The sequence below is a fragment of the Chiloscyllium punctatum genome, chromosome 21, assembly GCF_047496795.1.
Source record: "Chiloscyllium punctatum isolate Juve2018m chromosome 21, sChiPun1.3, whole genome shotgun sequence".
NCBI classification, from domain to species: Eukaryota; Metazoa; Chordata; class Chondrichthyes; order Orectolobiformes; family Hemiscylliidae; genus Chiloscyllium; species Chiloscyllium punctatum.
In genome coordinates, this window is record NC_092759.1 from 81,490,636 (window position 1) to 81,562,724 (window position 72,089).

The window sequence follows — 72,089 nt, forward strand, 5'->3', positions numbered from 1 at the left end:
ATAGAATGGTCACGACTCGGAGTTAAATATCCAGGGGTGACATATTATTCAGAAGTGTAGGCACGATTGTAAGTGCGGTAGTGTAGCTTTGATATTCAAGGACGACATCAGGGCAGTGCTGTGAGATGATATAAGTTCTGTGGAGAATGAGGATGAATTCACTTGCGTGGAAATTGTAAATCTAAGAAGAAAATGTCACTTATAGGCGTGGCAAGGTAACCTATTAATAACATCACATTTGGGCGAGCAATAAACAATGAAATAACTCATGCTTTTAAAATGGTACGGCTATTAACATGGGGATTCGAATCTCCATGTAGATTGTCGAAACAGCTCGGTCTGGATGTCCTTGAGGAAGAGTCTGTTGAGTGCCTCCATGGTAGTTGTCTTGAAAAAACATGTAAGGGAGATGACGATGGAGTAATCTATCTGGCATTGAGTCCTGTGTAAGGAAACAGGAATAAGTAATGACGTCATAGTCGGCGATCCTCTTAGAAGGAGTGATCACAATATGACTGAATTTACAGTACAGATGTAGAGAGTGAAGATAAGCTCCAATACCAGTGTGAAGTGACTTAGGCATTGAACAGGTATTTTGTATTAGTCTTTGCATTGGAAGCAAGTCTTTGCAGTGGATGACACTAAGAAAATGCCAATAAGTAACAAAGATATGAATTACTGTGAGGACCTAGAAACAATCTAATGGAGCTGAGGACCGATAAGTCTCCTGTCCCCAGTTTACGAAAATAGATGGCAGAAGAATTTGCAGATGCACTGTCAGTAATTTTGCACAATTCGCTCGAATATGGGACAGTCGACAAGATTGCAAAACACGAAATGCAATGCCACTATTTAAAAAGGGAGGTCGACAAAAGAAGGAGAATTAAGGACCAGGTAGCTTAAGCTCTGCAGTGGGCAAGACGTTTGAGTCTGTTATGAATGAAGAAATAGCAGGGGATGTCTGGAGAAATTTTCACTTTGTGTATATGCAGCATAGGTTCATGAAGGTCATGCTTGACAAATCTTTGGAATTCTATGAACATATTTCAAGCAAGGTGGATAACGAGGGTTAAATGGATATGATGCACCTAGAACTCCAGAAGGCCTTTGACACGTTCCCACACAAGAATTTGCTGCATAAGATAAGGAGGAATGTCGTTCAGAGTAGAGTCGCAGTATGGATAGAGGATTGCTTGACTGACAGGAAGCAAAGTGTAGCAAAAAGTGCCACTAGAATTAGTACTATTCTGCATGCAATCAGTGACTAGTGGTGTACTTCAGAGACTTGCTGTTCCGACCGCAATTATTTACAAATTATACAGATGATTTAGCTTTGGGGACGATGTGTACCATGTTAAAGTTTGCAGATGATACTAAGTTCAGTGGCAGACCAAAGTGGGCAGAGGATGTGAAAATCTGCGGAGGAACACAGTTATTGAGTGAATGGGCAACAGTCTGGAAAATGAATTGCAATGTTGAGAAATGAGAAGTCATGTATTTTGATAGGAGTAACAGAAAATATAGATTGTTACTTTAATTGCATTTTTCGCAGCATGCAGATATGCAGAGGGACCTGGATGTCATTCTGTATGATTCATAGAAGGTTGGTCTGCAGATAGAAAAAGTAATTCGGAAGCCAAATGGAATTTTCTCCTTTTTGGTTAAAGTGGTGACTTTAAAACCAGATATTGCAGCTGTGCGAGGTGATAGTGGGGCCACGCCTGGAGATCTGTGTGCTGATTTGGTGCCCTTACTTGAGAAAATATGTACTGGTACCGGAATGTGTGCAAAGCAGGATCACTAGGTTGATTCCGGAGTTGAGGGGTGTGGCTTATGAGGAGAAGCTGAAAAGATTGTATTATATCCATTGGAATTCAGAGGAATTGGAGGAATATTAAAAAGCCTCAAATTATAAAGGGAATTGATAAATAACAAGAAGATAGGCTGTTACTACTCATAGGTGAAGCTGGGAAAAGAGGGCATTGCCCCAAGATTAGTGTGAGCAGAGTTATGACTGAATTGAGAAGGAACTTCTTCCTCCAGATTGCTGATATTCTATGTCATGTCTTGCCAGGGAAGTTGTTGAATCTTCTTCAGTAAACGCTTTTAAAGCTAATCTCAACATTATTGAAAACATAAAGGGAATTAGGGGATATGGAGAGAGCATGGTTAAATGGATGACTTCATGAATACTTATGCCATGATCCTATTGAGTGGTCGAGCAGGGTTGAAGGGCAGGATGGGATACTCCTGCACCTAATTCATCTGTTCTTATGTTATGGTTTGTTGTGAGTTGTGCGGCCGGAGAGTTATTGTTGATTATGAATTAAAGAGAATTTTGGATCACAGGGCTGCTGATTTGGTTATCACTGGATATTCTGATGGGTGTGTGGACCTAAAAGAGCAATGGAGCACATCAGGTGAAAGTATTGGACATTTGGATCTGTGGCATGTTTGAGTTTGGATCTGTGTGGCTATGGAGCTGATGAGCAAGAAGTGCTATTGATGTGATGGATCATGGACCAGGATGGGAATGTGGGGCGACAGGAACAGGGTTTGGTGTTGCGACATATGGGGTTTAGATCTGAGGGCAGTAGTGTGTGGGGCGTCTACTAGACAGTTAGAGGTGGACAAGGGGTGGCGTTTTTTAATCTTGCAAGTAATGGACTTGGGTTTGAGTGGTATGGAGGAGGTGGTATGTGGTTTTGGGGTATCTGAAGGGTGTTGGTACATTGGCGTTCAAAAGGGGTTTTGGGACTTGAGTGCACATTGGTGGAATGCACATTTAGGGTGTAGGAGGTCTCGGGCTGTGCCTTAAGGGATGGAGGATAAGGTTCTTTAGGGTATGGGGTTTGTGAAAATGGGCTTACATGGAGCTATGGTAAACGGGATAACAGGGGATACAGAACTGGGGGAAGGTAACTGGAAGATTTCGGGTTGATGAAACTGAGGGGTATGGGAAAGGGTGTTGTGTCACTAGTGGTGTGTAGCTGCAGCTGTACAGGCTTGGATCTGTGTAGGACATTTGGAGTTTGGGTGTATGGAGCTGGGGTTAACGGGTTATTGAAAGAGAAATATGGGGTTACGGAGCTAGAGAATATGGATAGGGTATGAGACTTGGGAAGCTGTGATATTAAAATGCCTGTGGGGAATTCACAGGTGGGATTGTGGCTCAGTGATGAGCACGGCTGCCTCACTGCGTCAGCGACCTGGGCTTCTTTCTGGCACAGGTGACATTCTGTGTCTCCTTTATGATGAACTTGTTCCTTTAACAAGTTTAGGTTGTCCTTGATTTTTATTCGGAGAGTTCTGACATGACAGAGCTTCCGAAAAGTCTGAGGAAGGATGGATTTTAGGCCCAATTTGAACACAAGTAATGGATATTGACTCTTGCAGGTTTTCAGGTTTAAAACGAACCGAGAATAATGAAAGGGGAGTCGAGAGTTTGTTGCTGGACAAGCTCAGCATGTCAAGCAGAATTCGAGGAGCAGGAGAATGGACGTTCTGTGTACAAACCGTTCATTCCTGACAAAGGACTTACGGCCGAAATGTCGATTCTCCTGCTCCTCGGAAGTTGCCTCACCTGTTGTGCTTTCGCAGCAGCAGAACCTCGATTCTGCTCTGCAAGATCTGCAGTCCTCAGTTTCTCCTCGTGAAAGGGGAATGCCAGTTCTCGAAGTTCAGATATGATCTCTGCTTTTGTTGGTGTGTGTGTGTGAGAGAGAGAGAGAGAGAGAGGGGGACAGAGGGGGAGAGAGAGACAGAGACAGACAGAGAGAGGGAGAGAAGAAAGGCTGCTGGACTCTCTCTCTCTCTCTCCCTCTCGCTCTCTCTCTATCTATCTCTGCATCTCTTCCTGACTCTCTCCTGTACGAACTAATTTCATTTTAACTTCTGTGCCAAAGTTTGTTTATGGGGATTGTTGAAAGTATTTTTGAACAGCATCATTAAATTCGGGTTGTCTGTTGCGTTTCCGGATAGGATACTTTATTCAATATTCTGTTTTCTGTTCTTTATGTTTAATTCAGTAATATTGTTAATAAATTCAATTTTGTTTCGGACTATCAGGTTTATTTGTCAGCACCAACTTTCCGAGCGCTGCTTCTTCATCAGGTAGCTGATGACCAACTGATGAAGGACCAGTGCTCAGATGCTAGTTCTTCCAAACAAACCTATTTTGACTATAACCTGGCGGTGTCTGTTTTTTTTTTACTTTCAAAAACTCAGTCCAACACTGACATTTCCAAATCAGTTTAGAGCCAATTAGTTTGACCATATGATGATCTCCTCGAATATCGAATGTACACTTTCTGAATATCAAATGGCAAAATTAGGGTCAGTGCCACCATCTTGAAATGTTCTGAGGGTTCTGGCCTGGTCGAGCCTGGTGCATACCCTTTGTGGCCAAGCTACGTAAAATAGCAGGTAACCTGGATTTGAAGCTACCTTCCTCCGTGAGGAAAGAAGAGATAATTACAGCAGGAGCTCAGGACTTACACTTACTGGAAACACTAACTGAATCCTTTGAGAAATCTAACGTTTATTTGAAAATGAAAGAGTTTCTGTCAGAGGGAAAAGGCAAGGAAAGGGCAACGCAAATGAAATAGTTTGAATTACGATTAAAAGCAGAGAGGGAGAAAAAGAGAGAACTTTTGAACTTCAGAATTTGGTATTTAGGAAATACAGCTAAAATGATGGAGGTGAAGGCTGAACTTAAGCCCCGTGAGAAAGAGAGTGAGGAAGAGCTAACCCATAGTAGCCAAAGGACTGTTAGGAATCTGTTTAATTATATTCAAACATTGCAAAAGTTGGAGAATAAGGATGTGGAAACCTAGTTCACCTCGTTTGAAAAAGTGCTCAACAAATGCTGTGCCAATGACCACGTGAATTTTCTTGAGCCAATGCAGACTTGTCGTCTACCGATTAATGAATTCACATCACGGTCAGTGGTGGTCGATGGAACGATTGAAGGGATGTGAAGACAGGCAGCTTAAGTGCATGTGAGATTGTGCCAGAAGCCAACAGACAACGTTTCAGCATTCTAAGGAGTGACATTGGTCAAACCGACATTGAGTTGGAAAGGATTAAACAAAGTAAGTTTGGTACAATGATTTTGGAAGGGGGTTCAAGAATTCACTTCCTGAAGTCTGAGACTCAAGTAGAAGAGCAGAGAGTTAAAATAGCAAGGTTACCAGCGGGAGTCGCTGATGATTGAGTTGATCTGTAATGCAATGTTTGGCTTCCAGAATCAATTTTAAACTATGACGGATATAAATTGTGGAAAAGAGAAATCCTCACATTGTTAAGGAACGGCAGTTCTCGATGAAAGTCATAAGAATAATTTACTACAGGCTAAAATAGAAACTCTTGAAGTGGGCATTGATGTTAAAAATCTCCGGGATTTTCACTGCAATAAAGTAAACCACGTGACATCACGGTGTTCGTGGGTTAAGAGAAGCAATGGGAAATCAGATGGAAGAAAACCGAATAATGCTGTGAAATTTCTTGGATTCGTCACAAAAAGAACAGTCGAGGCTAGGAAGCGACACCAGAATGTACAAGCTGATCAGATATTGGTTAAGGATGAAGTGCCACTTCTTATTAAAATTATTCCTGCAAAGTTAAAGTTTATTCAGATACTTCAGGATGAGCATGTTAATAAGTAGCCATGGTAAGGTTTGGAGACGCTGGTGTTGGACTGGGGTGTTGGACTGTACCACAATGATCAGACCGTAGCACCGAAAGCCTGAAAGGGAAGCTCGCTCGTTCAAGACGTTTTCTGGGCCGACATGACACTAATTGTTTAAGTTCACTTGAGAATGAAAGTTTAAAGAAGTTTGGTATTTACATATGAAAGAACTGAGACCAACATGGTCAATCTAAAACGTGAAAGACTTCACAAATAATCCCAGTCTTTTTCAATACATAATTTCAGTTATATCACACTGTAACCGTTTGCTTAAAATTCTGTATGTTTCGATCTTATTTTGCACAACCAAAAGATGAAGGAGCAGTACTCCAAAGCTACTGGTTCCAAATACACCCGTTGGCTGATAGCCGAGTGTTGTTTGATTTTAAACAATATGAAGTGACGCAAAACATTCTAGTCTGTGATTTGGAATGATGAGCAGATATGTACTCGTGAAGGATTATTCCCAGAAAAAGGTACTAGAAATGGGAGTTTCCAGTGAGACAAACAGACCTCTATAGTATAAAGTGAGATTTTATTTGAGTGCAGAATTCATGGTAGGAGTATTGGACAAACTGTCAGCTCCAGTAATACAATTTATCGTGCTGATCAAATCGCTGATTCACCGGTAAGAGTGCTGCTGAATGCGGTTGAAAAGCGCGTGGAAACTCAGGCAACTGAGAAAGTGCAGGGCATACATCGTGGATTTTTACCTGGTTAGTTACGCGGTCACAAATTCAAAATTTAAATCAGGAAAGATCAAAAATTACAGGTAGGAATTTTGAAGTGGAATTAGTCGAGACCCCGTTTGATCAGAAGGTTGGCACAAACAAGGAGCAAATGGATAACAATGTACACATCGTTAGCTCAAATAAATAAATTGCGTTACAATAGAAAGATAAAACTTTAAAGCGGTTGAATCCAAAGGCATACACAGAAAAGGAATCCGATCATGGCAGTAGATATTGTTAACATAGAAATGATGTCTTAATGTGGAAATAGATACGATAACATATTCGACCAGATGGAAAAAGGGCAGATATTCATCAAATCGTACTGCCAGTGGGCTATAGAAAGGACATGCTTCAAGTGACGAATGAGCTGCCACTCGTGTGTTATTTAGGAGTGATGAAAACACAAGCTAAAATACAAAATCATTTTGCCTGGCCTGCAGTATAAAGAGGTATTTCAAATTTGCCAGACGTGTAATACATGTCAGGCAATTGGAGATCAAAGGCAGTAATAAAACCTACAACTTTAATAACTATATTTGCACTTGAGGAATAATTTACAAGACTCTTAAATGTATATTTCCCCTATCTGACATAATGAAGTGGGAATCAGTACTTGCTAGCCGCAAAGAATATATCAAATAGGTTTCTAGAGTCCATTATATTCCATTGTGCAATATCACAGGTTAAAAAAAAAAGATTGGAGAGGAAGGACTCAGTTTTATGTACGAATTGAGATACAGTCAGGCCAAGGTTCAAAATTCACATCAAACTTACTTCAGGAAGTAATGCACATTTTGAGAATAGAACAATTAAAATCTCTTATGTTTCAGTCACAATTGCAGGGAGCGCTGGAAAGGTGGCATCAGACCTTAAAGATCATGTTGAGGGCTGACAGTCAAGGCTATCCAGGTGATTTGTGGTTTTTGCGATCGCAGATGCAACAAATGACTAGACCAAATTCAGTCCATAATATGAGAGGACCGTTAAAAGTTATTGAGGAGAAAACAGTAAATCAAACATTAGAGACCACACAACTGTGTGCCAAATTTTAGGGTTCGATTAAGTAGAGCTGGTGATTTGACGAACAAAATTTAAAAATATCGCAGCATATGATGAAACAGGAGCAGACAAGAAAGCAAACATTCGAAATTTTGCTATCGGGGATAAGGTATAAGTGTTACTTCCAGTGACACATAAGGAAGTATCAAGTTCAGAAGATTCTGAATTGGACATTCCGCAAATTAAATTGAACAATAAGGAAGTTGTCAAATTTTAGAAAAAATTATTGAGTTGATTTCTAAAGAAAAACCGAAATAAATTGAAAAGAGTTTTTGCTGTAACGTGAGGAGGTAAGTGGAAATAAACTGGGATGTATTAACCGAATTATGCGGAAGTAGATTTCGGGCATACGGTTCCAATGAAGCAACGTGTTTAGAGGCATAATCCTCTAAAGTTGTCACAGGTTAAATAGGAGATTGAACGCATGCTCCAGGATGACAAAACCAAAATGAGTTACGTTGGTTGGAGCTAGCCCATAGGCATGTTGCCAAAACCAGCTGGTATACAACAGTTATGACAGGACTATCGCAAAGTCAATGCAATGACAAAGACTGATGCATATCCGATTCTGTGGTTGAAAGACTGCGTTGAGAAGTTGGCACAAACAACTTATACTTATAAATTGGCCTTGTCATATGACACTGACAGGTGTCTTTGTCAGAGAGAGCAAAGGCAATTCGGCTTTCGTAACAGTGAATAATCTATAGCAACATAAAATCTTGCCGTTTAGCATGAAAAACGTCAGCCATATTTCGAGGACTATCCAATAAGATCATTGCCGGTGCAGCCAACTCGGTTGTTTTTTATAGATGATCTGATGGTTTTTAGTCACACGTAAAATGAACATTTACAACATTTGTCAGACTTTTTCGATCGACTTCGAAAGGCAGATTTAATGATAAACCTGGCACAAAGTGAATTTGCCAAAGTCCAAGTCAGCTTCCTGGGCTATGTTATTGGACATGGACAAATGGCATCACGGGATGCAAAAAACAACAGGATAATTAGGAGTTTCTATTACCATCGACAAAAAGAGCAGTACTGCCCTTCCTGGGATTGGGTGAATTATATCGAAAATTTGGTCCAAAGATTGGATGTTTGGCTGCTCCACACAATGAATTGCTGAAGAAAGGCAAGACACTTCCAAGGACAACGGACTGTCAGAAGGCATTTGCTAGCAAGAAAGCTGTGTTCACCACTGCCCCGGCACTAACCACGGCTATTTACGCAAAGCAGTTCAAGGTGGCTACTGATGCAAGTGGTGTTAGTGTCGGTGATTTGCTCTTGCAAGTAGTCGATGAAAAGTTAGAAAAGCCTAAAGGGTATTCCTCCAGGAAGTTGAACATTCGTCAGCAGAAATATTCGACAGTTGAGAAGGAGATTTTGAGCTTGGTGTTGTCATTAAACATTTTAGTATTTATATTTCCAGTAACGCATCTGAAACAATCATACATTAATAATAACCCAGTGAAGTTTGTGAAGAAATTTAATGAAAAAATGTCAGACTGTTTTGATGGAGCTTCCTGTTACAGCCATTCAGCTTAAAAGTTTGACCTGTGGCAAGATGAGAAAATGTCATTGCTGACACATTGTCGAGACTCGAATGAGAAATGCAGGCATGCTTTGGCGGGTGTACAACAGACTGAGGCGGAATGTAGTTGTGCATATTTGCATGTTTAAGTAAATGTAACGTATATGCTTCTTTTCGAGAACTAACTGAATTTTAAGGCGTTTTAAAGTGAAGCAAAATTTATATATTGATTTTTAAGGAGGAGATGTGATGAACGTATTCCTTTGGCAGGTTTATATTGTCCTTGTTTTTTTTCCAAATAGATTGCAAACGACAGACTCCCTGACAAGCCTGTGGTTGGTAAAAACAATGACTGCAGATGCTGAAAACCAGATTCTAGTGTAGAGAGTGCTGGGAAACCAAAACAGTTCATTCATCATCCGGGGAGCAGGAAACTCGAAGTTTCGGGTAAAAACCATTCATCAGGAATAAAGGCAGAGGGCCTGAAAGGTGGAGAGATAAATGAGATGAGGGTGTAGGTGGGGAGAAAGTAGCATAGAGTACAATACGGGAGTGGGGGTGGGGATGAAGGTGATACGTCAGGGAGGAGATTGGGGGAAGGTAGCCAAGAATAAAATGGGTTGATGGGGGTAAGGAGGTGGTGGAGTGCATATGTTGCAAACAAGATCGACCGGTAGGACAGGTCATAGGGACGGTGCTGATCTGGAAGTTTGGAATTGGGGTGAGGTGGGGGAAGGGGAAATGTGGAAACTGGTGAAGACCACTTTGAAGCCCTGCGGTTGAAGTGTTCCGAGGCAGAAGATGAGGCATTCTTCCTCCAGGCGTCCGGTGGTGAGGGAGCGGCGGTGAAGGAAGCCCAGGTCCTCCATGTCCTCGGCTGAGTGTGAGGCGTAGTTGACATCTTGGGCCACAGGTCGGTGTGGTTGATTGGTGCGGGTGTCCCAGAGATGTTCCCTAAAGCGCACTGCAAGGAAGCGTCCAGTCTCAACAATGTAGAGACCGCATCGGGAGCAACAGAGATGATAAATGATATTGGTGGAAGCGCAGGAAAATTTTGATGGAGGTGGAAGGTTCATTTAGGGCTTTGGCTGGAGGTGAGGGACGAGGTGTCGGCGCAGACTCTGCAATTTCTGCGGTGGCAGGGGAACGTGCCAGGACGGGAGGGTGGGTTGTTGTGTGACGTGGACCTGACTATGTAGTCACGGAGGGAACGGTCTTTGCGGAAGGTGGAAAGAGGTGGGGAGGGCAATATATCCCTGGTGGTTGGGTCCGTTTGGACGTGGTGGAAATGTCAGTGGATGATTTGATTTATGTGAAGTTTGGTGGGGTGGAAGGTGAGCACCAGGCGGGTTCTGTCCTCATTACGCTTGGAGGGGTGTGGTCTGAGATCGGAGGTGCGGGATGTGGACGAGATGCGTTGGAAGGCATCTTCAATCACGTGGGAAGGGAAATTGCGGTCTCCAAAGAAGGAGGCTATCTGGTTTGTTCTGTGGTGGAACTGGTCCTCCTGGGAGCAGTTACAGCGGAGGTGGAGGAATTAGAAATGCGGGATGACAGTTCTGCAGGAAGTAGGGTAGAAAGAGGTGCAATCCAGGTAGCTGTGGGAGTCGTTGGGTTTGTAAAAAATGTCGGTGTCAAGCTAGTCGTCATTTATCGAGATGCACAGGTCCAGGAAGTGTAGGGAGATGTCAGAGATGGTCCAGGTAAATTCAAGGTCAGGGTGGACTACATTGGTGAAGTTGATGAGTTGCTCAACCTCCTCGCTGGAGAACGAGGTCGCGCCAATGCAGTCATCAATGCAGCGGAGGAATAGGTGAAGAGTGGTGCCGGTGTCACTACGGAAGGTGGACTGTTCCACGTAGCCAACAAAGAGACAGGCATATCTGGGGGACTCACGGGCAACCCTTTGGTTGGATGAAGTGGGGGAATTCGAAGGAAAATTTGTTAAGTGTGATGACCAGTTCAGCCAAACGAATGAGCGTGTTGGTTGAAGGGTACTGATGGGGACGTCAGGAAGGAAAGAAACTGAGGGCTTGGAGGCTCTGAACGTGGCGGATGGAGGTGTAGTGGCAATATATATACATGGTGAAGATGATGCGTTGGGGTCGTTGGAAACGGAAGGCTTGGAGGTGGTGGATGGCATGGGTGGTGTCTCCAATATATGTGGGGTGTTCCTGTACTGGAGGTTAGGACAGTGTCGAGGTAGGTAGAGATGAGTTCAGTGGGGCAGGAGCATGCTGAGACAATGGGTCTGCCAGAATGGTCAGGCTTGTGGATCTTGGGAGGCAGGTTAAACTGGGAAGTGCTGGATTCCCGGACTATGAGGTTGGAAGCAGTGGGTGGGAGATCTTCTGAGGTCATGAGGTTCTGTATGGTCTGGGAGATGATGGTTTGGTGATGGGTTTCGGGTCAGGATCGAGAGGGCGGTAGGAGGCGGTGTCCTCGAGTGGGCGTCTGGCTTCAGCGGTGCAGATGTCAGTGTGCCAGACTACGACTGCACCCCCTTTATCTGCTGGCTTGATGGTGAGGTCGGGATTGGAGAAGAGGGAGTGGAGGGCTGCGCGTTGTTGGGGTGAGACGTTGGAGTGGGGGATTGGGGTAGACAGGTTGAGTCGGTTAATGTCTCGGCGGCAGTTGGAAATGAAGAGGTCGAGGGCGGTTAATGGGCCAGCACGGGGTGTCGAAGTGGATGGAGTGTTTTGGAGGCAAGTGAAGGGGTCCTCGGAGAGTGGGCGGGAGTCCTGATTGTGAGTCATCGGAGGTGGAGGTGGTGGAAGAAGTGTTCGACGTCACAGCGTATATTAAATTTATTGATGCATCGGTGGAGTGGGATGAACGTGAGTCCTTTGCTGAGGACTGATAGTTAGTCCTCAGTAAGGGTGAGGTCTGGAGGTATGGTGAACACTCGGCAGGGCTGGGTGCTGGGATCTGGTGTGGCTGTGGAGCTGGGATTGGGACGGAGCCTGCAACTGGAGTGGGTGTGGTGTTAGGGGGAATGGGGGTGGAGTCATGAGCGGCGGTGGTGTTCCCCTCAGTGTTCGGGAGGGCGGAGGTGGTGACAGTGGGATCTGCAGGAGGCATGTCAGCAGAATGCAGGTGAGTGGCGTTGGTGGGGGTGTAAGTGGTGGCAAACACGGCAATAGGGGGCGGAAATCACTGAACGTGTGACATCAGCGATGATGTGAGGGATGGAAGTAATGCCACGAGTGGTGCATGAGGAATTGTGAAGGGCGCAAGTGGCTGTGGAAGCGGCAATGATGGGGGCGAAAGTGACGTCAACAATCAGCGTGGGGATCGTGGCTGCAACAGCCGGATGGCTATTGACCTCCGAACAGTTCCGGAGGCTGGGGAAATCTACTGGAATGTTTGAGGAGTGATGGTTATGGACGTGGAAAAGGAAAAAGGTTGTTGTATTTACAGTATTTGATGTTTGAGATGGTGTTGAAATACTGTTGAGAGTGTGAATTCTCCTGAGTAGACAGTAAACGAGGGATTCTTTGCAATTCTGAGAGAGTGTGGCCCTCAGCTGAGGCAGTGCAGGCTGTAGAGAGGTTAGGTGCAGGCTCATTGCTGCAAGCATGGAGCGGAGGATCTTGAAGGAGAACCGTTGCTGGGGTTTTTGAATCTGTAGTCTGTACTGTTTATTCCATTTTGATGCGAACTCTACTGGTTTAAACATGCTCCGAAGTCCGTATGGGATGAGTTGGATATGGAGGCAGGCACTGAGGAAGCAAATGTGGCTGTAGTAGCGAATCTGTTTCACGACATGGTTGAAGAGCTTCAGAGCAGAGGAACTGACCTGGGAGTTGCAGTGAGATAGGGACACCCTGAGATTCTTTTAGAGAGAGGAGGAAAACTTCTTCAAGGCAGGCATCCTTGCAAGAATGTTCGCAGTAGGGCTGAAATCAACTCTGTAAAATCAATGACTGCAGATGCTGGAAACCACATTATGTAGTAGAGTGGTGCTGGAAGAGCACAGCAGTTTAGGCAGCATCCGAGGAGCCGGAAAATCGATGTTTCGGACAAAATCCCTTCATCAGGAATACAGGCAGAGTGCCTGAGGTGTGGAGAGATAAATGAGAGGAGGGTGGGGTGGGAAGAAAGTAGCATAGAGTACAATAGTTGAGTGGGGATGAGGATGAAGGTGAAACGTCAGAGAGGAGGGTAGTCTGGATAGGTGGAAAAGAAGATAGGCCGGTAGGACAGGTCATGGGGATAGTGCTGAGCTGGAAGTGTGGAACTAGGGTGAAGTGAGGCAAGTGGAAATGAGGAAACTGTTGAAGTCCATATTAATGCCCTGGGGTTGAAGTGTTCCAAGGCAGAAGATGAGGCGTTCTTGCTCCAGGCGTCGGGTGGTGAGTGAGCGGCGGTGAAGGAGGCTCAGGACCTGCATGTCCTTGGGTGAATGGGAATGGTAGTTGAAATATTTAGCCACAGGGTGGTGTGGTTGATTGATGCGTTTGTCCCAGAGGTGTTCCCTAAAGCGCACTGCTAGGAGACGTCCAGTCCCCCGAGTATAGAGGAGACCGCATCGGGAGCACAAGATACAATAAATAATATTGGTGGATGTGCAGGTAAAACTTTGATGGATGTGGAAGGCTCCTTTAGGGCCTTGGATGGAGGTGAGGGAGGAGGTGTGGGCGCAGGTTTTGCAATTCCTGCGGTGGCAAGGGAAGGCGCCAGGATGGGAGGGTGGGTTGTTGGGGCGCATGTACCTGACCAAGTAGTCACGGACGGAACGGTCTTTGCAGAAGGTGGAAAGCGGAGGGGAGGGTAATATATCCCTGGTGTTGGAGTCTGTCTTGAGGAGGCGGAAATGCCGGCGGATGATTTGGTTTCTGCGAAGGTTGGAAGGGTGGTTGGTGAGCCCAGGGGCGTTCTGTCCTTGTTACGGTTGGAGGGGTGTGGTCTGAGGGCAGAGTTGCAAATGTGGAGGAGGTGCGTTGGAGTGCATCTTTAACCACGTGGGAAGGGAAATTGTGATCTCGAAACAAGGACTCCATCTGGTGTGTTCTGTTGCTAGATGGATTTTAGGGCCCATTTGTTGAAAGCTTACAGATACTTCCGATGGCACAAAGGTTTCAAGTTATACACCAAAATTTGTCGAATGAAAGGTGTGTGCTCAGTTCTCAAAGCTCAGCTATTCAGTTTGTTTCTAATGTAGCTTTGTTTGTGTGTATGTGTGTTATGAAGGTGTGTAAGTGAAGAAAGACTGCTGTTTTCTCTCTATATCCCTCTGTCTTCTCTCCTATAAGAATTGTTTCATTTTTCGTTTTGTGCCGAGGCGTGTTAATGGGGATTGTTGCATGTACTTTGGATCATCAGCATTACGTCAGGAAAGTCTGTTGGGTTTTCGGATAGGATTAGTTATTCGGTATTTTCCCTTTTCTATGTTTCATTCAGCATTCTTGTAAATAAATTCCGTTTTTTTCAAACTAAGTAGTCTGACCATCTGATTATCTCCTGGAGAATCCATTATATACCTGCTGAAAATCAAATAGTAAATTTATGTTCATAGTTTACTACTGGAAGTGTTTTGAGTGGTCTGCCCTGATCACTAACAAGTGTTCACATACGCCTAATATCGGCATGGTTCCGGTTTCATCCACCAACCCAAAGTTGTGCAGCTTAGTTTCATTAGATACCAGTAATATAAACGATATAGGGTAGGGGAATGGTTCTTTGGTGGGATAGTGTTCGGAGCACCGGTGTGGACTTGTTGCTCCAAATTGCCTGTTTCCACACTGAACGAATTCTATGATTCTGATTCTATGAATGGGGCCTGTGTTTATGTATATGTATCAGGATGAAGGTGGTTCAGGATTATGTGGGGGCATTGGAATGAATGAGGCTGTGGAGTATGAGTTTGGATGTGATTCAGGGAGATGGACAATATCAGGCTTCCAGTTATGGAGTGATCGGTAGTTAGGGGGTTATGTGTATTGTGAGGAATGCAACAAGGAGCTTATTGTGTTTATTTGGGACTGGGGATTGGATGGAGCTATAGAGCTCCATCTTGGTATGGAAGTTGATTTACGGTGTGAGAGTCCTAGGGCGGTCGTCATGAGGCATTGAGATCGGATGGGGGATAAAGTTGGAGGACAGAGAAGGGTATGTGCTGGAGAGTATGAGGCTTTTCGTTCTGGGTTTATGGATCTTTTGTGTTTTGAGGGTCTGCAGAACTGGGGAGTATTGAGCAAGTTGAAATATACCTGGAGATGTCATTCGGTGGTTACAGGTGGGTTTCTTGTGTGTGGGGCGGGGGAAATGTAATTTGGCAAGAGGACGTTTGGTGGTGATGGCGAGGGGTCTATTGAGCTGCAGTCAACAGGGTCGTGGGAGCAGCAGAGCATGGGAAGTAATGGGTCCCGAATTTTATGGCGATTTTTAGAGAATACATGGTTAGTGTGTGCTGGTTATAAGGCTAGTGGTTATGGGGTTGGGACATATGGGTTTCTATGACCTATGTTGGCAAAAATGAGTTTGATTCTTATTGTGTATGGCGTGGTATGGTAGTTAAGTGAATGGATTGGGGTGGTATGTAGCTGGGGATATTGTGGTTATGTGGGGTGTTGTGTGGCTACAGGGGTAATGAAGGTTTGTGGGCTTTGTTCTAATTTGAGGAATTGAGTGGGGGTAAGTGGAAATATAGGGCTAGGGTTATGGCGGATTATGGACCTAGGAGATATGGATATTACGGAAAAGGAGGGTATGTCTCGAGGACTGTGTGCACTGGGGATTTGCTATGTAAGTGTTTATGGACCAGGTGCTCGTGGATGGTGTATGGTGTAGGTTGATGAGTGAGGGGCATGGGTAGAACGTGGTGATGTTGAAGGGGGTAAGAGGGTGAAAGATGTAGATGTAAGGGAAGCAGGCGTAGTTGGTGCAAATGAGATTGTGCGGAAATGAGAGCGTCAGGGTTTGCGAAATGGTGTAATTGCTCTGGAGAGAGTGCAATAATAATATACACGGATGTTGTCAGGGGTTGAGAATTGTAGTTACAAGGAGATATAACAGATGTTTGGGTTGTTTTCTTTGGAACAGCCAAGGCTGAGGGGGCCATGGCTGAATTATATAAAGTTGTGGGAAGAAAATATAGAACAGGCAGGAGACAACGGAACACCAATCCCTTTCAAACTCACTCCTGGGATGAGGGCAAACATTTATTCACCACCTCCATTTGCTATGTTTTTGGACAGATGCTAATATGCAGCCCTTTTGCTGTAACGCTTCCCACCAGCAGTGTCAGGATGAGTAATATCTCATTACTAACTATGTTTATCCTTCCACTCTGGAACAGGAATGGGGCATTAGCAATTCAGCTGTCATCTGTCACCACTCTGATGTGGAACTCCACTTCTTTTTTCAAAATAAAAGAAGACACCTCTTCCCCACAGCTGGCCTTTCAATTTTGAAGATTGCTCCCGTTTTTGTACAAGTTCTCTCGAGTTTCATTCTATCCTACACGATACTTGCTCTACTTAGACATCAGAATAATTTTCTTCTCAAGTGAAATGTTGGAGTGTTTTCATTCATTACCTCATCCATGGCCTAACGCTCTATACGACGCTCTCTACCTTGTTCCCACTCTTTCCATAATTGCCATTTTACGATTTAAAGTACTTTAAGTTTCCTGTTCGGAGATTTTGCTCCGGAGCTATGGAATTACCTGAATTTGAACCTGTGCTTTCTGGTTCAGAGTTAAGGGCACTATAATTGTGCCACAATAGTTCCTTATTTTACTCTGTGTAAACTTACCAAAAACCACTGAGGTTACCATGACTGACATCACGTGCTCTCTTTGCTCCGGTTCTCCACCTCATTTCTAATGTCCATCTCCAGTTCAGGGTTATTAACAAGTTTACATAACTTGAGTCTGAGGTTCATTTAAAATCACAGAGACATGTTCAGATAACTGCTGAAGTAAGGTAGGTATTTTCCAATCAGCTGTTTTAGCGGTAAGAAAGGGACTAGACCATTGTGAATCCGTTGTTTAATTCTTCCTGCTCAGCGGTCAGGCACTAATCAACCTCAGTTCATAAGCGCTGCTTTACTGCCTGCCTCCACCACTACACCTGACAACGACTTTCTGACACCTACCATTAAAGTACCTCACAGGGACTTTGAACTTACCCACTCTCATATTAAATGTATGCCCATTAGTATTGGGCATATCAACTATGGGGAAAAAGCATTTTCACTGTCAACTTCCTCTCAATTGTACAGACATCGATCAAGTCTCCCCTCCACTTCCGCTGCACGACAGAAATCAATATGAGCTTTTCTGGCCCTTCTTTATAGTTCATATCCTTTAATTAGGACAGCATCCTCGTAATCCTATTCTGCAAAGCCTCCACATTTTCTATTGTGGCAACTAACATTGAGCCCAAGCTATAACAGAGGAAAAGACACTGTCTATTCGCTCGTCCTCAGCAATTCTCCAGTGGCTCGTGACCATAATCAAGACTCCTGCAATTTCTTGTTTCACTTAATAACCTTGGTAGATATTATCAGAACCTGGGACTTATTCAATTTAATATTCTTCAGGAGACACAACGCCACTTTTTTCTTGATCTCAAAATGCTGGAGCAAAACCTAATTCAAATGGACTGAATTTGGTCGAGTCATTTGTTGCATCTGCGATCGCAAAAAGCACAAATCACCTGGATAGCCTTGACTGTCAGCCCTCAACATGATCTTTAAGGTCTGATGCCACCTTTCCAGCGCTCCCTGCAATTGTGACTGAAACGTAAGACATTTTAATTGTTGTATTCTCAAACTGCGCATTACTTCCTGAAGTATGTTTGATGTGAATTTTGAACCTTGGCCTGACTGTATCTCAATTCGTTCAAAAAACTGAGTCCTTTCTCTCCAATCGTTTTTTACCTGTGATAATGCATAATGGAATATAATGAACTCTGGAAACCTATTCGATATATTCTTTGTGCTAGCAAGTACTGATTCCCACTTTATTATGTCAGATAGGGGAAATATATATTTAAGAGTCTTGTAAATTATTCCTCGAGTGCAAAAATAGTTATTAAAGTTGTCGGTTTTATTACCACCTTTAATTTCCAATTGCCTGACATGTATTACGCGTCTGGGAAATTTGAAATAGCTCTTTATACTCCAGGCCAGTCAAAATGATTTTCGCTTGTGTTTTCCTCACTCCTAAATAACGCACAAGTGGCAGCTCATTCGTCACTTGCAGCATGTCCTTTCTATCGCCCACTGGCAGTACCATTTGATGAATATCTGCCTTTTGCCCATCTTGTTGTATATTTTATGGTATCTATTTCCACATTAAGACATCATTTCTAAGTTTATAATATCTACTGACATATTCGGATTCCTTTTTTGTGTATAGCTTTGAATTCAACTACTTTAAAGTTTTATCTTTCTATTGTAACTCAATTTATTGATTTGAGCTAACTTGTTTGTGCCAACCTTATAATCAAACGGGGTCTCGACTAATTCCACATCAAAATTCTTACCTGTACTTTTTGATCTTTCCTGATTCAAATACTGAATTTGTGACCGCGTTACTAACCAGGTAAAATCCACGATGTAGGCTCTGCACTTTCTCAGTTGCCTGAGTTTCCAAGCGCTTTTCAATCGCATTCGGCAGCACTCTTCCGGTGAATCAGCTATTTGATTAGCACGATAAATTGTACTAATGGAGCTGACAGTTTGTCCAGTACTTCTACCATGAATTCTCCACTCAATTACAATCTCACTTTATACAATAGAGGCCTGTTTGTCTCACCGGAAACTCCCATTACTAGTATGTTTTCTGGCAATAATCCTTCAAGAATACATATCTGCTTATCATTCCATATCACAGACTAGAGTTTTCTGCGTCACTTCATATTGTTAAAAATCAGTCAACACCAGACTATAGGACAACGGATGTGTTTGGAACCAGTAGCTTTCGGAGTACTGATCCTTCATCAGATGGTTGTGCAAAATAAGATAGAACATACAGAATTTCAAGGAAACGTTTACAGTGTGATATAACTGAAATTATGTATTGAAAAAGACCGGGATTATTTGTGAAGTCTTTCACGTTTTAGATTGACCATGTTGGTCTCAGTTCTTTCATATGTAAATCACAAACTTCTTTAAACTTTCATTCTCAAGTGAACTTAAACAATTAGTGTCATGTCGGCCCAGAAAACGTACTGAACGTGCAAGCTTCCCTGGAAGGCTTTCTGTGCTACAGTCTGATCATTGTGGCACAGTCCAACACCCCAGTCCAACACCAGCGTCTCCAAACCTTAGCATGGCTACTTATTTACGTGCTCATCCTGAAACATCTGAATAAACTTTAACTTTGCAGAAATAATTTTATTAAGAACGGGCACTTCATCCTTAACCAATATCTGACCAGCTTGTACATTCTGGTGTAGCTTCCTCGCCTCTACTGCGCCTTTTGTGACGACTCCATGAAATTTCACAGCATTATTCGGTTTTCTTCCATCTAGTTTCCCATTGCTTCTCTTAACCCACTAACACTGCGATGTAATGTGGTTTACTTTATTGCAGTGAAAATACCGGAGATTTTTATCATCAATGCCCACTTCAAGAGTTTCCATTTTAGCCTGTGGTAAATTATTCTTATGACTTTCATCGAGAACTGCCGTTCCTTTACAATGTGAGGATTTCTCTTTTCCACAATTTATATCCGTCATAGTTTAAAATTGATTCTGGAAGCCAAACATTGCATTACAGACCAACTCAATCATCAGCGACTCCCGCTGCTAAGCTTGCCATTTTAACTTTATGCTCTTCTACATGAGTCTCACACTTCGGGAAGTGAATTTTTGAACCCCTTCCAAAATAATTGTACCAAACCTACTTCGTTTGATCCTTTCCAACTCAATGTCGGTTTGACCAGTGTCACTCCTTAGAATCATGAAACTTTGTCTGTTGGCTTCTGGCACAATCTCACGTGCACTTAAGCTGCCTGTCTTCACATCGCCTCGATCGTCCCATCGACCACCCATCGTGATGCGAATTCCTTAAACGCGAGACTAAAAGTTAGCATTGGCTCAAGAAAATCCACATGGTCATTGGCACAGCATTTGTTGAGCACTTTTTCAAATGAGGTGGACTGGGTTTCCACATCTTTATTCTCCAACATTTGCAATGTTTGAATATAATTAAACAGATTCCTAACAGTCCTTTGGCTACTATGGTTAGCTCTTCCTCACTCTCTTTCTCACTGGCCTTAGGTTCAGCCTTCACCTCCATCCTTTGAAGCAGTATTTCCAAAACACCAAATTCTGAAGTTCAACAGTTCTCTCTTTTTCTCCCTCTGCTTTTAATCGTAATTCAAACTGTTTCATTTGCGTTGCCCTTTCCTTGCCTTTTGCCTCTGTCAGAAACACTTTCATTTTCAAGTAAACGTTAGATTTCTCGAAAAATTCAATTAGTGTTTCCATTAAGTGTAAGTGCTGAGCTCCAGATGTAATTATCTCTTCTTTCCTCACGGAAGAAGGTAGCTCCAAATCCAGGTTGCCTGCGTTTTCACGCAGCTTGGCCACCAGGCTTGACCAGGCCAGAAACCTCAGAACATTTCAAGATGGTGGCACTGACCCTAATTTTGCCATTTGATATTCAGAAAGTGTACAGTCGATATTCGAGGAGATCATCAGTTGGTCAAACTAATTGGCTCTAAACTGATTTGGAAATGTCAGTGTTGGACTGAGTTTTGGAAAGAAAAAAAAAACAGACAACGCCAGGTTATAGTCAAAATAGGTTTGTTTGGAAGCACTAGCATCTGAGCACTGGTCCTTCATCAGTTGGTCATCAGCTACCTGATGAAGAAGAAGCGCTCGGAAAATTGGTGCTGACAAATAAACCTGATAGTCCGAAACAAAATTGAATTTATTAACAATATTACTGAATTAAACATAAAGAACAGAAAACAGAATATTGAATAAATTATCCTATCCGGAAACGCAACAGACAACACGAATTTAATGATGGTGTTCAAACATACGTTCAACAATCCCCATAAACAAACTTTGGCACAGAAGTTAAAATGAAACTAGTTCTTACAGGAGAGAGTCAGGGAGGGATGCAAAGATAGAGAGAGAGCGAGAGAGAGAGAGAGAGAGAGAGAGTCCAGCAGCCTTTCTTCTCTCCCACTCTCTGTCTATCTCTGTCTCTCTCTCCCCCTCTCTCTCTCTCTCTCACACACACGCACACACACACACACACACACACACACACACATACACACACACACACACACACACACACACACACACACACACACACACACACACACACACTCCAACAAATGATGAGATAATATCTGAACTTCGAGAACTGGCATTCCCCTTTCACTAGGAGAAAGCGAGGACTGCAGATCTTGCAGAGCAGAATCGAGGTTGTGCTGCTGGGAAAGCATAACAGGTGAGGCAACTTCCGAGGAGCAGGAGAATCGACATTTCGGCTGTAAGTCCTTTGTCAGGAATGAAGGGTTTGTACACAAAACGTCGATTGCTCCTCGCCAGCATAAACAGCTTCTGGTCACTGTTCCTGGAGAGTAGCAGGTAAGTATAACCAAATTGTTATCAGAGCCAATAACACCCGCAATTTCATATTAGTGTTAAAGGTATTTGACATAGTATGTGCATGTGACATGATCGCAGAGCGCAAAATGATAGTCTGCTCCTCTTTCTCGATATGGGTCACCAGGTACATTTCTAGTGCTCGAGACTTTTACGTGTGCAAGCCGTGTCTGCAGCTTCAGCTCCTGGAAGCCCGGGTTTTGGAGTTGAAGCAGTTTCTGGGATGCTGGGGATGATTCACAAGGCGGAGTGTATTGTGCAGAGCATGTACAGCTGGATAATCACACCGCAGAGTCAGAGTCCAGAGATAGGAAGGGAATAAGTGACCGCCAGACAGAAATGGACGGCTTAGCAGGCAATGCAGGAATCTCCTGTGGCTCTTCTGCTGCAAAACATATTATACAGTTTTGGATACTTCTGAGGGGAAAGGCACCATGGTTGGTTCAGCTGCAGAGGGAAGGTAACATAATCACAGAAACGTTCCCATAAGGGGATCCAATTGTATGTGCAAAATTTAGGGTGTCTGTTGCTGCAAACGAGTTTCTAACGTGGTGTTAAAGGTGTGAATATGTCAGAGGCATTGAACGACATTCTGATGGGAGAGTGCAAAGCTAGTGGCAGTGGTTCACCTTCTAATAACAACATAAGTTTTGACAAAAGAATGAATGGCCTGCTAGAAGCAGAATTTAGAGAACAAGGAAGACATCTGAAATGTCATATATCGAAGTTAGTTACCTCATGATTACAACAAATACAACAAGCTAGTCAGCATTGACAAAAAGGATAAATAGGATGAAGAGGTTAGTGAAAAGATGGTGTGAAGGAAAGGGTTTCTGATTCGTGGCCATTGGCACCGGTTCTGGGGGGGTTCGGACTTGCACATTCCTGGCCATGACCTGGATTGCTGTCCTTTCCTGGGGGAATACGTTTCTAGCTGGGCAGGGTTTCAACTAGTATGGCGGGGGATGGAAACAAGAGATTAGGGCTGACGATGCAGAAGTTGAGGGAGAGTTCGAAACTAAGGTAAACATGACTAAGAACAAGAGCATTACGGCAAACACTGCTGAAAAGCGAAGGTAAGATTTTCTGAGAAGCATGATTTTCAATGAGAGAAGTTAAAATGCAAGTAAAATGGAGTTAGAGTTTTCCTCAATATTTCGAATTATGATATCATAGCCAATACAGAGACTTGGCTAAAAGAAAGGCAGGAAATCGTCGCTGAACATCTCTGAATTTAGATATTTAAGGTGTCAGAGAAGTGGACCTAAATGTGCTGGGGGTGATGCATTACTGGTAAAATAGCATCTCACAGCTGTACTGAGGGATTTCAAATCAGAGGTCTCGTGCAGTGAGTCAACTTTTGTGGACCTCGGGAATAGGAGAGGTGAAATCACAGTGCTGACGTTACAGTGCAGACCACCAACCATGCAGCAGGAGATAGAGGATTGAATATTTAGATCACTTTTGGAAAGGTGTAAACATGACAGTAAACTTTTAATGGGTAATTTTAACTTCCCCTTTATTGAATGAGACTCACTGGTTGCAGTGTCTTCGGACAGGGCGGAGCTTGGATTGGCCATTCAGGAGGTGTTTTTGAAATGGTATATAAAGAGCCCAACCAAGGATGGGGTAATACTGAACCTGATTTTAGGAAATGAACCAGGACAGGTGAGTAAATTTTCAGTGGGGAAGCATTTCCGAGTACTTATCATAATACCGTCAGATTTACGATAATCATGAACAGGGTTAACACAAAATTACGGTGACGATGTTAATTTGGAGCATGGCGAACTACAAAAATATTCTGCAGGAATTGGAGAATTTTGATTGAGGACAGCTATTTAAATGGACATCCATATTGGACATGTGGAAGTATTTCAACAAGTATTTGATAGTAGTTCAGCTGTGGCTAATTTCTGTGAGAAGTTAGGTAAAGTATGGTAAGTTGCATAAACGTTTCATGGCCAGAGATGTTAGGATCTTGGTTAAAACTAGAAGGAATGCACATTTAAGGTCTAGGAGGATAGAAAATGACAAAGGCTTTAAAGACTAGATGTAAAGCAGGAAAAGATTCTTAGCGAATATTTAGTAGAGCTAACATGTCAAGAAAAGCTGTGAGCAAAGAGAATTATATGGAATTACAAGGCTTCTTATCGAAGTATAAAAAGCAAGATAGTGGCCAGCAAAAGGGAAAAGGTGTGATGCCAGAAGAGGTAGGTGAGAAAGCAAAACGAATACTTTGTGTCGGTAGTCAAAAAAAAGTTTCAAGGGATTGGTGGAGGACAATCTCAGGAAAGGGAGTGTTGAATTTCTAAGCCTTTTTTTATGAAAATGAAAGAGGCGTTGCGTATTTTAAAACAAGTCATTCAGGTAGTTATTTCCATGGGTCTTTCTGGGATATATCCCAGAATATTGTGGGGGAAAAAAAATGAACAAATCGCTGCCGCATTGACAAACTCTCCTGTGTTTTCCTGAGGCAGGTGATGTCCCAGAGGGCAGCAGAATACGAAATATTTTCCCATTATTCAAGAAGGGTAGCAGGGTTAATTCAGGAAATTCCAAGCCTGTGAGCCTCATGCTCATTACAAGGAAATTATTGGAAATAATTCTCAGGGATAAGATAAATAATCATTTCGAAACAAATGGACTTAGTAGTGATAGCGAAACTAGTTTTGTGCAGGAAAGTCATTCCACACTGTCTTGATTGTGTTTTTTCAAGTTGGGAACAAAGATAATGAAGAAAGAGTGGTTGATGTTGTTTACATGGACTTTCGAAACACCTTTGACAGGATAATGCATTGCAGATTAGTCCAAAAGGTGAAATCACATGTTGTCAGGAAAAGTGAAAAAAACTGGGTGAGTCATTGGAGGAAGACGGTAAAGTTTAATTATTTTTTGGAATGGAGAGTTGTGACTTGTATTTCACCAGGGATGGTGCTTCTGGTATTCTGCTGCTCGTGGTCTACAGAAATGATTTGGAGGAAGAGATATTTGTGCTAATTATTAACTATGCAGAGAATTCAAAGATTGGTGGAGTTGTGAATCGTGAAGATTGTCAGTAAATACAGCAGTATATGAATCATGTTGAAGCACGTGCAGGAAAATGACAGAGTACTTTTAATTAAAACAAACGTGAGGTGATATATTTTGGAAGGTCAACTACAGTTGAGAACTATATATTGAATGGCAGACACATGAGGAAGTGTTGGAATGCAGAGAGGTCTGCGTGTGCAGCTCCGTTGTTCTCTGAAGGTGGCAGTGCAGATTAGTAAGGTCGTGAAAAGGCTGATGGAAGTCTTGCCGTTTTTTGGAAGTGCATTGGGTGTTAGGACAGACAAGTTATGGTGCTGATTTACTTGGGCCATACTTGGAATGTTGCACATTTTTCTGGTCACGATGCTACCACAAGTATGTGAATGCTTTCGAGAGTGTCCAGAAAAGGATTGCCAGGACGTCACCTGCTATGGGGAATTAACTATTTAGAAAAGTAGGATAAACTGGTTTTATTTTCACTGAAACACAGCAGGTTGAGGGCGAACTAATAGAAAATTACAAGATTGGCAATTGAATAGATAGATTGGAAGGTCTGAGACTTTATACCAGAGACATGCAGTCAGTTATTAGGGAAACAGGTTCAATGGAAGGAATATTTCAATGAGATGTGCGAGTCACCTTTTTTACAAAAAAGGTGGTGAGTGTCTGGAACATGCTGCCAGAAGAGGTGGTGGAAGCAGCCACAATAGTACTTGAAGAATCAACTGGACTAATACGTCAATAGGAAAGAAACAGAGTGATACGGATCCTGTAAATGAGGACAGTTTAAGTGTGGAAGGGCAAAATGTCAGTGCAGGCTTGGAGCACCGAAGAACCTGATCCACTCCTATACTGTTTTTCTTTTATTTTTCTTTGTTCAAATGAATATTCGGTGCCCAAGCAATGGCCCTTTTGTTACTTCATTGGGCACTGCCGGACACATGGAAAAAAGAGAATTTGAGGTCTGCAGATGTTGGAGATCAGTGTCGAAGAGTGTGGTGGTGTAAAGTCAGAGCTGGTCTAACGCCATCCGTGAGCAGGAGAATCGACATTTCGGGCATAAAGTATATCAGATTTCCTCCTTTTTCAAAGATCGCAATTTTCCCTCTCACTTGGTCGAATATGCCCTCCAGCGAATCTGCTCCACTTTCCCCCCAACTCTCCTCTTGAACTCCAATCGTCCAGTTGCAACAAAGACATAACTCTCTCTGTCATCAACTTCCACCCTTAACATTCGGATACATCGCATCATCCTCCACCATTTCTGCCACCAACAAACAGACTCTGTCACCAGAGATATATTTCGCCCCCCATCTTATCAGAATTCTTGAGAGACCATTGCCGCTGCTACACCTTTGTGAGGGACATGCCGCTCCCCAGCACCAATCCTACCTCCCGTCCTGGCAGATCCTTCTGCCACTGCACACACAGCTCCACCCTCACCCAAGTCCAGGGCGCCAAAGCATATTTCTACTTCTGAGAGAAACTTACTGCTACTTTAAACATTTCATCTACTGTATCCACTGCACCCGACATTGTCTCCTCTACATTGCGGAGACAGGATACCATCTAATAGATAGTTTATAATAACATATCTGGGAGAACTTCTCTAACCAACATAATTGCCCTGTGGTTGAACACTTCAACTCCCTTTCCCACTCTGTCAAGGACATGCAAGTCAAGGACCTCTTCAATTTCAAAACTCTAATCATCCTAGGCCTGGAGAAGAAACGTCTCATCTTCAGCCATGGGATTCTCCAACAACACGAATCTGTGTGGACTTTATCTATATCCACTCCACTAACTTACCCAAGACCAAAACCTCCTCTCTGCACCACCCCGTTGAGCTGTCCGACCATTTCATCTTCCTTCCCAACTATCTTCTCGACTCTCCTCTCCGCCCTTTTACTTTCAACTCCAACCTTCATCTACGGTATCACCTTCCCAGCTACGCCCTCATCAATGTCATTTATAAAAATGATATACAACAAAAGGAAAATATTTTCCATTCTCCAGTTTGCTGGCACTGTTTCTGTAGGCAATGACGACATAATGATCAAAGCCAAAGACTCTGCAAACTTGTGTGGGAATGGGTCTGCGTCAATTTCTCTTCAGAGTATCAGGGTCGACGTTTGGGGCCGAAGGCGTGTTTCAACCCTATGCTTCAATAAACAGCTCCACCTACGGCTCCTTCTTGTCTATCCTTTCAGAATACTGTGTACCTTTGGGCATTAAACTCCCCACTCCTGATCTTCAGGCAATTTCCATCACATCATACCCATTAGTCACGATTTGTCCTGTCAACTTCTCAGTTGCATTCCAAATACTGCTTGCCATTGATTTGCTTTCTCTTTCAATAGATTCTTCTGAAATATGCTGTCTACGCTATTCATTCTTATTTATCAATCCCTCATAATACTGAGCCTCATGTATATTGTTTACTCCAAATTACAACTGACATTTCGACTTTTACGATTTCGTTACAAAACCAATGCATACTTGTTGCCTCAACTAAAGGATGTTGAGTGCATGAAATATATAATTAACACGCTGAATTTCATGGCTATGATTTCCAGTTTAAGTGGTTATTATCTATAATATTATGGAAAAAGATCCGCAGACATACTCCGCACAAGGAAGGATCTCGAATAGATATTATAACTGAACAACAGAGAGAATAAAAGAGAATATTCACTATTTCCTCCCCAAAGTCTGATTACACTCTTCCTAAACACTTTAAAAGATGCAAGTCAGCTGATTACTTTCCAGGCCCTTCTTCCCAGTAGTATCACACATTGTGCCGACGTGTGTCTTATGGAGTTTACCTTGGATAACTGCATGGTACTGCGCTTTACGTAAGCAAACAAGGGTAGGACTTACACAGTTGAACATAGGGTCTTTTTTATTGGTGTAGACCAGAGAGTGCTCGTGTTCCAAACATAGATCATTGAAAATTGCACATTTACGTGGTTGGAAAGACAATTAGCATGCTGACTTCAATGCTCAGACCTTTAAGAATAGGAGAGCAGATGTCATGTTGAGATTCTACAGAGATATTGGTGGCGCCTCTTCTGGAGAACTGTGTCCACCTCTGGTCGCCCTGTTATCTGATGGATTTTTGTGAGCTGGCGAGGCGTCAATGAGATTTACGAGAATATTGTCAGGACTGGAGAGGTTGAGGTACAAAAATAGAGAGGTTCGGCGAGAATTTTTTTCATTGGTTAAGTAGGAGTTTGAGATGTGACCTAGTACAAGGTTCAGTGTTTTTTTTTACGAGGGTGGGGCATTTTCAGACTCAGTGGATATTTCAGGTGCAGAGGAGAAATGTTCTAAAATGACACGCCGATGAATTGGTTTATACAGAATGGTGTGTGAAGTTCCAGATGCAGAGGTGCATGGGTGTAAAATTCAGTTAAGGACATGAATAATAAAAGGTTTGGAGGGACAGGGACCAAGGGGAGGTAAGTGGAACTAGTTTAGTTTGCGCTTATATTTAGCACAGACTGTTTGATCTGAAATGTTTGCTTCTATACTGTATGAGTCTATGACACTATATGTGTTTGTGTGTCTGTGTATGCATCTGCATGTCTATTTCGTGATTGTGTCTATTTCTGTGTGACTATATATGTCTCCGTGTGCTGCTCTGTCTGTGGCTATCTCCAGGTGCTTTTAATATGTTTTCCTGTATTAGCGTGCTGATGTATATTTATATCGCGTATCCTAATCTTTGTGCAATGAGTGTGAACTAATGAAACCTCTCTCTCACAGTTTTTCTCGCTCGCTGAACTTCTTTTAAGGTGATGCAATGTCACAAAGAACAACGACCAAAGAGAAGTACAGCATATGAACAGACCGTTCGCCCCTCCAACCCTGTACCGATCATCGTGCCCTGAATATTTTTTTAAAATCCTTCTGCTCTTAGTCGGTCAGTATTCCTCTATTATCTCCATGTTAATGTAACCATCCAGATGTCTCTTAAATGTTGTCAAAGTGCCCGATTCAAGCCCCTCTTTTCTCTCCCTGAAAAACATTCTTCGAACATTTCCCTGAAACATTTCCCATCCCACCTTGACCCTATCTCCCCGTGTAAGTGAAACTACAAAATTGAGAAAAAAAACCGTTAGATTATCCCCCCTATTCGTATCTCTCATATTGTTGGAAACCTCTATATGGTTTCTGCTCAGCTGCCTTCTTCACCATGAAAATAACTTGCGTCAGTTTAAGTTTCCTCATAGCCAATAGCCTCATAGCCAGATCAGGATTCATCTTGGTAAACTTGCCCCGCACTATCTCGAAACATTTCACACCCTTCGGAGAGTGCACACAATACTTCAAATGCAGCCTATCGAGGGTTTTCTGGAACTGAAATGTGGTTGGCTAACTCTTGTACTCCATGCTCCGCCTGGTGAAGGCAAGTATGCAATGTGGCTTATGAAACATCTTGCCACGTCGCTTGCCACTTTTAGGGTACTGTTAACATAAAGATATCTGTATGTTAGTTTTCCAATGTGTTCTGCCATTCACACCATGCTTTCTGCTTAAATTTGATAGTCCATAACTATCCTGTATTTCCCACTTTGCCGGTCTACAGCAAAGGCTTTTCTGAGCTTTCAACATTCCAGAGAACGCGTAGAAGGACATCCCACAAAATTGCAAGTGACAGAAAGTGCGACAACGTTAATCTCATCGATTTTGGAAAGACATGTTCATGCGCAGTTGCCTTGTTATCATTACATTAGAAGCACCATTTCAATGCGTACGCTGTGTGAATTGTACACTGCTCAAAGACAAGTCACTTTTCCATTGCACCTGATGTGTCAGCATTTCTCCACTTGAGCACAGGTCTCTCTGTGGGCCCCGTGCAATCCCCTCTAAACCATGTGGACGTGTGTGTGTGTGTGTATGCGTGTGTGTGCGGGAGGGGGAGGGTGTCGGTGGGTGGGTGGGTGGGTGTGCCTGTCTCAGTGTGATGCATAACATGTCTCACCTTCCCCACTCCTCTGTCCAAATGAAACTCTTATGATTTTCATCTTCCATTTCCCTCTGTGAAACAACATGGGGAGGTTGGAAGAGGTAGGCATTGCTTTCTTTTGTATACCACGGAGCCTGTCAGAACATACACACACAGGAATGCTCGGATACACACACTAATACAATAATACCAAAGAGATGAGCGTGTCAGGATAATGTTTGCATCTGCTCCCTTGAAAGCATATCATTATCACACTCGCTACATGTGTGTCAAACGGTGAAGAGTTGGAAAAGCACAGATAAATGGAAGGGGGTGGGGCTGGGATGTAAAGGTAGCTGGGAATGTGAAGGGCAGATGACGATGTAAAATGATTGTGACAGGCCGGAGTGGAGGCTGGATCCGTTAGGCTGGAGGAACATGGACAGGTAGGACAGGTCAAGAGGGCGTTGCCGAGTTGGGTTATTGGATCTGGGATTAGGTGGGAGGAGTGGAGAAGAGCCAAGCAGTGAAATTCACGTTGATAGCGTGTGGTTTGAGGGTCCCAAAGCGGAAGGTGAGCTGTTCTTCGAATAGGCATGTTGTAAGGGTTTGACGGTGAAGGAGGTCAGTACATAGAGGAGTGGGGAGACATGTTGAAGTGTTCAGCCACAGGGCATTGGGGTTGTTTAGTGCCTGTGTTCTATAGATGTTATTTGAAACGTTCTGCCAGTTGAATTCCTGTCTCTAAATGTAAACAAAGAGTAGCAGACACCCGTGATGTTGTGTTGTCATTGCAGGAAAATCTAACAGATGTGGAAGGATCATTTGGACCCTTTCGTGGTGGTGACGGGAAGGTGTGGGCGCAGATTTTGATACTCCTTCTGTGTCAATTGAAGTTGTGGGGAGCACAGGGGGTGTTGGTGGGGGTGCAGAGAATTAAAAAGAAGGTCGCAGAGGGAAAGGTTTCTGCAGAACGCAGTTTACAGTGGTCAAGAATATATACTTCTGGTGGTGGGATATACTTGTAGGTAGCGGAAATGTTAGAAATGGCAACTAATTCATAGACTTCTGTTTGTAATACGCCAATTCCCATCTCTCCCAAATGACCAAACGGGAGAGGAGTGAATGGCCATTTCCTGTTGCTGAGTAACATGATCTTGGGGGCTCACTAGTCTACAGATTTCCAAGTGTACCAGTCTGGAGCAGTTGAATGACTGCCCCCTGTTCTGTTGGACAATGATTTTGAAAATAGACGAAGTCCTCCTGCTCCTGACGAACAGGTTCCAATAACTGTGCAGTCTGCTATTGCTTCCATGGAGTGATCCTGTGGTGGAGGGAATGACTTTTTCACTTGTGTTACAGCTTCTCCTGACTGAAAACTTTCTCCTGCTCCTATTACACCTCAACAAAATCTGAATGCTTGATCAGTGTTTACTTTACTTTCAGTAAATGAGCAAGCAAGTGACTGGGAGTGCTTTTGGATGACAGACTTGAGAAGTTCAATTTGCTCCGCCTATCACTATACCACACGTCCGAGATGCTGACTGACATCCTCTTGTCCCTATTTAACACGTACAAGATGTGGAATGGCTTTCCTACTGTCCCTCTGTCATAGGTTTCAGAGATTGAATGGCCTCCTCCTGACTATCTGTAACCGGCTTGAGAGGTTGAATGGCCTTCTACTGTTCCTCTTTAACAGACCCGAGAGGCTTAATGATCTCTTACTGCCCCAATATAAAATACCCAAGAGTGAATGGCCTCCTCCTGATTGACTGCCTCCTGTCCTTCTGTAACAGGCTGGAGTCATTAAATGCCATAGCAATCTGTGTGTAATGAGCAGCCGGAAAATGTATCTGATGGAGATTCTTCCCTTCTCAGATGCAGAACCACAAGCATATTGCGCTCCAGGTGTACTCTCGTAAAACCTCGTGCAGCTGTAGTAAAATTTATCTATGTTTTGAATGACTCCGTTTGAAGACTGCGTGAGGGTCCCCGATTTTCACGTCTTCAAGTGGGAATTAAGTTCGTGTGGGCTGATTGGCTTTCTCCTATCCGTCTGTAACAGCAACATTTGGATGAAAACATCCCCGTTCTGAGTCAGCAGACTCAGTACTCTGAATGATGTCTGAACGCGATCGAAGGATTTGATTAAAATGCACTTAAAACGAGGAACATCAACATATCATAAGTATTGCTTTCCTTCTTGTGTTCTTTGTAAATTTCCCCACCAATCCTTTTATGCAGCTGATCTGATATTTTACAGCTGTCCCGTTTAAGAAACAATGTGGGTCATAAACAATTCAGTAGTGTTCTGACACTATTAACAGTTGCAAGGAAGAAAGATTAAACGTGTTGGTGGATTTGTGATCCTTCTCTCAGCAACCTGCGCCGATTTCAATCAGATCTCATAAATGTCCACTCGTGGTTTTTTTTTTGCGCGAAAAGGTGATGTAGAAAGGAGTTAATTGAAACTGCTTGTTCAGTGATTGCGATTAATGTCAGTCTCTATGGATTCGAATTATTCCAGTGTGGGGTTTTCATTCTTCAATGACATTTGGTCTCCATTTAATGTGTTGTCACACTAACAGGGATCAGCAGATCCAGAGAGAGGTGGTTGAGAGTTCAGAGTCTGAAAACAATCGACTGCAATATCCCAAAAATGGATCAGAATCTGAAAACGAGAGACTGGAATGTTCCAACATTAGATCTGAATCTGACAGCAATAGACTGGAATGTTATAGCAATGCCCAAGAGTTTATCTGGTGAAGTTTCGCATCTTTCGAAAAAGTATGATCGAATATCATTATCCTGGAGGATCTATTGTGCACTCCGTATTATTCATTACATTTATCTTCCGATCCTGGCTATCATTGGTGTCCCGGGTAAGTGTTAAAGTGCATGTACTTTTTTCTGTAATGCAGGTATGCCAGCATTACTGATCTTTTCTTTGCACTCATTGCTGCCAAACCTGTGCCACGTCACACTCTGAATCCACATATTTACGCTGGAAAGCCCTTCTAACTGCATGAAATTGCTCGTTCTTTCTTCCCTCTTTCGTTTCTGAAAGTACCCGTCTTGGGTCTCTCTGTTAAGCCGATGCATTGCATGACTGCCCGTGTTAGTTGAATATTTGCAACGTGGATGTCGCGAGCTTCACTTCTGATTCCATCATGACACTGGCTAATATCTAAGAATGGAGCAGACGAAACTCAGCTGTGGCCATGAGCTGATTCCTGACATCATGTCCGATCCAATCATAATTATACATGCTAACGCTCCGATTGTCTTTTTTCTGGTACAATGATGATATGGAGACATACGTGTGTGGGGGTTCCATGAACGGTTACTCAAAGTATTGGCTACAAATGTATCCAGTGCACCTACAGTACCAATGTGTTGGCATTGGTTTGCAATGCTCCCCATGCCAGAGAGGCAAATTTCCTGAGTATTACTCTTCCATCGTCTGCAAATCTTTCCATGCTGGGCAATTGCCTTGTCCCAGTTTACGATTTCGGAGCTGGTTGTGAGATGCAGTTCCAGAACTTCATGAAATAAAACATTACAGTTGATACTGCATTGTCTTTATTAAATGTTTTCATTTTTGTGATTTGGACCCTCCTTGGTTTCATTCCTCCAGTTAGTGCCTATTATTTGTCTTTTTCACTAAACATTCACGATGTGTTCTTGGTTAACTAATTGCATTTTATAGAAATCTTATATGTGAAACTTGCTGTCCTCTGTAGCTTTCCGGGGTATAGATTTTTGGCTCGATAGAATATCGATTGCTGGCATTGTGAAGCTCAGAAACGATGTAATGGTGTTTTGTTCAATTCCCAATTTGTGAACATGATGCTCCATTTTAAACGGGGGCGGGTGGAGGCATCAACTTTGTCTCCTGTCTATGAAAGTTGGGCCAACCTGTCCACTGAATGCCTGTGTTTGTCACTCTCAGCTGAAGATGCTGTCTGTCATATGAAGAAGCCCCTCGAACATTACTGTGAAGGAAACAGCATCGAAATTGTATCTGAGAGGCTTCTGACTGACTCCAGTCATGGAAACGTTAGTGGAAGAGGTCGGAATGGCTTGTTGGAGGTTATGCTTTCAAGGTGGCTAGTTCCTGCTCCTGTATCCTGGTGGATCGACCAGCCTGTCTGTCCGACGCCCTGTCTTTGCAGACCTTGCAGGGCATTTTGCAGATGACATTCGCTTTACACCTGTTGTTAACAAAGCATCTTTTCGTTTCATCAGTAAATGTTTCAGTGTGTTGGTATGTTTGTGTGCTACCATGATGGCAAGTAGTCAGAGTGGATGGTCGTTTCTCCAAATGTCTTTTGATGTATGAATGTGTGGCTTCAATATCTGGGAACTTTGTGCCTTCTTGGTTGGGTTTGTCGTTCAAAGATTTGTGGGCTGTGTTTATTGCGTACAAGTTAGTGTTGAATTTTGCTTACAGGTATTTTTATTCTATGGCCCATAGTTGATGTTTTGCTGCAGTGTGTAGTGGTCTGTTTCAGTAGTCACCTGATGCAGCTTCATTCATCTGTTTTTTGAGATGATTACTCCTGCGGTTGAGGACCGGCATGTATGTGTCGCGTTCCTGTAGACTGTTACATCCCACTGTGACATCTAGAAAGGGAAGTATGTTTTCGCTCTCTTCCTCTTTGATGAAATGTATGGCAATTAGGATTTTGTTCTTGATATTATAGTATAATTCTAATATGTATCGCTTTTTGAAAATAAAGGTGTAATCCACATAGCGGATCCAAAGCTTGGTTTGGATCATGAAGAGATCATATCATTCTTGTCTCTCCATAACACATTCTGAGAAGAGTCCTAATATTGATAACCTCTTGGGTGTCCTGATGATTTGTTTGTAGGTCTTACCATTGAAGATGAAGTGCGTAATGAGGCAAAGTTCCGCTACCTTGAGAATGCTGGAAAGTTGGTGATGACTGTTGTTTATGTCCTTGGCTCGTCTCATTGTGAGGACAATCCTTCTTTGGCAAGGATAACGTCACTTGTTTTGAAAAGGACCGGAAGGTGGAATGAGACCATTACATCGTTCTGTACTACCTTGGTGTCCTTGATGATATTCCGGTATACTTGTCTGGAGTGTCATGAGTCTTCTCTGACGTATTTTAGTTCACAGTGAAGTTGTGTGGTAGTGTGCATGTTGTTATGCCGTGAATTGAGAGTTTGGATTTGTTCCAGGCGGGGAGATGTGGGGGGGAGGCGTTGTGTTTCTGCAGTTAAGTGGGGAATTTGGGGCTGGTTTCTGTACTTTAGGTTATCCCGAGAAACGGTGTGTCCGTTCAGTTTTATTCCTTGGAGACCTGTCTTGTTAACATCGCCAGATTTGTGCAGTTTCTTCAGAAATGATTTGTTGCAGATTTCCAGTTGTGAAGCCGGGTACTGAGTCACGTTTTAGTATGTGTCGGTATCTGTGCGAGGTGAGTTCGTATTTGCAATGGATTGTGTTCTGTTGAGAATGACGATCATGCACCCTTTGCCTGTAGGTAGGCTTACAATATTTCTTACTGGATTAGTGCTGCTGGAAGAGCACAGCCGTTCAGGCAGCATCCAACGAGCAGCGAAATTGACGTTTCGGGCAAAAGCCCTTCATTCGGGCCTCCTGATAAAGGGCATTTGCCCGAAACGTCGATTTCGCTGCTCGTTTGATGCTGCCTGAACTGCTGTGCTCTTCCAGCACCACTAATCCAGTATTTGGTTTCCAGCATCTGCAGTTATTGTTTTTACCTCGTTGATTTTAACCCTACTGCGAATCCTCTTCAAGGATGCCTGCCTTGAAGAAGTTTTCCACCTCTCTCTACAAGAATCTCAGGGAGTCCCTCTCCCAGTTTCCTGATGAAGGGCTTTTATCCGAAACGTCGATTTCGCTGCTAATGGATGCTGCCTGAACTGCTGTGCTCTTCCAGCACCACTAATCCAGTATTACAATATTTCTTACTTTGCTGAGTTCTTCCAGAGTAGACATGTCTTTTGTGTTGACGGTGTACCCTCCTTTCTTTCTGCCTAGTGTTGGTGCTTCTACGTCTCTGATCGTCTGCTGGGTTTATTCTGTATGTCTGTTGTTTTAGCAGTTTTGATTCCAGTGCTGGGAGGAAGTCATTTTAGTCCGCGTTTCTGTAGTTGTCGTTCATCCCTTGCACGAGGACGACTTTTCATTTGTTTGTGTTAGTGGTCGGTCAGACAGTTTCTTTCTCAAAGCTTCTGAATTTTTAGTGTTCGTCTTCTGTGCAAACCTGCCCAGTTTATTTCCTTGTCAGGCTATTTTTCTTTCTCTGTCTTGGTCTGCTGTTACTTGATGCTGTTGTTCCGTTGTAATGTGCTTGCCCAGACCTTGTCAGACATTGTTTTGCACGAATAGTTTTGAAAGTCATTTCCAGTTGAAATTTGTTGTGTCAACGTTAGGCAACATTTATCAATTCTCGCAAAGGTCTGCGACCTATCTACTCTGCTATTCTTCCCGCTTATGCAGTATTGGGAGGTGGTTTGCACTAGACACATCATGATCATGCCTGTTTTCAGAGGCATTTGTGTGGAGAGAATTCAGTTGCTAGCTGGTGGCGTTCAATTGGACGGTGTTGGGTTCCCATCATTGGGCTTACGTACGGATTACGCACACAGGTGTTTGTTGTTTTTGAGAAGACTTGCAGCTCAGGTTGAGGTTTAGGTTGTAAATCTTCTCAAGATTCTCAAAATGGTGGTATGGCAATACAATTCCACCATTGCCTCTGCGAATTCTGTTTTCTTTAAGATTGTTACTTGTTTTGTTTCGCTTAATCTTACAAAGAGCTCTGCCAAATCTGCCAAATTCTGGGTGACGAGCTTTTGCCGGAAACAGCGCCTCTCCAGCTCCTCGGAAGTTGTCAGACCTGTTGTAGCACACTCTCGACTCTAAACTGGAATATCTGCAGGCCTCACTGCCGCCCAACTGAGCGTGAGATTTTTCCATGACTCATTGATAAACTGATCAGTTTGTTATCCGGCCAGAAATCATTCCATGATTTTTTGCAACGTGGCTGGCGCGTGTATCATTCCAGAATATTTGAATTGGAATATCCAATTAGTGGTAACACATACAGAAATTTCCTTCACCTTATCGGATAACACTATCGGCTAATAAACACGCAGTAAGCTCAACTTTGTGGTGTAAATGGCTTGGCCAACTTACTGTTTCTAGTCCACCAATGGTGGCATTAGATATGAGTCCTAACTTGCATGGTCTTGATCTTCCAACAGCCCCACAAAATCGTTGACTCCTATCATGTTTGGGAACTAATGATTGGTGAACTCCACTAATTGAGACTCGGTTCGTTGAAAACTTCGTTGTGTATCTCATTCACTTCCTTCTGCGTCTGTGTGTCATTCAGAGAATTAAGTCTGTAGGAAAGCGTTGTTTTATTAGAACAGCATTCCTACCTCCACTTCTTGCAAAACAGTGTTAGTACACCCCATCTTCTTACTGCATACATCTTCGTACTGCAGCAACATACCTTGCAACTGCATTGTTTCATCCTGAGACAGACGGTAGACTAAATTATCCACATCTTCAAGGACATTCTCAAGGTGTACTGTGTGTCGAGGCACATCCAACTACACGACATCTTCATTTGTTTCTTCACTCTGCAGAGGAGTAACAAACACGTATTTGGGCGGCCTAAGTTGAAGACTTGTTTTGAGTTGATCTCTCTGGGTAGCCCATATCACGTGAAGGAAGCTCGAACTCCTCTCCCACAATTTTGGCCTTAGTATTCCGTCATGGAATTGCCTCCAGAAATCTGGTCGTCACACCTACTTTGGCATCAAGTTCTGTTTCCCTCTTTTAGTTTGAGGAAGAGGGCCGACACAATCAATCATAACCTGCAAGAAAGTGCTTTGACGACGGGAATTGACAGAAATGTTTTGGTTTTGTTACTGCCTGCACTTGCCAACCAGGTGTCACGTATGACATATATTGTGAATTATAACCATAACCTGTGTAGTCTAGGCGATTAGAAGGGCTCTTGTATCTTGGCCTGAGTGTTCCGCAGACTGTGGTGACTTCGGACTGTTAAGTTATGTTTTGACCATAATACGTCCTGTCTGCAATCTACCAGTAACTTATCCTGCTACACTTCCACCCATTTCTCCTCTGCACTGACCTGCCGTGCTCTCGCCTTACACAATATGATTCTATTGTTAAGATAACAAACCTCAGCAATATATTCTCATTCATTTCTGAGTATGTATATTTATTCGCTCGCATTTTTGTTATGAGTCCACGTGGTCTGTGAGGACTAAACACTTCTGCCTGACCCTCTTCCTGTTCAGACTTTTTTCATGTACCATTTCATCAAAACTCAACTCCTTCGTATTTTAATTGATTTTTTGCTTCTTGCTGTGACTCATGATAGGTGTATCGTGTTCCAGCAGTCTGCTGAAAACTTTTAAAATACGCTTCTTTCCACTTCTCAGTACGCTCCTCTTCCTTTGGCTTATCTGAACAGGCGTTGTCCCTCCCACTTTAACTCTGATAAATAATTCTGAAGAGCAAGCTGCATTTCGTCGTATTGCTACTCTGTCAATCACCCCGACTGTTACTTCACCAGACTTGATTTGGTTCTCCACCCTGTTCTGCCACAGTGGAACGCTAAATATCTGTCCAGCTGTTCCACAAATTAATACTTTCTTGAGTAACGTTTCAGAATGATTTCAAATGTGTTCATCTTTTACGATAAGATACTTAGTAAAACATGTTCTAACAAAATTATAGTGTTTTTTTCCCCTTCTCCCACTGTGCTTTCTGAGTTAACTCTACCCACACATTCGAATTCTTTATGGAAATCAAGAGCTAACTCCAGGCGCAGCTCCTCTACTTTGCCTGCGATTTCCTTTATTACTTGCATTAACTCCACTGGATTATCATTTATAAACACATCTTTTCCCTTAGTGCCTTTATTAAACGAGCAGAAATGTGACTTAAAATGCCACACCAGTTGGCAGTGATGTAAATTGCATAGAATGGGTAGGTAAATTGCAGGGGATTGGCAAAATTGCAATGTTGAGCTTATGCAAGGAACAATTACTGCATGTCTTTGATAAGTGTGTTCCTGTCAAGCCGGGAGGAAGTAGTCGCGCAAGGAACTTTTGTTTTACGGAAGAAGTTGAATCACTTGTCTGGAGGAATAAAAAGGCTCATGTGACGATGAGACATGAAGGCTCAGTTCAGGCCTTTGAGAATGACAAGTTAGGCAGGAATGACGGAAAGAGAGAGTGAAGAAGTGCTAGTAGGGGACATGAGAAATCATTGGCGCATGCGATCAAGAATAACACTAACATTTCGTTAGGTTGATTAAGAATAAAAGAATGATTGGAGAAAGATGATGGCCAATCAAAGATAGCAGTGGAAAGGTATGCAAGGAGTATGAGGAGATGGGCCAGAGCGAACTGAATAATTTTCGTTGGTATTCGCACTGGTAACAGACAATGTTGTTGAGGAGAATACTGAGAGACAGGCTATTGGACAAGATGGGATCCGGGATGAAAAGGAGGAATAATTATCAGTTCCAGAATGTGCGAAAATAGACACGTCACCTCGACTGAATGGGATTTAACCTTGGATCCACGAGGAAGCCAGGGAGGAAATTGTTAAATCTTTGGCTTTGATCTTTATGTCGTCATTGTCTGCAGGAATAGTGCCAGAAGACGAAGACTGGAGGATATCACACGCTGTCTCCTTCATCAAGGAGGACGTTGGAGACAAGTCTGGCAAAAATAGACCAATTAGTCTTCCATCGGTTGTGGGTAATCTGTTGTGAAGTGTTAAAACATATAAGCTTTATAAACATCTGGAAAGGAAGGATTTAATTAGGGATAATCAGCATGGTTCTGTGAAGGGTAGATCGCGCTTCACAACCCTTATTAATATTTCCGAAAAGTTTGCCAAACAGGTGGATAATGATAAAGCGTTTGATTTGGTGTAGATGCATTACTGTAAGGCGTTTCATCAGTTTTCCCACCGAAGGCGATGGCACAAGATACGGAGGTATGAGACTGATGGTGAGTTCGCAGCTTGGATCGCAAATTGGCTGGCTGAAAGAATACACGTTGTATTTGATGAGAAATGTTCACCTTGGAGATCTGCAATGACTTACTTTGGGACCACTGTAGTTTGAAACGTTTATGGACGTCCTGGATGAGGGCGTAGAAGGATGGTTCTGTAATGTTGCAGATGACACTCAATTCGGTGGAGTTATGGGTAGAGCTGAAGGATATTGCAGGTTACAGTGGGACATAGATAAGCTGCAGACCTGGGTTGAGAGGCGGCAAATGATCGTTAATACGGAAAAGGTGTGAGGTCATTCATTTCAGAAGGAGCAACAGGAATAAAAAGAACTGGTTTTACGGTAAGATTCTTCGAGCTGTCAATGGTCACTGAGGTCTCAGTGTTCAGTGTCCAACCTCGAAGTTGCCACCCATGTTGACTACTATTGCTGGAGGGATTGAGCTTCGGTGCCCCGAGACCATGCTGCAGCTGTACAGATCTCTGGCCTGGCCGCACTTGCAGCATTCCATGCAGTTCTGGTTAGTGCATGACATGTACGATGTGAATGCTTTCGAAAGTGTTCAGAGGACATTGAATAGGATGTTTCTCGGTATGGTAGGAAGTTCTAACGTGGAAGGGTTGAGGGATTTGAGACTGTTTACTTTCGAGAGAAGAAGGTTGAGAGGTGATTCACTGAGACGATTAAGGTCATCAAACGATTTGATCAGGTGGACATTGAGAGTGTTATTCCACGATAATGATGGAGACAGGGCTTTAAGTGGAGGGGTAGTAGATGTAGGTCAGATATCAGCGGTAGGTTCATTAATCAGAGGACAGTCGGAACGTTGAACGCACTGTATGCATCAGCAGTAGACTCGGCAAACTTCAGGACATTTAAATAGTCATTGGAAAAACATATGGATGAAAATAAAATCGTGTAAAAGAGATATGTTTCAGATTGGCTCCACAAATTGACATCACATCGAGGGCCGAAAGGCCTGAATTGCTCTGGAACGTTCTATGTTCTTAGTTCTATAAATTTTCCTCCTTACTTCTTGATGTGTCTTAACTGCTGTCTCTAATTTTCTCTTAACAATTAATAAACACTCAAAATAGCCAATTTAACATCTTAATAATTTGTGTGTAAGTTAGTTCGATGTTCTGAAAGGTTTTTTTTCAGATGTTCCATCACGATGGTCATTTACAACCATCATTATTGAGTGTCTTTGGTGAAGCGTAGTGCTGTGTTCCACGTCTGTATATATCTGTCATGGTTTGTAACGATGTATGATGCCTTTTCCGGTCGGTTTTCTTTAAAGGAAAGGTAGCTGTGATCGACGTCGGCGTGTTTATTAATTGATTTCTGGTGAGAATGCTATGCTTTATGCCTTAATAGTCCTTTGATCCTTCATCTGACAGCGCTGCAAATACGTCACCAGCTCTGCCCACCAACCTACTCTGAAGTAGCATATCCCACAAGTTCTGCAAACACTCGATCTGACTCAGCATATTTCAAACGAAATAAAGAAGCTTCGACATCGTGCTCAACAAATAGTGACAATATTCTAACACACTTCTGTGCGGCAATGCCTTCTGTCTTCATCTCCATGCTTTTAACTTGACTTTGCTGACCAATTCGGAACTTCTGAAAATTCAAATTCTCTGTCATTTTCTCGTTCCCATTCTTCTCTTTCTCTCCATTTCCTTAAGACCCTTCTTCCCCTTTCTTTTTGCTCTCGTTCTAATTTTTTCCACGTTCTCTTTCTTCTTTGTCTCTCTCTCTCTCTTTGTTCTCTCTTTGTTTCACTCTAACTTTTTTCATTCTGCTCTCTCTGTTTCTTCTCTTATGGCTGCTCTTCCCTTTTCTTTACTGCATTTACGTCAATTGCAATTTATGTTTTTTTTTCTAAATCTCCTCCAACTGTTTGTTTCTCAGATTCACTTAAGTGCTTGGCGAATTCCAACAGAATTTCAGCTGTCCTTTTGACGTTGGTTAGAACCTATCCTTAAGTGTTTGCTAATTCTCGCAATATATACTTACGCTATCTTTCTTAAGCTTCTTGGCACAAACAGCGTGCAACTTCAAATCCCAAAATGTTATAAGCAATTTTAAGAGACATAGTCCTCATTTTTAATTGAACAAACCACATGTAACCAAAACTCAACAAACATTTTCGCCTACTTTTATTTATGAATCGAGGACACCACTTGGCAAATGCATAAATCTGTTGCGACCTTTTGTGCATCACAGCTCTCCCAATCTGTTCAAAACTCCGACTGGCCTTGTTTAAACCTGAGCAAATCTCGACTCCGCCGCTCCATACTGTTAAGACACGGCTGGGATCCCCCTCCATTAACGCAACTAAACTCCCAGAAAGCCTTCCCATCATTGCATAATCTCTTAAGATAGGAGTGACGGAGAACTACCAAATTCCACTGTGTGCAGAAAAGAACATCAATTTACTCTTTGAATCGAAAGTGAATATGAAGCAGCAGCTATTCACAACTCTATGCATCCCTCCTCTGTACTGCTTATTACTGCCTCCAACTCTGTAATGATATGCCGTTTCAACAGGACACTTCATAAAATCACAATAATGCAATTTTAGAACGACGCAGCCGCTGTATCTTCTGTGATTTCACTCTTCCGTCTGCTGAATTTCCTGGATCATATTCTTTCTTTTCTTCTGAGAAAGTATTTCATATGAAAAGTTATATTTGACTGTGTGTTTGATACATTTTGGAGAGCAGGATATCAGTTGTCCAGGCGTTCCTGCGGAGATGGCACCTGGTCTCTCTGATTTTCAAAATGTCTGCATTGTCATATCCCTAGCATCGGATCATTGAATTGGTTTTAGCAGCTCCGACATAACTTAAATTCACTGGTTAAATTTGAATTGTTGTCAAAACAGCAACGAAGTCTTCTGCAGTAATTCCATTGCCACCTGTTTGATATTTTCAATTTTCCAGTACACTCTAGGACTGCCAACTCGTCATATACACAGACACTTGTGAACTCTCAGTTCAGTACAACATTTACTCTCTCTCTTAAATGTTCACGCCTTCAACTTGAACACCATAACAGAACCTTCCCATGCGTCACGTTTCCCAAAATGATATTCTTTATCTCCTGCTTTTATGATTTTCCTGATTTGCCTAGTCTACCAAGGTTACCTTACACATTCTGCACGACGCTTCTTTTTCCTTGGAATGAATGTTTGTTATTTCTACTAACTTAATCCCAAAAGATTCACTCATTGCGATTCCACTGCCTTTACTGATGGACCCCTCTCCCAATCAATTCATCCTAACATCTCCCTCATGCGTCTGTATTTGCTTTTATTCAGCTTCATGCCGTGACCTCAGGATCTAACTTCTTCCTCTCATACTGCAGCGTAAATTCAGACATGTTCTGACCACTGCCTTCTAAGAATTCCTTCACCTTAAGCACACGTATCAAGTCTGCCACATTGCACAACGCTAAACCAGTATTGCTCGTGCCTTAGTATGCCTCATCACAAACTGCTCCAAAGAGCCATATCGTAAATATTCCACAATTTTCTTTTCTTGCAATTCACTACTAAATTGGTACTCCCAGTTTACCTGCATTTTGAAATCTCTCATGAACACTGTAAATTTGCCTGTCCTGCATATCTTTTTTATCTCCTGTCATATCTTGCGCTCTAATTCCTAACTACTTTATGAGTGCTGGAACTAACCTCAGCTGTGTCTTTTTTTATTTCCCTTTACATTGCTTCAATCATACTCACATATATTCTCTGCCACCTGATTCAATAGCAGTTCCTGCTGTTGATTTAATTTTGTTTCTTTTCCGGATGAAGCAACTACATGATCTCGACCCAGTTGTGTTTCTTTTCGAGAGATTGTATATACTTAAATATTCAGTTTCCAATCCCAATTCCTTTGCCGCCACGTCTCTGTGATGCCCAAGACGTTTTTTGAGGTCATTTCAATTTCACTTCTCACTGTCATTCATTTTTTGAGTATGTTTGAAGTTCGCTTGCTAACCCTCTCCATATATTCCGCCATGTGTTTTTTTACTGTTCCAGAGATTTCAATCATCCCTCCTGAGTTTCACTTTCTCTTTTACTTTGTCTTTTCTAATTTCACCTACAACTGAAACCTCCCCTTCTTCCTCCCAATCTCCCGCTCGCCATTGACTTCAATGCCATTTCTGTACTCTGAGTTCTGCGATTTGCAAGGAATCTGGTATCAGCCTGGCTCCGATGAATGCAGCCATCGTTGCATTGAAAAATATTCGCTTCTTCCCCGGTCCTGGCGCCAAGATTCCATGAATTCAATTTTTTTTTTCTGCCACACTAATCCTCTAGTGAGCCAAGGTTTTACCTCCTGAATCTTAGTGACCCTGTGCCAATTTGACCGTGGCTCAGGTATTACTGCAGATATGATAAGCTTTTTGGATCAGGTTACTGATATGGTCAAGAATATAGGTGCCACATTAGATTATTCTCTCGAGGAAACAACGAGAGATAAAACGAAATACGTACAGATGCACACACAAGCGCAAATGTCTTAAGACAAACAAAATAAAGAAATCATTCCAGTGTTCCATAACAGTTGACTCACAACAAGTGGAAAAAACTGTCACACACATTGTCTTGTGTTACCAAATATGTTTCCACCTTATAATTCGATAACATACCGACATTAGTCTCCACTACTTTTAAAAGATCGCTCGATTCCGTCATAATATGTGTTAAAATATACACATCTTATGCTTAAAATTTATTCCCGAGGTTTCGTCTCCTACGCAAAAGAAAATATATGTTTCCAACTGATATACATTATTCAAAATCGTGAATTCTTTAACAGTCTTTCTTGTCATCCTTCAAAGCAAAGGCCTTCATTCCACAAACGAGCAAAGGGAAATATCCTTGAAACTCTTCAAAAACAATCATATATTTTCTTTTGAGCAGTTGATGAAAAATGCACACAGTGTATTAAGTGTGGTCTTAATAATGCCTTTTCCATTTGCAATAAAATATTCCTGCAATTGAAACAATATTTTCCCGTTTACCTTCCAAATCAATTGGCGCATCTGCAGAGTGACTATAGATGATTCATGTAAAGGAATATGGAATTGTCAATCGTTCTGCATTTAAATTGTTTAGCCATTGTGTTATCCTTCTGGCCAAAATGGACAACTCAGTTTTTCTTATTTCTGCTTGTGTTTTACTCATTAACATTCCCTGCTACGTCACATTGCAGATTCATTACTTCCATTTGATGACGTATTGAGTTACCATCCTCATACGTGTGTTATGTTATCTTCAATGCATGCAGTCAATTCATCCAACTCTTCGACATGGATTATTGTTTACTGATGAACTCACATAGATCTCTGCGACAATATTCACTTCTGAAAGCTTTGCAAAGTGAAAATAAGCATGTGACTTTGCTTCCTGTTTCGAATGAGCGACAACTTCCGTGATCCTGTCAATCTGCTCAGATAGTTTGAATGGCTCGTCCTTGTAAATAACGTACTCAATTATGTGAATGACGTAATTCTCTAATTGTGGGTAACTCCTGAGATGGGCAGAATGATCTTCCCCCTGTCTCATTGAAATAACACTGATTGACAGAGTCGGTTTTCCTCAGCATCTATCACAGCCTCGAGGGGTGAATGGAAAGAACAGAACACGGGTCAAGGGCAACATTTTGACATTTGGCTGCATCATTAATAATGCCCATGGCTAATCTTATCCTGTCTGACCATGCCGTTCGTGTTTGTTCATAAACATGAACTCTCCTGCCCAGCAATGGTAAGTTCATCTGCAAACTGAATATCTTTAATAACAGAGTTTCTTCTTGTCACTGAGGATGAGAATACCACAGACAGTGCAAAGCTAAAAAGAAAAGGACATCCTTATTTCAATGGGCAACTTGTCTTTTTCAAACCTTATTTACCTCAGCACAAAGCACGAATGCTTTCGAGACATCAGGACACAATAATGAGGAAAATGAAAATTTGGCCCTCGAAACTGGTACTGCATTACCACTGAAAAGTTCCAATCAAGTATGCATCAAACTCAACCTTTGTTGTTGTCTACAGAAGAGAAGACGAGGCAGCAATCCACCACATCAGCATTAAATAAAGGATACGAATTCGGCGATTTGGAATGCCGAGTCTTGTACTGCATTCAATCTCGTCCCGTATGTTTCTCAACATCATTCTATTGCTTTATTCTCAACAACTCTCATTCTCCTTATTCATTAAAAACACTTTTTAACCTCTATCTTAAAGTCAACAGTGACCGTGTCTTCGCAAGTTTGTTTGTGTGTTGACCACGTGTTTTTTTTTGTGTCTCTCCATATCAGCCTGAGTGTTTCAATCTGAGTTTTTACCTATTTATGTGTGACAGTAACGTTGCAATTTACCGAGCCTGCATGGGACTGCTGTGTCTCCATCTATATGCAATAATGTAACTGACATTTTGTGATCGAGAAAACTGATGTCAAATCTGAAAATGGGGTTTCAGTAAGAATTGCCCTTCAGTGAATATTACTCCTTACTCAGATTTTGGGACGTGGATGTTTCAAAATCGCCGCACGAATCGTCCGGTTTTTGACGGATAATGTCGGTTCCTCCCCACTTGTGCGAGGGTCGCGGTGGTGAATGAGGGAATGGAAATTGGCATAAATCAGTGTTGTATCTATACAGTGGTATTAGCAGAGGGGTATTGTGTATTCGACAGAGAGCGTGAATGGAAGAAAGTGCTGCTTTCAAGGCTGGGGTTGTGGAGCATGAAGCTTGATTGGAATTAGAGGCAGTAACAGTTGTACAGAGAGTGTGAAGAAGGAGAGAGACTATGGTGACACTTATCCTGACAGAGTGTTGAGGATAAAGACATTTGCCCTATATGTCTGGACATCATCTCAGATCACCTCAGCGTCGATGTGAGCCTCGTCGAATACCTTGTCCAACTATATTACGAATAACAACACAGACTATGACCCTCATTCCACAGAATCAGATTTGGGTGAAGCTTACAGATAACAAGGAGAGACAAACATTGGTGCAAATGAAATGCAAACTATCATGCAAATTTTGTACATCTTATGTTCTGGAAATTAGACGTGAAAATATCGTGGGTGATACTACGACAGTGATGTTGGATGATCCCAATTTTAACTAAACACTGTAAACTTAAAAAACTGTCAAATCGTGAAATCTAAATGCCATTGGTTTATTTGAGATATTTGAGGGGTATGTTGTGAACCAAACAAGAGACAAGATTATTTTGGGTTTGTGTTGTGTGATCAAAATGAATAATTAATAAACTAGTTCTGAATCAGAGAAATAGTGGCAAGTTCACTTTTCTAGTTTTGGACGGTAGATCAGCTCGATGGTCATTGGAGAGAGAGAGATTATTCAGGGCAAAACGTTACAGATTTTGATTGAAAAGAATTCTGCTTCTATTGTAGCACCACGTGACTGCCATATTTTGATTTGCAATGCAGTTCTGCTGCCTGTCTCATTTCACAGCGAGACTGATTCAGTTGTCAGAACTGCACTCAGTGACGTACTCTAGCTCCTGATGCAGTAACTCGTCCATTTTAATGTTCTTATTATTCTGATTACCTTACCGTGTTGTCAGTTCGAATTTGCCATATTCCTCAATAGCCTTTAGGATAGTAATCGGAATCTTCCCTTCCTGTAGTGTGATATTCTTTGTTTAATGTGAATGTATTTCCATCTGCTTCTCTCCCTGAACATGATCAATAGTCCTGTAATATCAGTGATGAAAGCCTTACGGAGTTTCAGAATCAAGGAATTTGTGCACATTGTGTTAGTTTTCATATCCCCTCGTGTGGCATTCTACCTTGGAGAGGGATTTGAGGCACTTTGACACCCGTCTTTGGAACTTGTTCAAGAATACAATTTGCTCGAAAACATTATGCAGTTCTGTCAGCTTCTGCAGAGTGAAAGCAGAGATCAGCTTTTACGTTCAATGACCCTTCCACAAAACTCTCAGATTTTCCAGTAAGCGTTGCCTTTGTTTCAGACTTCCAGTATCCAGAGATATTTGTTTCTTTTTATTGAATATGTGTTCCATACCTGTTCATTTCTGTATAAACTCGTCAGATCTGGTTGCCAGTGCGACCTGAAGGAGCAGAGATAACGTTTTACTCTTGAGTGACTTTTCTTCAGAACTGAAAATGATAGGAAAATGTGATTTGTAATCGATTGGCAGAGGTGGAGGGTTGACGGGAAGCTGAGGGGGTGATTACGACGTGCAAAAGACAAATCGGTGTTAAATTTCGTTGAGAGGGACATAGAAATAAAATGGTTGAAAATTAATATGTGATTATGGATATGAGTTATCCGTGCTGAGTGCAAGATGAAGAACATATAATCAAGAAATAGTCATCGGGAGAACAAGAGGGAGGACTGATAAAAAAATTGAGAAGTCTGAAGTGTTGGGGTTGTACAGTTATGGAATTGAATACTAACTCCTGCAGGCTGTAACTTTCTAAAGAGTAACGTGAGCTGTTAGTCGATCTTTGGTTGTGCTTCATTAGAAATGCATAGAAGCACAGCACCACTCTGTTCGTATCAGAGCAAGGTCGGTTATTGAAATCAGAATCAATGAGAATATCACGGATATTCCCACAGAGAGAAAGTGCTCCTCAAAGCAGTCTCTGTTAGGTCTCGCTAATGTAAAGGATATTGCATTGTGAGCAGCAATGACAGTAGACTGCATTTTAAAAAAATCTCGTTACCTGCTGTTTCACGTGGAAGATGTGTTTCGACTTAGGAAGAAATGAGGAACGAGTTTTTGATCTTTTCAAGTATCTTGCTTTATTTATTCCTGTCCGCGGATTGCATATTTGCGTTTTGAGACATCTGCAATAACAGTATAAATCGTACTTTGTAAACATTATTTTCGTGTATATAGTCACAAGCCGTTCACTGCATCCCGACTACAATACAAAGGGAACATTCTTTTTGCCGCGTATGCTGTCTGCTTTAAAACAATTAGCTCAATTCAACCCACACTTGCAAATCTAATTTTTTTTCACAATGGGAATTGTAATAATAACACTGTTATTTTGTAGCCTAATCAAACAAGTTTCAATGTCATCCATAAATTGCTTGCTTGGCAATTTATAGCAACATTTATCAAACCAATGATTCCCTAAGCCTTACGAACAGCTTCAGCTTGCCTGACCATCTATAATTTCGTGTCTTCCGATTCCCTCTCTCTTTAAGTTGGTAAGTCATAAATGCCGGTCCTCGATAGACGCTCAGACACTCATGATTCCAGAAAGAACAGCATCAATGCCTCCAAACTCTCCTCAGCTATCTCCTTTGAACAATGCATTTGATTTATCCACCTTCAAACATTCCAGCGTTGCCGGCAAATTTACCTTAGTGATAGTCACGACATTTAAATCTGCCCTGATTCGCGAGGTTCTAGCCGTCTGCCGGCGCTTTGCACTGATCAGAACAGTGCAAGGAACCTATTTAATTCCTCGGTGATTTCCTTGTTTCCCATAACTGCTTCTCCAACCTGATATTACAATATTTGTTCTTGCCTCATTCTCATCACTGTTATACATATAAAAACATCTTTTGTACTCTTAACTGGTCTACCGTCAAATCCCTCTTCTCCATCATTTTAAAAGTTGATCTCTGCTGGAGTTTAACGACTTTCTAAACCTGAGGATTAACAATCTTCTTCTGTCGATCATATGTCTTGCGTTTTGGTTTTTATGCTGGACCTGACCTCCCTTATCAGTCATGGATGTCTTTTTGTCCTCTGAACATGTTTCTTCTTCCTGAGGATGATTGGGAGATATTACTTTACTCTTATGGAGCTGGGTGATCAGAAAATTTGTGAGAAGATTTGTAACTCTGGTTGATGTTATGGATGCAGTTTGCTCGCTGAGTTGGAAGGTCCGTTTTCATAAGTTTCATCACCATACTCGGTCCTTTCATGAGTGAGCCGCCGAATGAAGCACTGGTAGTATGAGTCAAGATTAGAGTGTTGATGGAAAACGACAGAAGGTCAGGCAATTTCCGAGGGGAAAGAAATTCGATGGTTCGGGCAAAAGTCATTCATCAGGAATGAGGATGGGGGCCTCGGGGTTGGCACCTCCCATGAGGACAATGAACAGTTCATCAATTTCTCCAACTGATTCCAACCCGATTTAAAATTCACCTGAACGATCTCTGACATATCTGTCCCCTTTCATAGACCTGGCCATCTCCATCAACGATGACCAACCAACATTTACATGTTTTCCAAAGCCACAGACTTCCTCAGCCTCCTTGATTACAACTCCTCCCATACTATCTCCTGCAAAAATGCTATCCCTTATTCCCAACTGTTACGCCTCCACTGCATCTGCTCCCAGGAGGAGAACCTCCACACCAGCAACACTACCATACATCAGGAGCTTTCTGAACTGACAGCCAGACTACTGCGACCACTAGGACTCATAACAGCACACAAACCAACAGCCACGCTCAGAGAACAACTCACCAGAACAAAGGACCCGATACCCAACATGAGCAAAACTAATGTAGTGCACAAAATCCCATGCAAGGACTGCACAAAACGCTACATCGGACAAACAGGAAGACAGTTAACGATCCGTATACACGAACACCAACTAGCCACGAAACGACACGACCAGCTATCCTTAGTAGCCACACACACAGACGACAAGCAACATGAATTTACTGGGACAACACTACATTATAGGGCAAGCCAAACAGAGAACAGCCAGGGAATTCCTGGAGGCATGGCTCTCATCCACAGACTCTATCAACAAACACATCGTCCTGGACCCAATATACCTGCCACTACAGTGGACAGCTCGAACTGACAACCGGAAGCGGCAGAGACAGGCCACTATAAATACCGGAGAAAACAGCACAGAAGCGCTTCACAGGAGGCTCTCAAGCACTGAGGATGTCACCTAGACAGGGGACGAAACGTTTGCAAGACAAATTCCCAGCTCGGCGAACAGAACCACAACAATGTTCCCTCATCTTTATATTTCGGCTTCTTTGAAGGTGTTATTTCAAAGCAGCCACGGCAGCATCATCCTCAACACGATTGGAATCAATAGCTACAGACAGAGAAAGTGAACAAAATCTGAGAACATAAGACTGGAATGTTTCAGTAATGAACAATGTTTCAACCAATGATCTTTACTATCATTGCAGTGGGTGCTACGGTGGCTCAGTAGTAAGCATTGCTGCTTCATAGCGCCAGAAACCCAGGTTCGATTCACAGCCTGAGGCGACTGTCTGTGTGGCGTTTGCATATTCTTCCCGTCTCTGGGTGCTCTGGTTTCTTCCCACAATCCAAAGATGTGCAGGTCAGGCGGATTGGCCGGTCTAATTTACCCATTGTGTTAGTTGCATTAGTCAGGGCAAATGGGGCTGAGTGGGTGAGTCTTCGTAGGGTCTGTGTGGACTGGTTGAGCTAAAGGGCATATTTATACACTGTAAGGAATCTAATCTAATCTTTCAGCATAACCTGTAAACTCACACGGGAAAGAGAACTGCGCTGTCAGTGACCATAAAGTGACAGTCTCCTGGAATCGCTTTGAATTTAAAATTTTACGAGCAGGTTTTGGTGCCATGTCCATCATCTTCCGATTGCACTGCTCTGATTTACTCACTCAGTGACGGGGGCCCTCTCTGTTCCACACAGGAAGAGACATCAAATCTTTCAGATAAACCATGAAGAGATTGACTGGTGAAAATGAGAAACTGTGAGAGAGTAGATTTTTTTTTAAAAAGTGTGAGAAACTGAAAAAAAAACTGAATTGAAGGTTGGAAATTTTCTGCACCAGATAAGCTGCTTCCAACTAGGTGGCAGAGGTGGCAATAGAGTAAGTGAAATAGTACAGAGTCATCCAGGAATGCATCAGACCATTCAGCCCACAAATCCATGTTGACTACGATCTCAAACTAACCGAGACCATTCCAAACCGTACAAATTCATGTATGTATCGAAATGTCTGTTGAATGTTGTAAATAAAACAATTTACGATCCTTTAATATTCTTACGATTTTGAAAATTCTAGTTCCTGCAGACTGGAACGTACCTATTGTAACATTGAATATTTATACAAGCAATGATATAACAACAGAACAAAATACTGTATACTGGACAACTTGACATCAGCTGTGAGGAAAGACTGAGCCAAATGTGATAATTAGACACTTTTGGAATCATGATAAAATTCGGCTGAATCAGCTTGGATTCGAGAAAGGGAAATCATCTTTGAAAAACTTGCACAGTATGTGTTAGTTGAGGCATCCACAAATTAGAAACAGCGGGCTGTGTGGGGGGTGGGGGTCGGTGGGGGCGGGGGTGGTTTGTATTTGAATTTGCATTGTTTTTGACATGGTTTCTGACAGTTGAAAGCAAGTCCACGGATGAGGGGAAAATATACCACATGGGTTGAAAAATAGTTAATGGGGACAATACAGAGAAGAGCACTAGTTTCTGGATTTCAAGCACGTATTCATAGTTACCACATGTATCAGTATCGGGTCAAAATCAAATTGCAAGGCATCTAAATTATTCGTATGTGGGAAACGATGAGAATGCGTTTTATTTTGTATGAACGAAATCGGGTGAGTTTGGGAAATGTAGTTGACAAAAAGATCTGCATGCGTTGATCATGAGTCACCAAAATAATACGCAATTACATGAAAATAATTGGGGCAATAAATAGCCTAATGCCCTTCATTGAGAAATGTTTCAAAATGTAAGTATATTTCATTTATTGCAACTGTAGAGACTTGCTGAGAGCGGATTTGGATAGAGACAGAAAGGAACATAATGTTGGTATTCACAGTAGAAAAGCAGGACGCTGACAGAACACTGGAAGCCTGGCACAATCAGAAGGTAGAGAAGTTGACGTTGAGGCTGTAGCCCTTCTTCATGCCTTGGAGTGTGTTTAGGGGGACCTGCGGATAAAAATGTGGCGGGGTCAGCGGATAAATTGGGATGGTGAAGACAGGTAGAATTATGACCTGTTCGATTATTGAGATGAATGGATCTGGTTGGTGGCAGGGATGAATAGAAAGAAGGGGGAATGGCTGGAACGGGAGTCGGGCAATGGGAAGGGTGGATATTTTGAATTGGAAATCTCAATGTCGAGTCCTCATGTCTGTAGGCGGACCAGTTATAAATGAAATGTTGTTCCACCAGTTTACGGTTTGGCTCGTAAGAGAAATGGAGGAGTCCATGCATGGTCATGTCGGCAAGGGAGTGAGAATTGGGAATTTAAATGGGCAGTGGCTGGGAGGTCCTGCAAGACCCTGTGGGCCCTGCTAAAAATGCTGGGCAAAACTTTCTCTAAGTTGACAATAGTCTCCTCGATTTAGAGCTTACCACATCAGCAGCACATGATACAGCAAGCTTGTTGAGAAGCGAGGAAGGTGAACCATTGTGTCACGCTGTAATTTTTTTCTGTCCTTGGATGTGGTAAAGGGTTGGTATACTGGCAGTCTTCTGTTTGATTTCCGTTTGCACGGGGAGGTACCTGGCAGTTCTTGGTGGTTCGGGGATGGGGGCGGGGTGTGACTGCCACAAAACAAATACTGGCAAATGGAACAGTCCTTTTGAAAGATAGAGAACTATGGGGAGGGAAATATGTTCTTGGTGGAGCTGTCTGTATGGAATTTCCCGAAATGTTTAAAGATGTTGCGTTGAGTGCCGAGACAGGTGGTGTTGTCTGTGAGGACAAGGGGGCCACTGTGATTGTAACGGTCCGGGTGGTGTTGGTTGATAACAGTGGAACTGGGAATGGAGATGTTGTTGTGGAGTGCTGCCTGAATGACAGAAGGGGAAAACACATTGTTCAAAGTCGGTGGACATCTCGTATCCTTCGGAGTAGAATGAAAGAATATTTTGAGCACTGTGTGCAGGCTTGATCTTCTTTTTAAGGAGTGATCTCCTTGCCACAGACACAGTTGATATACCATGAGGTGAGAATGAGTAAACCGAGAACTTCATCTGTTGCACTGTGACAGAAGTGATTGCGTTGAAACTCGAGGGTTGGTGAGGAACACTTATTTCCAAAGGAGACATAGATTGGGATAGAAATTCCATCTTTTGACCAGGATCGATGGATTTGAGTTGTTGTTCCATTCACATGCATGTCGTGAAATTAATTGTTTGTCAGAAATACAGACAGGTCATAGGAAGCAAAAACACAACCTTCATACAGTGAATAATGCATATTGGTTGCACTGCGCAACACAAGCGGTAAATCAGATCATCATGAAGAAGATCATCTCGAGAGTTCATTTGTCAACTTAATTGGGCATTCATAAGAGTTTATACGCCTTTGTTGAGCCACAGGTCGAGTGAGAAAGAGTTATAGGTTTCGATTGTACTATCTGCACATTAATGTGCAGTCCGTGTTCTACTCTGCACAGAGCGTCTTTTTGTTGACAATTCCCAACATCAGCCTTAATTCTTTCCTTCTCAAGCAATTAGCCATTCCTTCCAGCTTCTATCCTCCATCGAGAACAACATTCTGACTTCTCGGTGTTGAAATATACCTGCTTGAAACTTCACACAAATCAATTTGCTGCCCTCTGCATTGCGAGAAAACCATGTGAGAAAACCAAACGTGTGTACCATGTGCTATGGAGACACGAGGAACGACGTGAAGCAGTCTGTTTGTGCAGCTTCTGCTCCATTTGCTTGACTTGTTCCAGCATTGAATACCTTTTTTGGTCGTGTTAAGTGTCTCGACTGGCTGAATGGCCCCGTCCAACTCGTGTATAAGCGACTCAAGACACTGAATGGATACTTCCTTGTCCGATTTGGACAGGGACAATGGCTTAATGACTTGAACTTGGAACCAGTTTAATAGCAAGAAATACAGAAAAACGTGACAATGCTTTAGCTTTAACAGGCTAATTTGTCCTGAATTATTTTATGAGTGTAATTGAACTAGAGTTATCAAACTGGTTAGTTACCAATATTTGAGTAAATAGCTTGGGAAGCCTTGGGCTGAATGAAATGTAGCCTCAATGGATGTGGCCAGCTCTCACAGATTGGTATTTCTCCACTGCGGCTTCTCACTAATTTGTTGTGTTCTCAACGGAATTGGAAACTTCAGTGAATGTTTCCTTGTTGCTACTCTCTCTGAGTTTTCCCTTGTTTCAATTTTATCCCACTGGTTCAGAAAACTCTATGTGGGAACTTGCGTATAATTTGTTCATTTATGCCCAGGAGTGAGCTGATGATATATTACTGCATTAGAACATGTCATTGACAATGGTTAGTGTATCGATTAATTTTAAAAAGTTTTCCAAATAAGTCATTCTAAATTTCTCTTTATTTGTCTCTGTTTTAAGTATACAGTTTAATTAAATTGTGTTGACCTGAACACCAATATTATAATCTGTGCCATTGCATCTGGAACAGACACTTGATATTTCCGTATAAAATAAGAAAACATGAGTTTCTAAACTATTGCCTGAAATAATTTTTGTGCGGCTTCATTGTAGGTCAACACACGAGACTCCTTTTCCTCCTGTGAAATCGGCTGGGGAGACGGATGGGTCTATCCATGTTCTTGTCCAATCGTTTCAATGGGCTGAATCGATTTCTCTTCTTCCTGTGAAGTCAGGTGTTGTGCTGAATGAAGTCTTTATATTTAACTGTGAAACGGAAAAGTGTATCACAGTCCTGTTACAGTAAACTTTACTTGCATTTTAACAGCTCAGGCTCGAATATCATCCAGGCCTTACTGCATGTGGACACAGACGGCTCCAAGAGCGAAGCTGTGGCACGCTTTTCTGAACATTGTGTAATCTTCCGAACTATCCCCAACTTGATCTATGATGGGGAAGGATATTGATGAAGCAGCTGAAGATGTTTTTGCTGAGAAAGCTAGCCGATGCATTGCAGCAGAGATATTCAGGTAGTAAATGTAGATTTGCATCTACAAGGGACAGACGTCTGGCTTTGTGCTGTGATTGCGTCCAGTCACTGAGGGGTGACTTTAAACTAATTCCCATCCAGACCAATTTTATTTTGCTCCTTGATATCAAACTCAGTCAAACACTGCCTTGATACCGGGTCAGTCACTCTTCTGTGAACTCGTGCGTTCATCTCTTCTCTTCTAATCAATGGATAATGGAGAAAAGAGTGTGTTTTTTTCAAACACAGAGTAGTGAATGCCAGAACTTCGCTTTTCCAGAATGCTAGGGGAGCGAGATCTCTGAAATTATTAATGGAGGACAAGCATGGATCTTGATCATGCACAGAGTTGACGGCTCTGAAGAATTGATCTTTTAGGCCACTTTGGGACAGAGAGCAGCTCATTCATGACATATTGAAGAGCAAGACAGACTCGGGGGTAATGCGGGGAAACGTTCCGTTTCTCATATTATCATGTTCTGTTATTGAAAGGTGAGTGACAGTTATTTTTCTGGAAGTCCTTTTCTTGAAAAATGCAGTCATTTAGACCAGAGGATGTTGTCAGTTAAGGCATGGGGGCTACATTAAAAGTGAATCTTTGACGACAACACGACAAACAAAGGAAACATGTGGCAAACAGTGTATGACAGTCTACAAGGATTGGATGCTCTCCTTCATTTCTAAGTACTAGATTACAGAAGTAAGTAGTCTTGAACTGCTCCGCCCTAGCATTTTCAAAAGGCTGAATGGAGCAGACGAACAAGGGACTGAGGATCAAGAGTATGTCATTTGGCAGCTTGACCCTACACCGCCATGCAAGAAGACTGTGGTTCGTCAGGTTGTGGTCTCAGGTCCACGTTCTTGTCTGTATTATATTATCGGTTACTCACTTCATTGTAAAATATTTAATTATCTCAGCTTTCACTGAATTTAAATGGAGAGGCACCGCAAACGTCAGGGGCAGTTCATTCCCATTTTAAAGTCCATTTTAGAATTTCTCCTCATCCCTCTTCTAGTGCAAGAAAGATATACCGCACAGAACAGGTCCTTTAGTCGAGCTGGTTCATACCAACCAGATATCTCAATCTAATCAAGTCCCATATCTCAGCATTTGACCCACATCACTCTAAATCCTTTCCACCCATTTGCCATTCAAAGATTGTAATTGAACTAGGTTACACCACTTCCACTGACAGCTCATTCCGTGCATGCACCAATCTCTGGGTGAAACAGTTGCCTTAATATCCCTCTAAAATGTTGCCTCTGTCACCATAAACCTTAGCCCTCTCTGTTTGGAATCCCATAACCAGGCAATAATACCTTGGCTAATTATACTTTCCATGAAACTTATGACTTTGAAAAGCTCTATTATATTTTTCTTTAGCTTCCGAAGTTCCAGGGTTAACAAGCCCCAGCCAGCCCAACCTCTGCCTCCAGATCACACGATCCAACCCTTGAAACTTCTTTGGTATTTTTTTTTTCTGTATCCTCTCAAGTTTAACAATATCCTTCCTGTACCAGATTGAATCCAATTAAGCACAGTATTGTAATTGTGGCATCACCAATAACCTGCACAGTCTCAAAATGACATCTGCTATGAAGTGAAATACAGGTACTGTACCTTTAAGAGAGGCCAAATGCTGTTTGTGTGCTGATATCCAGTCATACACCTATTTGACAGCCGAAGCGTGTAGTGGAAGTTTGGAAATATGCAGCATTTGGATGTGAAACAGTTTCCTGAGTTTGTTGCTGTTTTGACAACAATTCGAAGTAAACCAAATGGTTTAACTTACACCTCAGGATGCTACAATCCTAGCGACTTTGAATTCATTGTTTTTGCCAAACTCGAAACAATGGTCAATCCAATATTTGTGGTGCAAAAGCAATAGGCTTTTTGAAAGTCAGAGAGATTATCTTCCATTGAGAGAACAATTATCTTCGAGAGAGACTGCCATTCAAAAACACTCAGTCAAAGGTACCTTTCTCAAATCAACAATTCTTCTGTGAAAGACAGAAGTCTCTCCAGTGAGATCTTCACCGGAATGGAGACAGATGCAGACGATGACAACCGCTGTCTGGTTGTGAAATTATTTTGATTTAAATTTCATGACATTTTAATTGGAACAGTACATAATTATAGGTTTGGGTGCAGCTGATAAGCAGTTAAGAGAAAGGGAACTTAGCGTTGTAAAAAGGTTTTGGTTAATGTTCACATTTATATTTATGTAATAATTTAAGATAACATACTTCAAATATTGGAATTTACGAGTTCTCTGTCACTCATACTTGAGCAGATTACCAGGCAGGGTGAGCTTTTCTGCGTGTTTGCTTTAATTACAACTCCTGTCCTCAATGCACTGACCAATGAATGCAAGCAGGATAAATGTCTCCTTCACTATCTTATTTCGCTGTCACTCCACTTCCTTGAAACTATGATCCTGCACCGGTCTCATGGTTCAACAATTCTCCCTGTGGTCCCATCGTTAATTTTATAAGACCTGCTATGCTTTACATTGTCAAAATGCAACACCTCACATTTACATCAACTAAACTGCTTCTGTAACTCCTTGGCCAATTGGTCCATCTGATTGACATTCCATTCTATACTGAGATGACATTGTTCACTGTTCGCTACACAACTTTTTCCTTATGTCATCCAAAAACCAATTAACCATGGACGTATTCACATTCAAATCTTTTATCTCAAGCAATGAAAATCTGTTGAGTCAGCACTAATATTTGCGACTCACTGCTGGTAGTAAGCTTCCAGTCTGAAAATCAAGCCTCGACCACCAGACTCTGGCTCCTACCGTCAATCAAATTTTATAGTCATTTGGTCAGCTCATCCTGGATCCAGTTGTGTTCTCACCCTATTAATCTGTCTTCCATGCCAATCCTTACCGAATGCCTTGCTGAAGTCCTCATGGACAAGGTCTACCATACTGCCTTCATCAATCGTCTTAGTCACCTCGTCAGATGATAAGCAAATTAGTCGGGCATGATTTCCGAAACGCAAAACTATTTGACTATCACTAATAAGGCATGGCTTTTGCAAATCCCTTAGAATTCCCTCCAAGAACATATCCAATAGCGCACTTATCAACAGATTCCTCGGTTTTGGGATCACTCTTTCCTTTTCTCGGGCCACAGATGCTGTGGACATAAATGAAACCAGGTTCGTGAGCTGCAAACATTATCGTTCGCAGACTGGGTTGTCTCAGTTTGAGGAAGAATTCAGGCTGGTTTATTTCATCTGCTAAATTAACAGGGCTATGATCAAAACAGAGTAGCCTCAGAAATTACGCAGTTTCGATATTGAAAATCAGCGCATCAATATTGCAAGACACACATGCACCCAAGCACGCATATGTATACACACACACACACATTATTCTCCCCCCAAATGTATTGTATTCACATAAGCTACTAACCGGATCCCAACCAGGAACAGATAGAATTGATTGAATAACAAATGCATCTTCACGAGTGGTCAAGATGACTGAGGAGTTTTCAGCGTGCACCCATTGCTGGAAGATGAAACATGGACAGAAATGGAATATTAGGCAGTTCCTTCTCAGGCAGATTACAATTCACCCTATTTCTGTTTAATCACACAATAGTGTTATTCGATCCCAAACTAGATCATGTGACCTCTCCTTGAACGTTACCCGACTTGTACAGCATCACATTCCCTGCTCTGTGCAGGTGCGTCATTGCTGTGATCATACACAGCGCCATTTCCACAAGCAATAAATGGTCCCATTTGTTTATGTTTTGTGCTTACGTAATTAAAAACTAAAATAATTAATTTTTTCACAACATATGCATTAAAATATGTTTCTTCCTCTTATATTGCATCTCCACATGTATTCTCCATACAAGATGAAATATCAACCAGGTATGCAGCAGCTACACTCTCCTCAAAATGTCATATTCCCAATAAGAAAACGCTGCATTATTAGATCGAAACTGTTAACCCTTCATAATAGTATACATTCGTCGCAAGAGTGAGTAAGGAGAAAGCGATTTGAAAGGTTTTGAAAACAATTGTGATTTTAGTCCCAGTTTTGGAAATCGAATCGACACACAATGTATCATTTGCCGTCTCAGCAATAGTCCGGACAGAGGCATAAAATATCCCATGTTCATACCTGAAACCCCTTGTATGAAATATCATTGTTCCATTGACCTTGCAAAAACAGTCGCTGAGTCTTCGAACTATCTTGATGTGATTCCTGCACCAGGATATGCAAAGTCCTGTGAATTCTCTCTCCATTTCCTTAAATTGATGTTGTTTCATCCTTTCCCCAAACAAACATCCAATAGTTTGGCAAGTTTCTTTTTTACATGAAGGTTTGTTCACTGCCCTCCCCATTGAATCCCATTGTGTATCCCTTTGCAGACACTCTGCCAGTTGACATCTTTTTTAAAATGTATATCCTGGTGTATCCGCAAATCTAGCTCCTGTCCATTGAGTCCATTCAGCCAAATCATTTAACTCGATTGTAAATTTTTGATGAACTCAAACCGATTCCAGATGAATTCCATTAGTTGCAGCTTTCCAACTTCAAAGAAGTAATTACCGCTATACTGCTTTCCTGATATTTAACTAGCGCTTTCCGTTTCATTTAAATGGCCAGAAAGAATGTGTGGCCTCATCATGTTCAGTGCAATATACCCAATGGTCTGAATACTTCATTCCGTGATTGATTCACAACTTAGAGGGTGAGAATGGTGTTTGCCATTTTAGAGAAATGATCCCAACTGTCTGAATGTAATCTTCGTCTCACTCTGTAATAGCATTCAGCATTTGAGTCAATGAACAACACATGTGATTGGAGCAGCAGTTGGCCATTTGGTCCCTTGAGCCTGCTGCCCAGTTTGGAAAGATCAAACCCTGAACACCTCTTTCCTGACTGTTCCAAGAAACACTGATTTATTTGCCCATTAGCTTTGCCTTGAATACCGCAAATGAAGGGCTGGTAATGTGGACACGTGGTCAGCACTGTTTCCCCACAGCATCAGGAACCTGGGTTTGATTCCAGCTTTGGGAGGGTGTCTGTGTGGAGTTTCCACATTGTTCCCGTGTCAGCATGGACTTCCTTCTTTGTTGCAAAGAAGTGAAGGTTGGGTGAGATGGCCATTATGATTGCCTGAAGCGTTCATGGATTTTTTTTATGCTGGGTCGATGTGCCAGGCGAAATTTGGGGTCATAGCGAGGTGAGGCTGGATGGAATGCTCTTTGGAGGGTCGGTGTCAACTAGAAAGACCAAATGGCTTGCTTCTATTCTGTATGGACTCTACGGTTTTATGACGCTCTCATAACAGCTCCTTGGGAGTGTGAACACGACAGCATTACCTTAAGGAAAAATGAGCATCCAGATCTCAATCTTAAATGGGAGACACTTACGTTGAAAATATCTTATTCTCCACGTTAAAGAAATGCGGGTACATGAAATAGGAAGAAATGTAGATCCTGTTCAGTGTCGTATTTATCAAACTCATCCTCCTTTGATATCTTGGAGACGCATTTCCGGTATCTAAAAGTCTCAGAAAGTAAGATATTGAAGCATTTTGAGGTGATTTGGACAAACGGGTTTGCTGCAAGATCGAGGGTGACATGTCAAAACACAATTCTCCTGCCTCCACACTCTTCGCTTGGATCGCTTTGTTCACAAAAAAAGCAAGTCCATCTCTGTGGTGAGTGTGTGTGTGTGTGTGTGTGTGTGTGTGTGTGTGTGTGTGTGTGTGTGTGTGTGTGTGTGTATTTGTGTGTGTATGTGTGTGCACGCTCGCATGTGTGTTTTAGCTGAAAGGCAGGTCACAGAGGATTGTCAAGGAGGGTTGTTTTTTGGATTGGAAGCCTGTGACCAGTGGCGTTCCATCCGCTTTAGAACTGAATCAACGTCTGCCTGCCCTTGACATCAACGTATTAGATGTGAAATGTAGAAGGCATGCTGAAAACGTTTAAGTATAAGACTAGTATTGGTTGTATACAGGACATTGAAGAAGGCTATATAAGATTAAAAAGAGACCTTGATCAATTCGATCAATTAATCATAGGATTTCTTAGTATTGAACCTTTGTTCCAAATGGTATTTACCAACCAGGTATCCCAGATTAATCTAGTTTAGCCCATACTCCTCGAAAACTGTCCTATGCATATACCGAACAGATACCTTTGAAACTATATAATTATACCAGCCTCCACCATTTCATCTGGCACCTCATTCCTTTCACACAGACCCCCTTAGATCTTTGTTTAAATCTTTCCAATCTCAACATAAATCTGTGCACTCGAATTTTGGTCTCCACTGCTCAGGGGGAAAGACCTTGATGATTCACCCTTTCCATGCCCGTCATGATTTTAGAAAAAGCTACAAGTGAAAGTGAGATTTCAATCAACACAAATGGCTATGCTCTCTGTCATCCCGGGTTTAAGTTCTGAAATTCAGTCCTGACACTTCTTCCTTCTACATGAAGTCACAATTCTAAAATAACTTTAGTCAACTTATTCAGACATATAAAGATAAGTCGCTGTGGCATCTGCATGTAAAACTTTGGGCTCAGAATTACGGACACGGCCATCACTCGGCAATAGCACCTGAAACGGAAATATTATTCGCCGTGAGCATGTTTATGAACATGTTAGACTTGTATCCAGACCTTCTTGTACATAGCTAGGTACACTGCCTCGCAGGTCATGAACTGTAATCGAAGACAGCGATCTGGTTCAGAGACTACGCACGACACAAGACCAAAACCATGAACAGATTTTAGGTTCCATTTGATACGCCAGCTTTCAGCTTGTTCTGGAGTCTTTGAAATCTGGTTCCCTTTAGTGAACTGCACAGATGATAATTTACATTGTTAAACAGATATAAGGTATTTGTCTCAAATATTGGATGTTGAGTGCGTATACTGTGCAATTTAGACAAACTATGAATAGCTGTAATTGTTTCGTTATGATTTACAGCTTCGGTGACAATTACCTACACATTGCAAATGAGGATAGCAATCCTTCAGGTACATTCTACACTGTGAAGAATCGCAAATGCATATTATTACTAACTATCAGAGACGAACAAAGAGCATATTTTCACATCCTAAAATACCGATCATGATTTCCAGCCTCTAACGAATGACTCCCCTCTTCCTAACAAGCTTGAATAACACAAATCAGCTGGTTACCTACTGGCCTGTCCTCCCCGTTGCATGGGTATCTAATCCACCACTCTCCTCCTGCCGCCTACACAAGGCAAAAAAAACTGAAGGTCTTCTGAAATTCAAGACCTCTGTGTGCCAGCATTCTTGAGCGTGATGGGTCTCTTAAAATTGAAGGGGAAAAGTGAGGGACAGTAATATCATTCACTAGACTGAGGAGTGGCAGAAGCAGTTTATTTTGGATGAATTCACGGTGTATGATAGAATTCGTGGATGAAGTGAATAGGAAGTTTGACACGTGCAGCGTTGTCCACACGGATTTCAGTATGGACTTTGAAAATTTCACATGGTCGGCTGCTCTGCAGTTAAGATCGCGTAGACTCCTGGAGGACCATGTGAATCTGATGCGCAACTACCTTGATTGTACGAAGCAGAGGGTAATAGGGTGAGTATGATTGTGGGATTGATGGCCACTGATGAGTTCAGTAACTCAGGGATCGGTGCTGCGTGCGTTACACTTTATATTCATAAAATCATAGAATCATACAGTGTGGAAATAAACCATTGGGCACAACAGGTGCACACCAACCGCCGAGGAGAACCCCTATCGTATTACTCTGCTTCCCCCGGCCTATTCAACAAACCAATGCGCTACAGCAATTCGCATTTCCTATGACCCATCTAACCTGCACAACTTTGGACTGTGGAGGGAACTGATCACCCAGAGATAACTCACGCAGACACGGGGAGAAGGCGGAATTGCCACACGGACTATCGCCCGAAGCTCGAATCAAACACAAGTCCCTCGTGCTACCAGGCAGCAGTGGTAATCATTGAGCGACTGTACTGTTCTATTAGGTAAAAACAATGAGTGCAGATGCTGGAAACCAGATTCTGGATCAGTGGTGCTGGAAGAGCACAGCAGTTCAGGCAGCATCCAAGTTGGATGTTGCCTGAACTGCTGTGCTGTACTGTTCTATTGTTCAGTATGTCAATGATTTCGATGATACTGTATAAAGCACTATTAGTAAGTTTTCAGCTGACGCTACAATTAGCGTTATCGTGAACAGTGAGAAACGTTCTCAGAAATTGCAGAAGACGTTGATCAGCTGTGATTGGGCAGAGAAATTACATACCGATTTTATTTTCAATGTATGTGAGGTCTTGCATTTTGAACTGTGAAGTCAAGGTAGGAGATTCATGTTAACTGATAGAGATTTAAGGAGTGTATTAGAGCATGGAGACCATGGCGTTCAAGTGCACAGTCCTCTGAAATTGGAGTCACATTAGGCAAGGTCATGATGAAGGCGTTTGTCACACTGGTCTTCATCAGTGAGTGCATTGGGCATAGAAGTTGTCAAGTTATATTGCGGATTACATGACGTTGCCGAGACCAACCTTAGAGTATTGTGTTTAGCTTTGTTCACCTTTGTATAGGAAGCATGTATTAAACTGAAAAGCGTGCAGGGGAAATTAACAACAATGTTGTCAGAACTCAACGGTTTGAGTTATGAAGGCATGTTGGACGTATTAGGACTTCTTTCATTCCAGTGTAGGAGACAGAGGAGAGCTTTCAAAGAAGTGGAGAAGATCATGATAGGGATGGTACGAAAAAAGGATTCAGTCTTTTTCCCAGGTTTGTGGAATCGATAAATAGGCGGAACCAGTTGAAGGTTAAACGGGAAAGAATAAAAGGGGTTCTAAGGCACAAGATGTTTACACAGAAGGTGTCACGCATACAGAATGAGCTGCCAGTGGAATTGGTTGAGGCGGGAGTACTATCATTTGAAAGGCATTTTGGATAAATGAATGTATTGGAAGAATGAGAAGGATTTGGGACATTTGGAGGCAAATAAAGTCAGAGTAGACGGGTCTTTTGGTCGGCTTGGAGAAGTTTGGGCCAAAAGTCCTGTCTCCATGTTAAAGAATTATGTATTTCTCTCATTATTGCTTATTGGTTAATCAAGCAAGGAAATGATTTAACTTAAAAGCCAGAACATGAGTAACGTTGTAGATCAAAGAGGTATAGGTGATCAGGCATAATTCTCTAAAGCTGCGTCAGATGGAAATAAGTTGAATAACGTGACGTTGAGCTGGCTTGCTTTCACTACTCGGCCATTTGTGTTTAGAATTTGGAATGGATTGTCGACAATGTATAGTGCATTTATGAGGCCGATTCGTTTCAACTGTGTCTCGTTCTGGTCGACTACTTATGGGAAGGATACAATTAATCTACAGAGTTTGAAAGAGCTTTACAAAATTATTGCCAGGCATGGACGGGTGGCATTATACAAATAGGCTAAGTAGGCTGGGACATTATTCCTAGAGAGTAGGAGGTTGCACTTATCGAACACAATGAAATCATGCTGAGCATAGATAAGGTCAATGACAAGTATATTTTCCCGAGAATGAAGGTTTCAAGAATATCGGGCATAATCTTGTCATGATGAGAGTCGAAAGATTAAATAATAAAAATATACGACGATCTTTTTCTGTTTTTGTGCGTGGAATGAACCTCCAAAGGAAGTGAGGAATAAGAATATAGTTGCAATGTTTCAATGACATTTGGTAAGTACATGAACAACAGAAATTTGTGAAAAAATATTGGCCAAACGCAGGCAGGGGAGAATAGTTTAGTTTGTGATAAAGGACCACTTGGTCTGAACGGTCTTCTTCGGGACTGTATAACTCTATGCTTGCTTCTTTGTCAATTGTATACATGTACGTCCTCCTGCCTGTGTTTGCGTCAATTTCTCGGTGTGTATAAATGTCTCAGTGTGTCCCTCTCTGTGTGTTGATGACTGTGTATGGATTATGTGGTTAAAATCAACTAGGTTCAAACTCTCTACCGCCCTCCCCCACTCCAACTTCCCGCCCTCACAATCCAGAGCCCTCCACGCTCTCTGCTCCAATCCCGTCCTCACCATCAAACCAGCAGATAAAGGGGGTGCAGTGGTAATCTGGCACACAGACCTCTTCACCACTGAAGCCTGATGCCAACTTGAGGAAAACTCCTCCTCCTGCCGCCTCGACCATGACCACACCGCATCACCAAGCCATCAACTCCCAGAACATACAGGACGTCATCACCTCAGGAGATCACCCACCCACGGCTTCCAAAATCATAGTCCGGGAACCCCACACTGCCCGGTTCTACCTCCTTCCCAAGATCCTCAAGCCTGATCACCTTGGCCGACACATTGTCTCAGCATGCTCCTGCCCTACTGAACTCATCTCTACCTACCACGACACTGTCCTATCCCCACAAGTCCAGGAACTCGCCACATATATTAGAGACACCACGCGTGCCCTCCACATCCTCCAAGACCTCCGCTTCCACGACACCCAACGCCTCATTTTCACCATGGATATCCAATCACTCTCCACCTCCATCCGCCATGACCAGGGCCTCCAAGTCCTCCGTTTCTTCCTCTCCCGACGTCCCCAACATACCCTTCCACCGACACTCTCATTCCTTTGGCCGAACTGGTCCTCACTATTAACAATTTTCCTTTGAATGGTCCCACTTCCTCCAGACAAAAGGTGTAGCCATGCGCACCTTTATGGCCCCAGCTATGCCTGTCTCTTTGTTGGCAACGTAGAACAGTCCAAATTCCGTAATTACACAGGCACTCCTCCCACCTCTTACTCCACAACATTGTTGACGACATTGGCGCCACCTCGTGCTCCCGTGAAGAGGTTGAGCACTTCAGCAACTTAACCAACACATTTCACCCTGCCCTTAAATTTACCTGGACCATCTCTGACACCTCCCTCCCCATCCTGGACCTCTGCATCTCCATTAATGACGACTGAGTTGACACCGACATTTTCTACAAACCCACTGACACCCACAGCGACGTGGATTACACCTCTTCCCACCCTACCACCTGCAAAAATGCCATACCGTATTCCCAATTCCTCCACCTCCGCCGCATCTGCTTCCAGGGCGACCAGTTACACCACAGAACACATCAGATGGCCTCCATCTTTAGACACTGCAATTTCCCTTCCCACGTGGTTAAGCATGCCATCCAATGCATCTCGACCACATCCCGCACCTCCGCCCTCAGACCCCATTCCTCCAAACGTAACAAGGACAGAACCTCCCCCCACCCCCACCCCCCACCCCCCACAGTGCTCACCTTCCACCCAACCCATTTTCGCACAAACCAAATCAACGGCCGACATTTCCGCCACCTCCAAATGGACCCCATTAGCAGGGATATATTTCCCTCCCCACGCCTTTCCGCCTTCCGAAAAGACCTTGACTACCTGGTCAGGTCCACGGCCCCAACAACGCACCCTCCCGTCCTGTCACCTTCCCCTGCCACTGCAGGAATAGCAAATCCTGCGCCCACAACTCCTCTCTCACCTCCATCCAAGGATGTATAGGAGCTTTCCAAATGCATTAAAGTTTTACCTGCACATCCACCAATATCATTTATTGTAACCGCTGCTCACAATGCGATCTCCTCCACATTGGGAGACTGGACGCCTCCGAGCTGAGCGCTTTAGGGAACATATCTGGGACACCCGCACCAATCAACCACAACGGCCTTTTGGCCCAAAATTTCAACTCCCCCTCCCACTCAGCCGAGCACATGGAGATCCTGGGCCTCTTTCACCACTGCTCCATTGCCACCCGATTGCTGGAGGAAGAACGCCTCATCTTCGGCCTCAGAACACTTCAACCCAGGGTATCAATGTGGACTTCACCAGTTTCCTCATTCCGCCTTCCTTCACCTCATCGCAGTTCCAAACTTCCAGCTCAGCACCACCCCCATGACCTGTCCTCCCAGCCTCTCTTCTTATCCACCTATCCACTCCACCCTGACCTATCACCTTCATCCCACCGTCATCCGTCCATTGTATTTTGCGACCTTCCCCCACCCTCCTCAGTGGCGTATCACCTTCATCTCCACCCCCACTCACCTATTGTACTCTATGCTACTTTCTCCCCACCTCACCCTCCTCAAATTTATCTCTCCACCCTTCAGGCACTCTGCCTCTATTCCTAATGAAGGTCTTTTGCCCGAAATGTCGATTTTTCTGGTCCTCTGATGCTGCCTGAACTGCTGTGCTTTTTCAAAACTACTCTGCTGCATAATAGGCATTATGCGTTCCGAAGTCAGTGTTTGTAAAGTGCTAGCGGAGAAAATAACTACGTGATTCCTTAGTGTTGTTTACGTGCTCAGATTATAGTTGTCTGTAAGCGGCAGCTTAGGGATCTGCAGATAGAGCACCTCAATTGAAATATTGTTAACGAAAGGCTGTACAGCTTGCAAACGAAACAGCCGCTTTCCTTAACAAATCTACAGACATTTGAATGTAGCCAATCATGTTGAACAAGGTACTTTGATTTTTAAAAATATTAATTTTAAGTGAAATGGCACAATGAACCCTATTGTAAGAAATTTGATATGCCATTACGTGTATAAAAGAAGGGGCAGTTGAAAAAAAAGAGACCAGAGGAGGTTGCCATCCAACAGACTTATCGGGCCTCAACTCTCGTCAGATAATCACTGTCTTTCAGATCCTCACTTGTCTGAGCAAAAGCATTATTTAATTACACAAGAATCAACGGAGAAGGCATTCTGGACAGAAGAACCAACAGAGAAGGAACAGATCGTTTCAGGCGATCAATAATCTGATTGCAATTTTGAGAGAATTTCTTTTTTGTAAATGAGTGTGATTTATGCTGTATTGCTGGACATGTCTTCAGAGATCAGATCATATCTACCCTCCATGTCTGTGCGGAGCTAGGGAATTGATTGCTGTGCCCTTGCTGAAATATGTATTACATCGATAGCCACTGGTGATGTGCCAGAAAACTGTAGATTGGCGAATGTGGTACCACCGTCGAAAACATTTCATCAGAAAAAGCAAGAACAGGTTAACCGGTGAGTCTAACATCAGTGGTGGTCAAAAGGATGGAAATGATTCTGAGACACGGGATTTACACGTGTTTTGAAAGGCAAGGACTGATTAGAGACAGCCATCATGGCTTTGTGTGTGGGAAATCTTGTCTCAATAACTTGATTTGAGTTTCCTTGGAAGAAGTTAAAATCTGTGGCGTTGGAAAAGCTGGTTAAGCAGCATCGATGGAGTATGATAGTCGACGTATTGGGCATAAACCATAGAGCGGGATTTGCAGGAACCCTTGCACATCCTTCTTATAATACGGCGACAGAACTGCATGCAATACTTCAAGTGCGGCCACACGAGAGATTTCTACTGCTGCAGGAAGAACTCGTTGCTCCGAAATGCAATCTTTCTAACAATAAATGCTGGCACTCTGTCTGTCTTCATAAACGTCTATCAAACTGAGTGGCATCTTTCAATATATCTGTGTACATGAGCTGAGATCTCTCTGCTAATTTGTACGACCAACACTCTTACATACGTCCAGTTCTGTACATTCCTGTTGCGTCTTCCAGAGTGAAACCACCTCACACTCCTCTGTATTAAAACTCCATTGTTTATCTCTTGGCCTGGTTCTGCAGCTTATCGATGCCTCTCTGCACACCCTTCAGCACTATTCAGAACTCCACCGGCCTTAGGGTCATCCGCAAAATTACTAAGCCATCTTGAAAGCCATCATCTTGATCATTTACAAAAATGACAAACAGCAGTGACCCCAAAACAGATCGTTGCGCTCCACTACTCTGAACTGAACAACACGATGAACATTTCCCATCAACCACCGCCCTCTGTCTTCTTTCAGATAATCAATTTCTGATCCAAATCACATAATCGCACTCAAGCCAAGATCTCAACATTTCGTGCTTGGCCAACCAAGGGGAACATTATCAAACGCCCAAGACACCACATCAACTGGTTCATCCTCACCCACCTGTTTGGGTCCCGTATGAAAGAACTCAGTAAGGGTTGTGGGCACGAGCTATCCTTCACAAAACGGTTTTTATTTTCCTTAATCAACTTAATCCATTCTAGATAAGTATAAATCCTATCTCTTTTAACGTTTTCCAATATCATACCTGCATCAGAATTGATGCTCACAAGTGTATAATTACCACGGTTATTTTTACTCATCTTCTTGAACAAGGGGACAACATTAATTATCGCCCAGGCTTCTGGCGCTATTACTGTAGACAATGACGACAAAGGACATCAAAGCAAAGAGTTCTGCAAGCTCCTCCCGACCTTTATAGAGAATCCTAGGATAAATACCTTTCAGCCCAGGGGACATTTCTATTTTCTCACTTCCAAAAATTGCTTACAACTTCTACTTGTGAACCTCATCTTCATCCAATATAGTAGTACGTATCTTAGAATTCTCCTCTCCCACACTGTCTATCATCAGTGTGAACCTCGATGAATAATATTGATTTTTATCGCTTCTCCTCTCTCCTCGTGCTGCAAACAGAACTCCCTACTACTACCGTTGATTGGCCCTAATCTTTCTGTCGTCTTCGTTTACGACTGATATGCCGACATAAAGCTTCAGGGTTTCTTTTGATCCGATGTGCCAACGATTCTTCATGTCACGTCCTGATTATTATTCACTCTCGCTTTCGCTCATTCCTGGCTAACCTGTAACTCTCAAGCGCCCGAACTGAACCTGCACGTCTCAGTCTGACATTCGCCTTCTGTTTCGTCTTGACAAGAGATTCAACTTCGTTAGTAAACCACAACTCCTTCCCTTGAACACTATCTAATGCCTCAGTTGTACGTACGCATGCCCTGCAGTTTCCATCCCTATTCTTTGCATGCTAAAGCTTGCCTCATCACATCATAATTGCCTTTCCACCAGCAACAACTCTTGCTTTGCGGTAAATACCTATCACTCTCCATTCCTCAGGTAAACATGTGGTACCTATCATTGAAGTGCACACCTATCGCCAAATATAATACCTGGCCGCATTCATGACCCATTACCATTTCCAATCCCGCCTCGCCCCTGTTAGGTTTGTCTGTATACTGTTTCTGGAATCCCTCCTGCACACATGTGATAAAAGCTGAACCACCTGAAGTACTCGAACTATTTTATTTTCAGTCAATATTTGGAAAGTCGAAGTGCCCCACAGCAATTGGACTCTTTCTCGCGCTCCTATGCAGAATCAACTTTGCCATCCTTTCCCCAACATCTCTGGATTTATTTGGAGACCTATCGAACTATACCCTCCGAATATCGAACCTACATGCGTACCGCCCTCTGTGCACGCTGATCGGTATTGGTATTGAGTCTGGCAATGCCTTTATTGTAATATTTTCAAGAACGTCATGATATTTCTCCACGAAACTATTCTCAGTCCCTCTCTGTCGTTTATAAACTCCCTGCCAGGTGTTCACATTTCAATTGATTTTCTACGTGCGTTTTCACTCTCAAACAATGATTTTCAAAATCATCCCCCCAACACACACACACGCAACACACATGCACACACACACGCACACAAACAAGCACACGTACACACCTGCATGCATGCATGCACTCACATGCACACACGCATACACACCCGCATGCACGTGCATACAAACACACATGCACATAGCACACACTGACCCCCGCACGCAAATGCAGAGACACTCACACATACACACACGCACACTGACACACCTGCACACACATCCACAGATGGTCCTGCATCCTTACCATACACGAGTAGTCTGCACAGCTCACCATGATGGGCTGTCATCTTTTCCAGTTTATGCTTTCTGGGCTTGGACTGGGAGGCAGTTTTTAAACATGATATGCCAAACCATTTTTCATGAACTGACCATGCCTTTATTCAATATTCTCATTCTTTATATTTGGATCCTCCAGTTAGTCCCGATCCTCTGTCCAATGTTTCTCAGCAGTTTTCATATTAATGAATTGTCTGTTGCATTCTTTCATGTGAATCGTTCTGTCGCTCTGTATCTTTCCTTGGCCTTGATTGTTACCTCGGTAGTGTATCGTTGGCTGGCACTGTGACCACAAAACAGAAATAACAAAATAATGAAAAGCAAATTGTGCAATAAGCACAAATCACGTTGTGTATCGGCCTGTTGTTCAATTCCTGATTTGTGACATTTCGTGCTCCATGTTGCACTAGGCTTTTCAAAAGATTTGTCTCACGGATTTGAAACTTGGTCTGGACCTGTTTACTAAGCGCCTGAGCAAGCGCCTCACATATTATTGTAAAGGACCAGTCATCTCACTTGACGTTGATGGTCTATGACTGTTTATTTTTATTGAAAATTTGGTGGAGCTGCTTGGGTTGGTTTGGTGAAGGTTGTGCTGTGACCTGCCTCAGACACTCAGGGAGGCCTGAGGAATTGTTCACCTAACTATGGACGGAGCATGGCGATTGTAGTTACAGCATCATTATCTGCG